The 72,089-nt window shown below is 34.2% G+C and overlaps 1 pseudogene across 1 annotated transcript; it reads left to right on the top strand.

The window, feature by feature from the left end:
* Positions 1-53,330: 53,330 nt before the first annotated feature.
* Positions 53,331-56,586, top strand: LOC309849965 (programmed cell death protein 2 pseudogene; annotated as a pseudogene). The gene is made up of 2 exons: positions 53,331-53,344; positions 56,057-56,586. The product of its transcript is annotated as a programmed cell death protein 2 pseudogene (transcript).
* The last annotated feature ends 15,503 nt before the right edge of the window (positions 56,587-72,089 follow it).

Raw genomic sequence — 72,089 nt, 5'->3', positions numbered from 1 at the left:
TAGCAAAGACTGTGAATCCAGATCATCTTGGCATCTAGTGTCAAGATGAAGTGCAAATAAATGTTAGATAGCGTAGCATTCATCACACTCTAGACATTCAATAAATATTTGTTGAATGGATGAAAGGTAAGCTAAAGACATGTTTTTAGAGATTTTTGAAGACCATTACACTGAGTACTTAGGACTGCTACTTCTAATCTCTCTCTCTAGAGATATTCTGCTTCTCCGCTCCCAGGGGTAAATGCAAAGCCTCGTCTGGGCCAAAGATAACTGCCTCATTCAAACGTACACAGTGACTTTCCAAGAGATAAACATAGGACCCAAGTTAAGCCAACCAGAATTTTTCAATAGAAATTTTCAATTTGCAACTGGGAGAAACAAGTTTTTCTCTTTGTGTTTTGTTTTGTTTTTATTTTTGTTCTCTGACACTGAGTTTTCTTCCACTCCGTGATTATGAGGAAAGGAATACCAATGATCACACCTCCATCACATACTGATCATCAGTAAAAGAAAATGGATTTGTAGACATTTAGATATAAACAGGAACTTAAGGAGCTGGGGTCTACTTTCTTCTCAGATTATGTTTCTTTTCATTTGGAAAAAAGATTCAATTAATTACATACTTGCTGGAAAAAGAGGCTTTTTAAAAAAATATTTTGAGGTCACTAACTGCTTTGAGAATCTAAAGAAAGCTATTTCTATCTTCTCGACATTGTTATGCATTAATAGGCTTGACTGATATTTTGACTGTCTTGATGCCCACCCATGTAACCTTTTTGGACGTTATATATCCCAATGTAGTGAAAGGAACTTAGGTAAATATAAGTGGACACTTGCCTTATTCATACATCACCTTTTATTTCTAATGCTTCTTCCTTGACCCATTGATGAAATGTTTAACCAGGTAGCAAATATTTGCCTGCATTTTTCCTTTTATTCCCTTGATCTAATTTTATCTGTTTCTTCATCTTTCCTCATGTTTGTAATGACCCATCCATATTGCATCAGTTGCAGAAAATACTCAATTTCTTCATCTGATATGTCTCAAAAAATCACAATTTCATGGCAGAAGCTTCCTCTATACCATTTCTGGAGTGCTAGTAATTCCTGGCTTCGAGTAACTATTGCATTGGCCTACACGAAGCTTAAATGTTCAAGTGGGACTCTGCAGAGTGGTTGCTTTTTATTCTTATATAAGAATGGCTTTGCTCTCTGTGAACTTCACCTCAGAACATCTTTAATTATTCTGTATGCTCTCAAGTATGTGCTGTGAAAGCAGATGTGGATTTATTTTCTGGTCTGAATCATGGTGGAATGAGAGGTGACTTCAAATAGGTAGAATCTGAAAACATTTTTCTCCTGCATGAAGATCCTTTCTATCTTAGTTACTCCAAACTTACAGAAACAGCCTGGGGTTTTACTACCATAAATCTTCGTGTCCAGCAGTTTAAGGGTTACACTGGCATAATGCTAATTTTATAATTTTGAAATTACCACTATTATAAGCTCAAACTTCTTCCTGTTTTGAATAATTTCCAGAAGTCCATTCATTGTGAGGGGATTCTTTGTGCAACTATCTAGTTGGTGATAGTGATTAAACTTAAATATTGCTTGGATATTTACTAAGTACAGATTGTATGCATAAAAAGTCCTAAATACTCAGCCAGACATCTCAGAATCTTGATATACTATTGCCAAGAAGTGTGTCCAGACTTCTTTTTTTTTTTCCTCCCCTGTACACATTAAAAAAATATTCTTAAATTGTTAGCAGTATCAACACCTAAGGTATACTAAATGCACACTTTTGTCAGACTTTTTGGTTAAGTAATTAATCTTACTCTAGTCACCCTTTGAAGTAGGAACTATTATTATTCCCATTTTACATCTAAGGTAGCTGAGGTCCAGATGGATAAAGTCATTTGCTCAAGATCACAAAAGCACCCTTACTCACTTCAACAAAAAATCTATGATGGTAGGATTTTTGTTGGTTTATTGACAGATCTCAAAAATATACCACAGTAGTGAAACAAATATAAGATATGATAGTTTTTTTAATGTGATGGATAGTCTCTATTTGCTCCTCAAGATACACTGTCCACCATTTTTCTCTTTTCCCTGTGCCCTGAGTGGGGATAGACATGACTTTATGAGCTGTATTAACTGATCTCCCTTGCTTTCCAACTTCCTGATGGGCTTAACTAATAGTATGTCTGCAAAAGATCTAAGTCACCATGAAGTTATTTTCCCATTTGCTCCATGTGGCATAGCAGATTCAATTATCTTTCTAGTACCTATTATAGATAGCAATGCTGTACAGAGCCATTGGCAGCACTCTGTAAGGGAAATACAGTACACATCTTCAGTGCATTGAAGTAAAGTTGTACCATCCTCTTCAAATAATGATTTTCTTTTTACAGAACAGTTTCCGGCATGCTAGAGAGCCTACTAGAAACTGAAAACGTGACTATGAGCCAGGAAGTTAGTATAGAACCTGAGATGCTAAGCATAAACTTTATTTTGTTTAATCCAATGACCTGTAAGATTGGACAACATACTCAGCATATAAAAGTGGTGTATATGTTACCGGGCTTAAAGAGATCCTGAAGGTATAAGTAAATTGCATGGACAAGTGGTATAGATGTCCAGGACCCTTATCTGGCTACATTGTCTCCACCTTCTGAACCTACACCTGTGAACTCATAGGGAATTTTCTATAAATGGTTAATAGAGGAAGAAAAAATGATTTTCCATATATTCTGGTACTACCATAAAGACTATAATATTTAGTATATGTCTCTTCATGGTCACTTCAAAGAGGAATAAGCAGAGTTAGGTGGTATGCATGTTGTTCATTTCCTTAGAAAAAAGATCACCAGCAAATGGATTTACTCTGAGTCTTGTCAGTGGCTAATGGTTTGGTTGGATGGTCAAATGTATGAAAAGTTTGAAATTGGAAAGTTGATGAGAAGGAAGTCTAAGGAAGAGGTAAATGTCACACCTTTCTGAATGGGCAGGGCATATGAAGATATTTGGGTTTCGTGTGAATGCTCCCAGAAAAGTAAAATCTTAATAATCAGGTGAATAAGGAAAAATGTCCTGTGGAAATCAATTGATCTTATACCTGTCCTATGGACTCACAAAAAAGGTAGGCATGACATCGGTGGTGCAGGTTTTCCATGGACCCACCAACAGGAGCATCCATTTGCTAAGCTCGTCTCATAATGTTAATAATGGCAGAGACAGTCACTCTACCCTTCGTGTGTTATCATTGCCCTGAAAATGGAGGGAAGGTCAACCAGCCACTTCAATCTTGGAATCAGCCATGCTTTGATGTCACTAGATTTTCCCTTCTTATCAGCAGTGGTCCTGAAAAAAATCATCTTCCATGCTATTGCAAATAACTTTATTTACCATTATAGCATTACACCTAGCTTTGTGTCTGACTGAGGAACTCATATTAGAGCAAATGATGCACAGCAATAGGCTCATGATGATGGGTCAGTGGTCTTGCCATGTTTTCCAGCTCTGGCCCGAGAGAAGTATGGACTAAGCATTTGAAGGCTTGGACTTCGTGCAGGTGGGCGGCAATGCCTTATATGGCTTCAGTAATGTCTTCTGGGTAGAAGTATATGTTTTAAACTGGTGACAAATATGTGATACAATTTCTTTCATAGCAGGGTTAATAGGTACAAGAATCAAAGTGTGGCTCTTTCCAAAATTGCTCTTGGTAAATACTTCCTATAATTTTGACCTTTGTTAGTCTAAACATTTAGTTCCCAAGGGAGGATGTTTCAATGAGGAGACCAGCCTTAAGGAATGTGACTATTCGGTATATTGTGGGAAAAGGAAAAGGAGTCAGCAGGGTAAACTGATAGCAACCACTAAGGTAATGGGAAAGCAAAATCACAAGCAGACAAATAAATAAAAAGACTGGTTAAAGAAAGAAAGGATCAAGTACTGTAGGCTTTTTTTTTTTTTTTTCCTTCCCCAACTGTGCATTGATCCACCTTCTTTGGATGGTGGCATCCCAATTTTCATGTGACGATAACCCTGTATTTAAATAAACAGTCTTAGTGGCAGATGCTTTAAGGTGCTTACTATGTCCAACCCTAGACAAAACATGGCTTCATAGTCCAAACTAGACCCGTTTAATTCTATCCTAAAACTTTAAACTGGGCCAGAGAAACATGTGGATTATAAATTCTTAGTATTGTTTTTTATTTTATTTTACTGGCAGTGTGGAAGAGGCAATTACTGGTTTTTGCCACCTATATCCCACAGCCATCCACAGTTCTAACTTTTTTTTTTTTTTCCCTGAGACTCGGTCATTTAGCTTTTCTTTCATTTCTATGAGCTACACTTACTATGTTTCACTGAAGTTACCTAGAGTCATTTTTAATGGCTTACAACCAAACAATTAAGAAATTGCCTAATATGAGGATAAAATACTATCCATAGAATTTGGTAGCTTGGAAATCAATATTGATCTTGCAAAAAGTTTAACTTGTTTCCTGAGCATTGAGATGTCTATAGTTGTGAGGAGATGGAGACACTGAATACAAACTTTTTTTGCAAAAACCTCTAAGAGAAGCAGAGACGTTTGGTGCGAGTTGAAGAAGTTGTGTGGTATCAAGAAGAGGTGTTTTGTTTTTCAAACAGAAACATCAGACTGTTTATTTATTGATAGGAAAATATTTAGTTTTTTTTCTTTAATTAATAAAAGAATGTTACATATTCAAAATTTAAATTATTTCATTCAACATACTAATTTTAAGTATTTATGAACATAGTAAATGTCAACACTCACTGTTACGGAGTCTTTGAGTAAGGCTAGTTCCCATTTACTAACTTCATTTTTTTTTAAAGATTTTATTTATTTATTTGACACAGAGAGGGAGCACAAGCACTGGGAGTGGCAGGCAGAGGGAGAGGGAGAAGCAGACTTTCCACTGAGCAGGGAGCCTAACACAGGGGCTCTATCCCAGAAACGCACACGATGGATTATTCCTCAGCCATCAGAAAGGATGAATACTTACCACTTACATCAGAATGGATGGAACAGGAAGGTATTAAGCTGAGCGAAAGAAGTCAATCAGAGAAAGACAATTATCACGTAGCTTCATTCTTATGTAGGATATAAGAAACAGGACAGGGAAGTAATTAGAGAGGGGACAAACCATAGGAGACTCTTAACTGTAGGAAACAAACTGAGGGTTGCTGGAGGGGAGGGGAGGGTGGGGATTGGGTAACTGGGTGATGGACATTAAGAAGGGCACATGATGTGATGAGCCCTGGTGTTATATGCAACTAATGAACTATGGAACTCCACATCTGAAACTAATGATGTACTGTGTGTTGGTTAACTGAATTTAAATTAAAAAATAATAATAATAAAAATTTTTTAAAAATCTCTCTATGTGGAATAAAAAGCCCTTAAAAAACAAAATGCATGAATATAGGTTTGTTTAATGTGTATAATATATTAAAAGAATGGAGTCATTGCTAATCTTGATCTCCTGAGCTTTATGAACAGTTTCCAAATCAGTAAGCTCATATTTTTATGGATCACAGTACTGCAAGCTTCTAACTCAATTTTGAGAGAGTAAATCCTAAATCTGTAAAATAAAGATTGCCTCACATATGTTTAGAACAGACTTACAAATATTTACAGCTATTTAAATTTCTGTGTCTATTCAGTTTCTCTTGTTTGACTGAGATGATTAATTTCAAATGCTGACAATTTCTCTTCCTTCTGGCTTTTGCAATCGAAGTTTAATCTGAAGAGAACATTACTCCATTTTGATACATTTCTAATTATTTAAATATCTTTTTTTGATGGTCGAGTTAAATTTTAGCATTTCTGAACAGAATTTCTACATACAAAGTCACATTTTAGGTCCTCACTATATTCTGCTCTGAACCAATTTTTTTGTTATGTACTGGAGATTTAATTTTGTATGCAAACTTATTAGCAAAGTATAATTACTAATTATTGATACTCAATTTAACACAGTAATATATTCCAAATGTAGGTCTTCTTTAAACTTAGTTTAGCTTATAAATCTTATTATTCTATTTTTCAACCCAGCAAATTTTGATAGTATTTTTTAATAAGTCTATGATTCATGTTTAGTTCCATTTGCAAGTTTCAGTAAGCATTTATTAAGTAGTTTTTATAAGTGCATTATATTAAAGAGCTAATATGGCAATACTCAAATTTGCTTAATTATTCCAAAAGAGTAAATAAACTTGTTTCAATTTAAGTCACAAATACAAAGCAGTTACTCAAATTGTTGCATTTTTTTAAATCACAAGACTGACTCAGATACTCTAGCAGCCCTATCTCCTGGATTTTTGGATTGGCTCATATCTGTTGCTTTATTCTTTAGTCAATGGCAATAAACTTTGGATAATGGGGAACAGGATCCTGAGGGTAAATTCATTTACCTTTCCATCCCCAGATGGGATGTTTGGACACAAAGTAGTTGCATAAGATTTCATGCGACAGGTCTGAGCAATCAGCATTTCCTCGTATTTTCTCTTGCCCGTCTTATTCCTCTTTTCCCTTATTTCTGCTCTTCTAAAATTTTAGTCCACTTCACAGTTCAATTCCTTAAGACCTTGTCTCATTCTTTGTTTCCTAGAAATCCCCATTTAACATAGCTAGAGTCACATAAATGTTACATGCCCGTAAAATGCCATATTGGCACAAATTTCCTAATCAAGACATTAATGCTTTTGTCATGTGTGTACTGTTTTTTCTTCCAGTAGCCCTGGTGACTATGTTATTTAATTGAACTTGAATTTGCATTTCCTTGGATCTTTAAACTATTTCAGATCTTTTCTGCTAGCTCAAAAACTTTTTTACCTTTGATGGAAAAATGTTTATCCTTATGTTCTCACCTGTTAAAGCCATAAAATCTTAGGACACGTTGAGATTTTCGCTTGGCTTTGCCTGATTACATGGTTGTAGAATTCTAATAAAATCCTTCTCAAACCTCAGCATGCATTAGAATCACTTCAAACTATTGTTAAAATAAGCTTCTGGGCCTCATTTCCAGAGTTCCTGATTCAGTACGTGGACAAAGGCCCGAGAATTTGAAATCTTTCCAAGTTCCAAGTTGGTGCTGATGTGCTCATTTTGGGAACCCCTGTTTTAAAAGAACACCAATGACATGTACCAGATAGGAAGTCTTAATTAAGACTACACCATATTGATATGGTGTAACCAAGTAGAGAAGCAGTAGAGAAAAGCTTATGGAAAGAATGTAGAAACCTATTTGATAGTATCAAATTATAATTTGTTTCTTAAATAAGATACAGTTATCCAAAAGATTGACAGGTTTGGTCCTTTTACAGCAATATTCTATTTTGTGAAAGTTTTCATAAATAAATTGATATATTTGCCAGATATGGAGACAAGGAGATAAGGAGAATCTCTACAACATATATGACTAACAGAAGAATAATTTTAAAAACACATAAGCAATCCATATGAATCATAAAGAAAATATCAATAATGCAATGGATAAATGGATAATGGACAAAATATGAAATTTACAGAAGTAGATATCACTTGTTTCCATTAAACTAATTAGATAATCACATTAATAATAAGGAAAATACAGATTATAATAAGAGAATGCCTTACATTCATTAAACTCATAACTTTTAACAAATTGCTTTACATCAAGTGTTGGTGAGAATGTAAAGACATTCTTTAACATTTATGATAGGATTGTTATTTGAATAACTAGTTTGGAATGTAGCCAGTCTTTTTAAATTTTAGTCATTGTGGTATGTAGGTAGTGGAATCTCATTGTGGTTTTATTGTTTAGTATTGATACATAGGTATTGATTTTGAAATATTTTTTTAACCTGTGTTAATGTACTAAATTTACAAAATAACATAGATATATATTCAATGAAGAAATTTAACCTTAATATCTGGCCCTATGGTAAAGGTTGGAACTCAGACATTAAATCACTAAATAAAACATGGTAGGTGAGATTGAGAGGCTCTATTCATTATTACTCACATACTTTTTGGAATAATTTGTGTGTGTCTTGGAAATGCAAGTCTTTAGGAAGGTTTAAATGATAATTCTTGTTCAAGATGGTATTGCATATTCTGGGATGGACTGGCTAGTATTTCTAGGATATCTTTGAGACATATCATGATTATATTAATGTAGATATTGAGCAAGAATAAAAAAGCTGCAACATCACACTTCCTGCTTTCAAAATATGTTACAGAACTGTAAGAATCAATACAGTGTGGTACTGGCATAAAAACAGACCTATAGACCATTAAAACAGAATAAAGACTCAGAAATAAACCAGTAAGCTGAACTTTTACAAGGGCTCCAAGAATACATCATGGGGTGGGGGTGGGGGGGTGAATTAAGCTCTTATCTCACATCACATACAAAACTCATCTCAAAGTGGATTAAAGACTTAAATGTAAGATCTGGAATTGTACGACTACTAGAAGAAAACATAGGCAAGAAGCTTCTTGACATGGGTCTGGGCAGTGATTTGGGGGTATATGACACTATAGGGAACAAAAGCAACAATAGACAAGTAGGATTACATCAAACTAGCAGCAAAGATCGCAGTCATCAAAGTGAAGGGCAACTTATGGAATGGGAGAAAGCATTCACAAACCACATATCTGGTAACAGGTTAATTGCCAAAATATATGAGGAACGCCCAAGACTCATAGCAAGGAAACAACTTAATTTTAAAAAATGACAAAGAAAAAAATGACAAGGATAAACAAATGGCCAACAGTATATAAAAAGGTGCTCAATATCACTAGTTACTAGAAAAAGGCAAATCAAAACCTCAACATATATATCATCTCACACCAGTTGGAATGACTATTTTCAGAAACAGGAAAGGGAATGAAGGGTGACAGAGTATGCTATCTCAAAATATGTCACTTTGGCATTGGACTATTTTGAGTTAAATGCCCTTGGAAAATAGCAGATGCAAAACAAACAAACAAAAATAAACAACAACAACAAAAAACAAAAACATTGATCTTTCTTTTCTTCGAGCAAAACTGTAAGAGACTCCTAACACTAGAAACAAGCTGAGGGTTTCTGAGGGGGAGGGAAATGGGGGGACGTGGTAACGGGGTGATGGACATTAAGGAAGACACATGGCGGAATGAGCACTGGGTATAATATAGGACTGAAAAATCACTGAAATCTACCTCTGAAACTAACAATACACAATACAATATATGTTCATTAATTGATTTTAAACTAAATTAAATTATTACAATACAACACAATACAAAATACTGGAGACATGGGGTGCCTGGGTGGTTCAGTGGGTTAAAGCCTCTGCCTTCGGCTCAGGTCGTGATCCCAGAGTCCTGGGATCAAGCCCCACATCAAAGGCTCTCTGCTCAGCGGGATCAGGGCTCAGAGGCCCCGTTTTTTTTTTTTTTTTTTTTTTTTTTTTTTAAGATTTTATTTTGGTGGGGGTGCCTAGGTGGCTCAGTGGGTTAAAGCCTCTGCCTTCGGCTCAGGTCATGGTCCCAGGGTCCTGGAATCAAGCCCCACATCTCAATCTCTGCTGGGCTCAGAGCCTGCTTCCCTCCTCACTCTGGCTTCCTCTCTGCCTACTTGTGATCTCTCTCTCTCTCTTTCAAATAAATAAATAAAATCTTAAAATAAATAAATAAATAAATAATCTCTTAAAAAAAAAAAAAGGCAAGAGATGAAAATCCCGTGTGAAAGATGCCTTCTCTGGAAAAAGCAAGAGGTGAAAGTCCCATATGAAAGATGTCCTCCTTGTTGCAGAAGTAAAGTAATATCCTTCTCATCGGGGGCAAGAAGTTCAGACTGAGAAAATTCTATACAAACACACCTTGATAAAATAATTCTCATCTTCCTTTAGCCTCCCGATATAATGTAGTTACAGTCGCAATTGCTTCTTTTTATTCAACCTACTGTAAAATCTTATAAATTCCATCATTTCTTTGGTCATTTCACATGTCACATAAAACTCACTTGTAAGTTTATATAACATATGTTAAATGATTGTCTCTTTTTAATCAGTCTTATGTCAGTAATTCTCAGTCCCAGTCATAAAACCCTGCGAAGGTAGAGGTAAAAACTTGCCTCCTTTACAATAATAAGTGTTGGTAAAGATCTGGAGAAAAGGAATCCTTGTATGTTGTTGGTGGAAATGTAAATTGATGCAGCCATTATGAAAAACAGTATGAATATTAAAAAAAATAATTTTATATATATATATATATATATATATATATATATATATATATATATATATAAATGGAAGTACCATATGATCTGGGAATCCAGTTCTGGGTATACCCAAAGGAAATGAAAACATTTTCTCAAAGAAACTCCTATGCCATTTCAGCATTATTTATAAAAACCAAGATAAAGAAGCAAACTAAATGGTCCATCAAAAAATAAATGGATAAACATTCCATATATAATGGAATATTATTTATCCTTAAGGAAGAATGAAATCCTGTGATTTGTGACAACATGGATGAACCTGAGGGAAATTATACTAAGTAAATGAGCCAGACACAGAAAGACAAATGCTACATGATCTCACATAAAATGTGGAATTTAAAGTAGCCAAACTCAGAAGCAAAAATAGAATGGTGATTATCAAGGACTGGGGGGTGAGGGAAATGGGAGATGTTAGTCAAATAGTAACAAGTTTTAGTTATGTAGCATGAATAGTTTCTGGAGGTCTAGTGCACAGCAATGTGACTAAACATCATAACACTGTATTGTCTACTTGAAATTTGTTAAGAAGGTATGTCTTATAAGTTCTTATTGCAAAAACAAACAAAACAAAACAAAAAACAAACAAAAACATACAAGAAAGATAAAAATACATTGTAGCATTGTATAAATACATTGATACATTATAATCATGTGACATGACAGATATGTTAATTATTTTAACTATGGCAAATATATAGTGTTTGTGCATTTTAAATATGTACAGTTTTTACTTGTCAGTTACGTCTTTCAGTGAAAAGTGGAGAAAAGCTGCTTGGAACACCAGGAATCTATATGTGTGCCTTTTTGCCTAATAGTCTATTCGCAAGTAAATTATTTGTTGAAGTTGATCAGAGTTTTGAAAAAGAAATCACACATTGTCACTCAGCATTCCCTAAGGTTTTCAATGCTCATGTTTCAATCTGAGATGCAATAATGTTTATATTTAAAATATATGTTGGGAGGAGTGTCTGGGTGGTACAGTTGGTTGAGTGTCTAATTCTTTGTTTTCAGTTTAGATGATAATCTCCAGGTAGTGAGATCAAGCCCCGTGCCCAGCTCTGTGCTCACATAGAGTGTTTGAGCTTCCCTCTCTCTCTCCTACCCCTCCCCAATGTGTGCATGCTCTCTCTCTTTCAAATGAATAAACAAATAATCTTTTAAAAACAAAATGTATGTTAAAATATATGTATACATATGTGTATGCTATTTTTTATAATTAGCAATATTTTCCATGTGAAAAAATATATTGAGAATTTATAATCTACTACTGTTTTGTGTGATTTTTATAAATTAACTTGTTTACCTCTATAACACCACTATTAATTTACATTTTCTTTAACAACTCCCCTAGCTATATGTGAACATGCGTTGCATACTGTTCTCAGACCTTTATGACATTTAACTTCCATAATCTTCATAACCAGCCTGTTGGGTAGTGCTGTTACAATACACATTTTACAGATTAGACCTCTGGCCACAGAAGCCTGAGTAACTTGCATAAAACACAGCCAGTGAGTGGCAGAGGCAGAATTCAGAACCCCATAGTGTTTTTGAACTGTGCTGGTAACTCTTCTGCTATGTTGCCTATGAAGAAATGATGCTAACGTGATTGAGAAGAATAAGGCCAGAGAGAAATCAGTAACGATAAAGAACAAACACCTAACTAGGAAGTGTCACTCTTGAATCTGGGCTCTTACCCGTTGTACAATGGCTCCTGGTGGTCTTTCATAATACTAGCTAGTTGTTGTTGTTGTTTCATTCAGTTTATTTTATTTTATTTTATTTTTAATAATCTCTATACCCAACATGGGGCTGGAACCTGAGATCAAGAGTCCCAGTCTATTCCAGCTGAGCCAACCAGATGTCCCAATAATAGCTAGTTTTTCCCCAGCTATCATATGTTCCCATTGTTGCAGCCAACACTTTCCATGAATTTGCTCATTTAATCCTTAAAAAAGTGAAGCATAATAAATACTTAAAATATTATTATTCTAATTTTATAAATAAGGAAACTGGATCTTAAAGCAAGTTAAGGGATTTAGACAGGTTACAGAGCTGGTGATTGTGCAAACCAGATGCAACTACAGGCGCAATTATTAAGCAGGACAGTCCAAACATTTCGTAAAATCTGTTTGAAGTTCTACAAACTTAATTTAGGATTAAGAACAACCACAGTCCAGCATCAATGAAACAAACATGCAAAAAATGCATCTTTTAAAACTGTGGCGACAATTCCTTTTTGTTGAATAGATCATAGAATTTGTTATAATACGAGTTCCAGAGACTTTATGCATCCCAGAAATGTATCCCTTTAATTCACCGATCATCTACTGAGTACTCACTATTCATTCTTTCATTTATTTCTCAGCAGATGAGAAATATGCTAGAGTATCCCAGGGTCTATGGATCTGAGGTGAACTGGGGAGAAAGCAGCCTGGTTCGTTGGTGCTTATGTTCTAGAGAGTGATTTCAGGGGAGAAAATTGGTAAATGGATAAAACCAAAGTAAGCAAGGGAAATTCAGAAAAAGGAACTATGGAGTCAACCACAAAGGACCATGAAGTAAGAGCTGCAAAGGCAGTTTGTCAGGAAAGACCTTTTTAAGAGACTATTTGAAATAAAACGCAAAGGCTGAGAAGGACCCAGGCACATAAAGATCATTCCAGGGTGAGGAGACAAGAGGAAATTTGCCTGTGCCAAGAACCGGGGGGGGCGGGGGTGTGTGTGTGAAATGCCCTTTATTCCTATTTCCATCTTTTCCATCCTGGATTTCATTATTCTTACTGAGTCTTATTATAGTTCCCTAATGATCTCTTTTCCTTCACTTTCTCTGGTTTCCAGTTTAGCATTTATTCATGTGACAGGTGTAACTTTCAGAAGCACAGATTTTACCATTTAACATCCTTGTTCAAATGTTCTTATTACTTTCTCTCAGCCTATGGTATCGAAGGCAAACTCTCTAGACTAGACTATCATTATAGTCTTTCTTTGTTCTCTTGACAACGTGCATTTTCAGACACATTTTTCAGTATAGTCTCTCACACACATTTACCCTGGCCAAAGTAATCTATTCAGTGTTCTTAACATCACTTTGTGTCTGAGGTTTTGTTCCTGTTGCTCCCTTAACCTAAATTCCCTTCTACCTTGCATTTAAGCATTTCCAAAATGTTCCCATATTCTATTGGTTAATAAAAGTTCTGACCTTATGCTAAGAAACTTCCAAATTGGTAAATTATTTGAAATCACTATCCCCATTGTTTCCATAACCAGAAATATACAGTGGACTAGAGAAGTGATTTTTTTAAAAGACATTTTAGCAGATACATACATTATAATGGACATTTATTACGTTTTCTTTCTTTCTAGTCACTGGATGATTTCTCTCCTTATGAATAATACATCTTGTAGGCAGAGCCTTAAAACTCACTCTTGAATGTCCTTTGAAGCTAGAGCAAAGACATATGAACATTTGGCTTCATCAATCGATTGAAAAAGTACTTGATTTTAAATAAATGTCAATTTTAAAGAAATAGTTGCTGGGATAATTTCTTGTTTCCTTACTTTTATTTGGCACCCCCAACACCAGTAACAACTTGGAGCTTGGGGAGATGCATATGGCTTCATGTATTCTCCTACCGATGTCACTCAGTAAAACTTAAAAAAAAAAAAAAGACACCTGTATTCTCACCATTTGTACAAACTGTCCAAATGCGCATGTACTATCTTCAGGAACTATGGGAAAGTATACAACATTTTTATATTGTACTACTTTGCTTAATTAGAATTGACTCTGAATAAAGTACAATTTTGCCCTCTGTGAAACTGCCTTGAACCTTCTCCACTTATACGGATTCCTCAGCTTCGTTGCCAAGCAACTGTGCTCAGATTGCTACTTTGCCTTTGCAGTCAGAAGAGTCAACTATACTACACATTCACTTTGCATTTTTTGAGCATAAATAATTTTTTCCTCTTCTCTTTCAAGCAGATGTATCTTTTAGTTCTATGTTCTTGACAGATGTGCTCCATAGGCTATTTGCATTCTGTATCTTATACCTTACAATTTTCCTACTCTTGTCAACTTAGGAACTTGGCATTTATCTTTTTTTTTTGGCTTCTCAGTGGAGCAGAATTGCACTTGTGTCTTAATAATAAAATAATAACATTTATAATAGAAGCAAAAATGAAAAAAGATAAAAGTTATTAATTCAGCAAACACTTCCTATATTCTAGTTATTCTTTTTGGGATTAGGGATCTAGTAGTGACCAAAACAGATGAGGAAATACCTGCCTTCATGAAGCTCCATTCTACTTAGGGAAAAGGCAGAATACATATGTGAACAAAAATGAAGTACGGTACATAGATGGTTAATAAGTTATAAGCAAGAGAAGATCCACTTTAGTGTAGTCTTTTTACATCTCTCTATATCTACGTATATATTACATACAACCAGATGGCACTTCTAAGAGCAATAATAAAAACCATAAGTACAAAATTAGAAGAACGTGGAAGAGGCTATGCAAAAGAGGACTTAAGGGCTTTGAAATTTAAGTATCCTCAGTTTTATAGTACATCCACCATTGATGTTATGGTTGAATATAAAACTGAGATGAGACATGTGGAACTCCAGGCTGGTAGGAGGTTGCAATTCTGTACGGGCTACGCAAAGGAAGCCTCGCTGAGAGCATGGCATTTAAATAGCAATTTTAAATAATTGAAATAAGTGATGGTGTGATTGATAAATGGATACCGTTGGGTGGAACTCAAAGATAGGAAGTTAAACCGGAAAGATAAGTTAGAAAATTGTTCCTGCAGAGCAGAATGCTTGAAATTTAGATTATGGATGTTGACAATGTTGGTAATAACAAAGTATGGGTTAATCTGTAGGAATAAGCAACTGAAGTAGTGTGAAGGATATGATTATTGGAAGGATAGAGGCCAAAAAAAATGAGTCGCAAAATTATTAAGTGAATCAGATATATTGATCTTTAAATAATAAGAAATTAAGGCAATATTAATGTTAGACTGCATGACAGCCAGGTGCTAAACGCACCTATGAAAGATGTGTAGTGAGCTGAGCCATCGCAGTGATACGATTGACAGCATGGTAAGGAGGAGAGGAGGGACAAGAGCCTGGCCCGGAACACCCAGAGCTTTTCAGTGATGTATTCTTGTGTATATGACAGCAACAAGGATGGATAGTGAGTGCTATAATCTGGTGTCGTGAAATTTATGACTGGGGTAATTCAGTGAATAGAGATGAAGAATATTCTGAACACAACAATGAAAGCCTCAGTGTTATGAACCCTACTTCCAGGACCTTTAATATATACAGAGTATAAAAGAAAGCAGTCATCATTTAGGACTACAAGAGGAATAATGTTCTAAGGGAGATCTAAATTTCTTTTCCACCAGAAAGGTAAGGGGAATGTTCAAAGAAGAGATTTAGACTATAATGTACTTGCTGATGACCAACCATGAATTTCTAAAGGCACAATGGATATTTTTCAAAAATTGAAGAGCAGCTTCAGGAGCAGAAGCTGACAGGAGCAATTGACGGAAGAAAGGGAAGTGCAGACCATAAGGGAAAATTCAGTCTCCATGATGAGGTCTTCCAGTTAGTATTAATGTGTCATGGTTGGTCTCAGAGCTAGAGACATATGCATTTATCACATCTGACTATATATCATTCATATTCATATATTTACATATATTTATGAGCATAATCACATACAATCACATTGTCTAATTCAGACAATGGAACTTTCAGAAAACAGGCCAAGATGAAATATTGATATTAATTATCATGCCATGCATGTAACTTGCAAGTAACTTCTGTCCTCTGGAGTTCTATAAACACCTCTCTAATGAGTCACCTCCCACAATAGAAGTCTATTATTATATCCAAATTTCAGAAAGAACCAAGAGCAAAATTTTCTTAGGTACATCACAATGGACAGTATCATCTGGCTATATAGCTACACTTATAGGTCAAAAATTAAAATGTGTATATCTTTTATGTAACCTTTTCATTAAGATTTACTTTGAAATAAGTTGATTTATTAATAGAAGTAATATTAGAGGAAAAATAAAAAATTCAACATAACACCCTCACATCCATAGACCTGTTTAATGAGTTCTACTCATCTTAATCTCGTTGAGCAAACATTAAATCTATGTTTTTTGAATTCTTATGTTTGAAAGGAAGAAGGCCATTTCATAAAAGAATCTTGTACTCCTTAATTAAATTATAAATTTTAGTGGTAGTTCATTGTATGATTCATTGACCTTTATCTCTCTGATTCTCTCATTTAAAATTGAACTCACATACGCATTCCTAAAAACCCACACTGGTAATTTGTTTGTTAAAATCCACTTTGGAAAAGGACTTTGTAAATGTCTTTATCTCATTTGAAACATAAAGCAATTCAAGCGTTTCAAAAAATTCAGAGTAACTGACAGTTTCAATAAGTATTTTTCATTCATGTACATGAGTGAAGACTTATTTTAATTTCAAGAAAGTAAGCACTTTATAAACTTAGCACTTTATAAAAGCTTTTAAAAGCTATCAAATTGTCTATTCTAAAATACTGAATAGAGGGAGATAGGCAAGAAGGATCATTGGGTAAATGAAGCGTGGATTAGAAAACCATAGACACAACTGCGGTGCTATCTTTTGGCTGCTTTTGCCAGGAATTCTTTAACCAGTCTATATGGGTGATTTATCTAGAAGGAAATTTATGATTTTAAAGAAAAATTACTTAGGGAGTTTCGATAATATTTTGTGTATCTAAGGACAGGATTGTCATTGGAAGGGCCAAGTTAGGTCTTTCTGATGGATGACTTACGTCTCAACTCACGAGGAAGGAAGTAAAATAAGGGCTTTTGTTTCTTGAGGACCCAGAACAAAAGGAGGATGCTTAGGTAAAGTAGGAGAAAAAAGAGTTTCTGAGTCTGCAGGCAAAGGTCTTTTTTCTGAGAGGACCCACATCCATTTATCTGTTTGAGTCTGCAAAACAAATCCTGCAGAGTAGAAAAGATTCCCCTACAAGGAGTTCAATATGAGTTGTCAGGACCATGGTGAATAAAAAATGCCAGGTAAACACTTGAGCTAGTACTGATTTTTGCATCTGTTTCATGAGAGATGTATTTCCTTGTCTCTCTCCTGGGGTGACTTTTTCTGGCAATCATCAAATTACCCCAAGTATCTTTGGGACTTGGAATTGTCATGTGTCAAATCCTATAAAGGTGGGATGCCCCCTGCCTTCACCCAGAAGGTGGTAGAGCTTGAAGAGCAGCTTCCCGACCAATATCCCATGGCTGGAATAGGACAAGTCAGTGTAACTGAGATGGGCACCTAATGAAGCAAATGCTACTCCTATGCTAGTGTCAGGCTATACTCTTTCTGTATCAACTAGAAATAGCACAAAATGGAAGTCGCACATGAATACTGTTGACAGGAATCTCAAATAAGTAATATATATTTAAAAGCCTGCATTTATTTAAAATTTGTTATTATTATTTTTTTCTTCTTGGTTAAGGCAGAAGTGGTTTTAAATATAGAAATTCATCTTCTCACTGAACAAAGAAGATGAGAGGTCATTTAGGTTGGCGGGGCTCAGGGTTGGGGAAAGAAATTTGAATTTGACTAACAAAGCAGGGCTTTAATTAGAGCTTATCACTGAAAGAGTGTATCCTGTAGTCCAAAATGTATTTATACCTAGATATACTGTCACAGTTCTACTCAGGAAAATCCCTTATAACATTTTGAATAGATTAAGAATGCACACATACGTAAAAAGAGATAGGACAAGCGATTCTGGACTTTTTCTTTTCTTAATGGAAAAAACAAAAACAAAAACAAAAAACAAACAAACAGAAAAAAAAAAAAAAACCAGTAGTGTGGAAAGACAGTACTTCACCAAGGAAGAAAAAATTTTATTACTACTTTCTTTCCAATTAGAATTCTGAAAGGCTTAAAGAGTCAAGCAATGTATACAAAAGTACAAAAACAAACTCCAGACCTGAATGCCACAAAATACCGGTATAATAAGATAAATTCAGCCAGATGCAGTTGGTATCAATGCATCTATAGGCCTTTTCTGAGATCTTGGATTCCCATGTTGGCACTCATCCATCACCAATGGAGACTAAAGGATTAGTAAGGGCTCAGGAAATGTGTTATGCTTTCAAGTCTCTTGATTCCATTGAATGAACTGAGCAAGATCATTAAGGAAATCTTAGTAGAAAACCTCACATTCCACTGAAATCCACAATGGAAAAAGCTGAATTCGTTCATTTAAGAAATCCAGTTTCTCACTGAACAAAGAAAAATATGAGGTAACACAGGATGTGGGGAAAACGTAAGGTTTTAGGCTAATTTAAACAAAGCAAGATTTTAACTTAAGCAAAGTATGACAGGTCTCTTTTTTTAAATGAAATTAAGAACAGATCCATTTGTAAGGGGGTCTACAGCTAGTGTGGATTCTACACAAAACCAGCCTCAACCTTTCTTTATGTCAGTTACATCGTTTAGGGTCCTCAACAATGTTTTTAGCATTCGATTAAGTTTTAAGGATTCTTTTAGTTATGCTGTAACATATATCTAAGAACAAGTCATGGATATAAAGGAAACTAAAATGTGCTGGCTTTTTATTTGTTTATTTTTCTGTGTTAATTTATTTGTAAACTATTCATACCTTTCCAGAATCAATGATGATCCAGTGATAGGTTTTCCTCTGTTAAAGGGAAAACTTTGTTTGGTGGCCCCTATTTAGATGGTAAATATTTTGGGGCTAATAATAACATTGTAAGTGATGTGCTCTGGATCAGAGTAAGTGATGGGCTCTGTCCTACTTCTTGATGACTTGTTTAATGGTTTTGATAAAATAAGACTGAATGGTAAGCACATAGGATGGTAATTTAACAATAAACAAACAAGCAACCATCATATTTTCATGACTGATTCATTATTATTTCAGTGACTTATAAAACAATGACAATGATGATGTCATCCTGAAGCTGAAGCACTCATGCTAGAGGTGTGAACTCTGCTGGAAGGTGAACCTCCTTCCTGGCTGCCCAAGTTCCAGCAACTGCTACCGGGGAATAATGGGCCATTCTCTTGGCCTCCCAAATTTCATGCACATTCTTTATTATAAAATTTAATAAAATTTAAATTTAATCAAATTTAAAATTGTAAAATTTATTTATTTTAATGGTGAACAGTATTTCATTGTATTTTTTTCATATTGCCATTTAGGAATGGTTAACTATTGTACTCAATTGAATCCGTGGCAAAATTAATTGCATTGTTTGCAATGTGCAAAGGGACTTGAGTCTTTGAGCCTGGGTGGCTCAGTCAGTTAAACATTTGACTTCAGCTTAGGTCATGATCTTGGGATCGTGGGATGGAGCCCTGCCTTAGGGTCCCTGCTCAGCGGGGTGTTTGTGCATTGCTATCCCTTTGTCCCTCCCTGAACAAACAAATAAAATCTTTAAAAAATAAAAAGGGGACTTGAAAATACTATTTTATAAGGCATGGATGCATAGAATCCTTTCAGCTTATACACTGAATTAATAAGAAACCTCACATTAATTAGAAATGTTAGTATTTTCTGATAATACCAAACTCTGCCCTTTTCCTGCTCCAAGCTTCTTTCTACTTATAATGCAAAATACTTTTCTGAAGGCCTTGCCCTTATTAAGTTATTCAAACTTCATAACAACTCTTAGAGGACAAGTTATCACTCATTTTATAAATAAAGAGAATAAGCTGTAGAGAGGATGAAGAATTTTTCTGAGCTCATATAGTTCTAATTATTCAAGTAATAAGTGAAAGTCAAGAAAAATAAAATATCAGCTATTCTGTGGTTCCACTGTTTAAATGCCTGATTTTATACATAGTGAAAATCTATGTATCTCATATTCATGCCCAACACATTTAAATAGCTTGTTATTTTTCCTTCCACTCAATTGCTTTACTACTGATCATAATAATAATAACTTGGGTTTCCATGACATTTTATTTTTTTACCAGTTGTGTGAACACACACACAGCTTGGTAGCCTACTATCATTAGTTTTATTCACTTGGGAAAATAAGCTTTGAAATCAGGATTAATATTATGGTATTTATTCTCCTTCTTTTGGAAATATATAAAATTCATATATTAATATTATATCAAATTATCATATTAAACACAGGCATATTTTAATTACGCACAAAACAGGTGTTTTCCATGGACTTCAAATTATATAATCACGTTTTTTCCATGTCTGTATATAGGCATTGACTATAATTTAAATTAGTGATTTTTATAGACTTTAAAAGTCAGAATTTAGACTGTTGTTAGTGAGGTTTTCTCTGTTTTTTGTTTTTGTTTTTGTTTTTGTACTAAATAAATCAGCAGGAAGTCTAACTATTTTTAATGGTGTTTTGAAATGGAGTTGCAGAATATTGCTCGAAAGATACATACACTGAAGGTAAATGTACTTTTGCCTTTGGTTTAACAAAGAAATAATGCAAAGGGAAAAGGTATGACAGACAGTATTGGGCAAACTTAGGTAATATATAGTCATCTTTTAATGGGAATAAAATTATATATATACCTATATGTAAATTTATGTGCTTTCCATGTGACATAATCATTTATTTTAATGTTATTTAAGAAATTCAAAACATAGACCTAGGTATAAATTCCCTATGTTTATACAGCTATATAGCCAAAACTAATTTAAAAATTAATTATAAACATGATAAAATTAATAATATTCAAATTAACAACATTGATTTAATGTCACAATTAATATTTTGCTGAAACTTAATTGCCATAACCAGCTGTGTTAGCCTTTTTTATTTTTTAATTTAATATGCCTATATACTTGTGCTCAGTAACAGCTGAATTTTCTTACCAGCATTTCTATTCAAACCTTGGCGGAAACTTCACTAACCTGAATCATTTGGCAGAAATTCAAAATTTACATTTATTATACCCTATTGCTGCCTCATTAATATAGGATATGGCAACCCTTCCTTTTCTCATTAACATAACACTGTGGACTCCAAATACATTTAAAACCAAAACTCAAATTAAGAGGTAAACTCTCAGTGTCTATTCTTCAAAATATATTATAAAAAATATATATATTATTATATATTTATCCATCAAACTTAAAAATTGGTGTAGTAGTATAGTATTAGTATTTAGTAAGGGCCTACTTCATAGCAGAAGCTATATACAGGAAAAAAAAAATACAAAGTCCATATTCTCATAGAATTTATATTCTAACATAGGAAAAAGCAAATTAAAATTAAATCTATATCTATAGCTCTCTATGATTCTACATTTACATCTGTATAATCTGGGATTTTTAAAAAAAGCAAGGTTAAAAGGAATTTATTTTTTTTGCAGTGGTAGATACATAAAAGTATACAAGTGAGATATAAAGGTATACAAGTGGTATATATAAAATTATAAATTTTATATAGATATATAATCTAATTATATAAATATAAATATTTATATTATATAAATAAATATATAATGTATTGTATATGTAAGTTATATATATATATAAAGGAATATATTATGCCCATATATAAATAGGTATAATGTTATTCAGTGTAGTATTATTTTTTTTTTAAGATTTTATTTATTTATCAGAGAGAGAGGAGGGGAGAGAGCGAGCACAGGCAGACAGAATGGCAGGCAGAGGCAGAGGGAGAAGCAGGCTCCCCGCTGAGCAAGGAGCCCGATGTGGGACTCAATCCCAGGACCCTGGGATCATGACCTGAGCCAAAGGCAGCTGCTTAACCAACTGAGCCACCCAGGCGTCCCTCAATGTAGTATTATTTTTAATAGTAAAAGATGATGAAACATCCTAAATAAATATCTCGTCAGTAGGAGCAAGCTGGTTAAATGTCAATGACATGGAATATAACATAGCCATAACTAAATAATAAATGTGCTTATGCTATAATAAAAAGGAAAATAATATAACCTTTATTAATAAATGAAAAGATAAGAAGATTAGTCTATGCGTATGCTATCATTTTAAAAAGTAGCTTATATTTGCCATCTATCTAGATCTTTAAAAGAATTCACAGGAAAACAATAGCAGTGGTTATCTCTTTATAAGATAGAGAATGAAATATAGGCAGAGACATTCCCCTGCACATACCTTTTTCTATTTTTTGCTTTGTGAATCACAAGAATTTTCCCCCTATTCAAAAAATGGTATAAAAAATGTAATTTTATAAAAATCTTCCAGTGCACTTGAATTTGTGTGCTGAGTTCAGAGACCAGATGGGATAGCACTGTGGTATTTGCTCTGATACATGAAAGGAATAGAGGTGATATATTAGGAAGAGCTTTACACATTCAAGATACATTTGAAAAGTTGTCAAAGGCGTTGGCAAATGTAACCCTTGGCTGAAATCAGAGCAATGACAGTGTTCTAAATAAAATTTTGTTTGAACACAACTACACTCATTCTTTTATGTATTGTCTATGGCTTCTTTCATACTATGACATCACACCTCAGTAGTTGTAGCAATGATCACGTTGCCTGCAAAGACTACATTTACAATCTTGCCCTTTATAGAAAAAGCTTGCTGAACCGTGGTATAGATCAGAGGATTTTCTAATGGATGACTTGTGCTGTATGAAATAATAATGGAGGTAAACAATGACTGTACAATTTTTAGCCTGAGCAACTGGCAAATGCAATTGTCATTTGTTGGTATTTATTAAAATAGGATCACTCAGAGTGGAACAAATTAGAGTTGAAGAAAACTAACAGAGTCAACAGGATATTGGTGAATTCCCTGAGAATGTATGTATGACCCCATGAGTTCCCAGATCCTAATTTGAGAAGCGGTTGTGCAGGAGGATAGGAAGTACACATTTACAGGTTCTAAAACTAGCAACACTTGGAACAAATCTTTTAAACGTTATGATTCTCAACTTTCTCATGAATATAATAGTAGGTTAATCTTAGTCATCACTTGTGTCCCTTTCCAGCCCCAAATTTGTAAAATAGTTACAGAAACTTTAGTATATCAGTCCATAAGTGTTGCTTTAAAAAAAAAAAAAAAGATTTTATTTATTTGAGAGAGAGAAAGTGAGAGACAGACCACAAGTGGATGGGGAAGGAGAAAAGGGAGAGGGAGAAGCAGACTTCCTGCTGAGCATCCCAGGACCCTGGGATCATGACCTGAGCTCAAGGCAGACACTTAAACAGATAAACTACCCAGGGATCCCCATTAAGCATTGCGTTTAAAGACTTAAGTTCATGAAGGCTGCAAGATATAGTTAGCACAAAAAGGTAGCCTTCTCACTGAAGGCTGTAAGGTAGATAGGACTTTATAAATTTTGTAGATTTTGATTCAAACAAAGACACCATCAAAATTTTTAAAAAAAATGTTTATTAAATTGTATGGTATTAAACTTCAGGAACACTTACATTTCAAAAGTTAATGATAAGAAAACATAGCCAATCATATAGACTTCCACCAAACTAGTAGCCTACCTCCACTTTGCATTTTAGTTTGATGATTTTGCATAAACAGAGAATTTTGATAGCATGCAATTTCAGAAAGTTAATTGATATAGAACATAAGGCATTTCTCTGCAAGTTTAACCTTACTGTGATGTTTGACTTAAAAAATAAATATAGCAAGAATGTAATAAAACACGGAGAATTTCTCAGTGTTACTTTCCTCCCTTTCCATTAGAAACTTCCAAATATTTTGAAGATTTTCATATTTAAAAGAGATTTGAACACCCAGGCACCTCAACATTTTTTTTTTAAGACAACAGAAGTACATAAAAAATCTCTCAGAACAAGAGATTTGACCAAGAATCAGCTTCATTATTTCAAATTACCAGTCTGTTTCTGTCACAGTGAAATTTTCAGGCCTTTTTTAGGCATTTCTAAATTATTAAATACATGTAAATATTACCTGACCTATTTTTTTTAAGCGAGCCATTACATTTTTTGAGTGATGCTATCTTTGTAGTTGTTTTTACCAGCACACATTCTCTCAACTGTTCTCACACACCCCTCTTTAGAAATGCAGCTAGATATATAATTTCATTATGTCTAGTTTTCATGAGAGTAGAAGTGAGTGTTCTTCATTAAGCCTCCATAATAACCAAATTTTCATCCCCCCAAAATATAAAGTGGCAATGTTATCACCCTTTCACATCTTCAGTGAAACTCCAGTTCTATGATCTCTAAGATTTTCCTCTTTTGTTTTCTCCAGTTGATTGCATTACATTCTCAGATCAGCAACCGGAACTGCAGGCCGCTTTGTGTGTGATCCAATCACATAAAATTCAACTGTTCCTGTTAGTTATCATGCACATCTTAATAAGTTACATAAAACAAGTTTACAAACATATGCAAGTATGCATAATAGTTATTTGTTTTTCTCATTTATGTTTCTTACTGTATTCTCTGATAACTTCTTACCATTAAAATTTCCTTTATTTAAAAAAAGTTCCTTTATTTTATCTACTTCCAAATTTACTGTTTCAAAATGGATAGACCAATTCCTCCTTGAACATAGGTAAATCATTTATACTTAAAAATTATGTGAAGATAACATCAGAATATTTCATAAGCAATATTTTGGGAAGTGATTTGTGAGGATTGGTATATTTGGTAACACTTTGGGAAGGTGAGTTTATAGGCAAGCTTTGAAAGAGCTACATACTCTCTTCTTCTGCCAGCAGAAATTTTTCCTTTATGACTTCCTAAACGGGCTCAGTTTCCTCACAAATAAATACCTCAGTGAAAATATCACTATCTCATGTTCCACTTTAAAAACAAAGTATTTCTCAAATAATAAGTGAAAATATCAACTCATCATTTTTCCTTCCTTATGCTTTTATTACAAAATTAAACAGGAAGATGTGTTTTTTTTTTTTTTTTTAAAGAATTACTTATGTATTTTAGAGAGGGGGAAGGGGCAGAGGATGAGGTAGAGAGAGAATCTCAAGCTGACTCCCCACTGACTGTGCAGCCAGATATAGGGTTCGATGACACAACCCTGAGATCATGACCTGAGCTGAAATCAAGAGCCTAATGCTTAACCAGCTGAGACACCCAGGCACCTCACCATGTTTTTTCAAGACAAGAGAATTATATAAAAATATCTCAGTTCTCAACAAACTGAGGGCTTCAGAGGGGAGGGGGTGGGGGGATGGGTGAGCCTGGGGGTGGGTGTTAAGGAGGGCACATATTGCATGGAGCACTGGGTGTGGTGCGTAAACAATGAATCTTGGAACACTGAAAAAATAAAATTAAATAAAAAAAAAAAATCTTAGTTCTCTTTCCCTCTTTTCTCCTGTTCCTTCCCACCCAATCTCTGCATCCTACTCACTCTTCCTCAGATAACCAATATATCCTTCCAAAAATGTTGCTATGAATTGATATACACATTTTTTATACATACACCTAATTATTTTCAATACACCTTGTTCTGCGATTTTTTTTTTATTATTTTTAACTTAGTGATGTATCAAAAGTGTTTTCCCATGTGGGTATATATAGTTCTACCTCATTCAAATAGTTGCAGAGGCTTTTTTATTTTATCTCTACTATTTAAGACATTTTAAATAGTTTAAACAAAATTACATAAATTCTTCTACAATGCAGTGCATGGGTTAAAAGTATGGGCTCTAGATTCAGGACTCTCTATGTATCTGTTTTCTTTTTATAAAAGTGAGGATAAGGAAAGTATATAGCTCATATATTTGTTTTGACAAGTAATGACATAACACAAAAAGTATTTAAGCAAGGTCACAGATACACTAACTACTCAATAAATATGGCTACAAACATGGTCATATTCATGATGCTAAAACTGTTCAATAGAGATGTATAGGTTGTTAAACTATTATGTATTTCCACTATGTTTGGTAATCACCATGGCTCTGGGTCCTATAAGTCCTAATCAACTTTGACAGCTGCTTTCATCCCATGGAGCCCCAGAATACCACCAGCATAAATCCTCATCTTCTGCCAATCTGAAATCTGCTGGCCTACTAGGTTCCCATGTAAACACCTTTCACCCCTGCCCCACCACCCCCAGCCTTCAAGTTGGATGCTTGTAGGAGAGATAGAAAACTAGAGGGATGATTTCTAGGCTCAGCTGTCTGTCCTGAAGCACTTTACAGTTCTCTGAAAGTCATTTGTGGGTACTACAAACCCTACAGTGTACTAACTTTAATATTAAACATTTTTATTATCATTCAGGATTATTATTGATAGGGTTATAAATAATAAATAATACAAATACAATGATAAAATACACATAGTTTATATAGAGAATCTACATGGGAGATTACTTATATACCCCTTTTTAAGGATACTTTGCTAAATAAAGATATACTCCCTCAAAGAGTACAAATGCTGATGTTACTGGTTAATTTTTGTTATTCTTTTATTAACTTTTACATCTGTTTTCTTAAAGGTCAGCCTAGTAGTGCCAGTAGAGCTTAGTGATCAGTTCGTGAATAGTTAAATGTTGACCTTAAAAATGTTAAACAAGTAAGATTTCTATTCTCTGCTGATGGATCTTGCACAAAATGGAACAGCAATGAAAAAAATCAGGCAGCTTACAACATCTATTTTGGTTTTTACTTTTCTCCAGACCCCCTCATATCTCCTCTGCGTTCTGTGCTTGGCCTCATGTTCAGCCATGGACATGTGTGTTAGGTTGGTGGCCCTGGGAATGCAGGAGGATCAATAAAATGGCCGCCATCTTCCCCTACCCAGGAATTTCCCGCCAGAAGGACATCTGTCAAGGACACATCACCTTGAGTAAACCGAAACCTATGGGAGAAACGGAAACCAGCCACTTTGGGACTTTTCTACCCCTAACCTCTAACCTTACCAAATATGGTTATTAGCCCCCGCCCTGCCTTGGTCCAATAAAAACTCACTCAACCCCTTCCCATCTGCGACTTCCCCAATTCTCCTCTCCTGAGTCGTGGAACCTCGCCCTAGGGCGCCTTTAATAAACCTTGCCTTGTGCCTATCTCGCTTGGTGTCCTGTGTATCTCACCTGTAAAACCTTACAATGGGGGGTAGCAATACCGCTCCCTGACTTCCTCTGTACAACATTGTTGGATCATGTAGCTTTGCAGACTGCATCTTACACACAGAATACATAGATATATAGCATCTTATTGAGGCTTATTTTTCCTGGTTCATTTCCAGCATTTCCCTGTTAAATTTCTGGACGTTGAATTTCTGGATGGTCTTTCTGGAAAATCTGCAGACTTGCATAGCTTATCTTCTCTGGCAGAAACACTAAACACAAAGAGTTGGGACTTGGGGGGAAATGAGAAACTCCAGTTAAGAGGGTTACGAACCTCTAGGATTTTTCCCTAAGGTTCAATAGATTTTCTTGAATAAATCCATCTCTGTTGTGTGACTTTGGTCAACTTACAGAATTCCCAAAGTTGTTGTTGTCAATTTGGTACAGTTTTATCATTCCATTTTGGGAGTACAAAATTGCCAAGCTCTTCACATCACCACTCCAGGAGTCTTGTGAAGACACCAACTTAAAAGCACATGGGAATAGTCTATTCCATCACCAAGAGAAGGAACATAATCCCAAAGTCATATAACTTACACCCTGAGTTTCAGGTTACTGAAGGATCTTGTCATTAATTAATACAACTTACTTTTTAAAATCATAAATGAAATGCCAGAGTTTTATCTCATATGCAGGAATGCATGACAAAGGGGATGTCTAGAGATATTACAGTACAATATATGGGATTATAGCAGCTATACTTATTAGCTTTCAAGTTTCCTTTAATTATATCATGCTGGCTTTGAGTTCTAGATAAAATCATCCAAAGAAATACCACTTAGCTATATCATCTCCAATGTGGAGGCTTATGCTAATGAAACCATTTAAGGAAACAAACATTTGTTAAATATTTATTATATTCAAGGCACTGTGCTGAACAGCAAAGATGTAAATGTGAGAAGGTCATGATTAAGAAGAGGCTTTGCATTCCGCATTTAAAAATGAAATTATCCTTTGGTATTCACATATATAGTAGCTAGGGCAGTAAAGAGGTTTACATTTTCATTAATGTAGGTGGGAAAGCCACATCAGAAACTCTACTTCTGACCATTTATTCTGTTTTAATCACTAGCGATGTAAACAAGAAGTTGTTGGAAAGCACTTATCATAATTAGTGCAACAATAAATTAGTATTCATCAGTGGGAAAATAATTTACTATATATATTTTTATAAGAGAATATTATATAGATATTAAAATCATATTATCAAAGATATTAATGGTAGGGGGAAATGTTCACATACTTATATGGTAAAGCAAATATTCAAATATATACAAAGCATTCAAATATATACACAGGTTGATTCCAAATATAATTTTATAAAAGAAAAGGCATGGGAGTATAAAGATATGCAGGTTTTACACACACACACACACACACACACACACACAACATTCATCCGTGGGTGGATAGATGAGCAGGCGCAGAGATAGATGTAGACAGATGGAAGAGCCATTACAGATGTTTTCTGAGTCTCTGATCCATGGGCTTACCTAAAACTTTCTCTCTATACTTCCCTGTGATATTTTAAAATTATTTAATAAGAATTTCACATTAAATTCCTAATCAGAAAAGAAAATAAAAATTTTTCCCTGACGATCCCCCTCTCTGCCTGCCCCTTTCCATAATATTAAAAACGTGCATAAACATCCTTTAAAAAGAATCAGAGATAGATCATTGTTTTATCCCCTTAATCAAATATAACCTCTTGAGAGCCAGGAACCATGATGTTTATATCTCTCTCTCTCTCTCTCTCTCTTTTTTTTTTTTTTTCACTCAGAAATAAATAGTCACATTTGGTCATGGAAGAAAAAAAAATTGAATAAATTTCAATTTCATTACAAAAACAAAATTTACTGCAATGTTTAATGGTCTCTAAGAGATCACATTTTAAAGCGGCAAACTATGCCATTGATGTAACCTGAAAAATCCTCAAGAATTGGCAGCTTTGAGCACTCTAGGTTGTATAAATCCAAGAAGATAATAGATTTTATCTTAGCATTTTAAGTATGTATATACAAATATGTATACCAAAAGTGCAAAATAATTTTAACAACATTAGATGTATTCTCTGTCCTGTTATTTTCATGCACTTGTTAAAACAACTGCAAAATATTTAATTGGTTAACTTCTGCATCTGTATTTTATTTTTAGTTGACATTTACTAACGGGCTATTAGCCGTGTATTTTTATCTCTAAAGAGACCTCCAAAGCTAATGCAATTTAGCCTGATCATTTTACCCAGTGATGAATTATTTTGAACTTCTGGAACCTTTTTATGTGAGTTTAGAGAGATAAAATACATCAAACTAAGCCTTTTAATAAAGCTTCAATGAAGTGATAAATAAGATGACTATTGCAAACAATGTACAAGTATCTCTGTACCACTAAATGATGTAAGAAGCAGATCTAGTATAAATGAGTTGTTTGAAAATCAAAGAAGCATCATTCCATTTAGTATTTCCTTTTAAAATGACCCTTGAGACTCTACTTTTTATCAATGCACAGAAATCAGACTCTACTTTTTAAAAGCAAAATAACTTGTTTCTATTGAGTTCCATTTTTCTTTGCAAGATTTATCAGCTTTCAAGTTTTCAAATATACTAAACTTTTAAAAATTTAAAGTATAACCAAATTACTCTGTATTTACTAATTTTTATTTTAAAATTTAAGTTAGACTAATGAAGTATTCCAATATCTTTTTTAAAAATGGGAATTCATATTAATACTCTCTTGAGAAGATACACATCGATATTTTGGGGCTCACCAATATGCCCAAATTCTCATAAAGAAAAGACTGTTGAAATTATTTTATTTATACATGTTTGCCTTCATCAAAGGATATAACTTTTGAACTTCTAAATGCTTTTGTTGTTTTCAAGATTGTTGTGAAAATGTTGCTGTTATTATTCTTTTTCCATATTATACCTTCTCTAGTCTCCTAAAAGACTGATTGCAAAGAGTTTGAGAAAGAAATACATTACTAAGGATAATCTTCTTTTTCTAACGTGATTGACAAGGAAGCAATTCAAACTAGCCCTTTTTCTTTCATCTCTTATAGTAATGATGGAGAAATGAGAAAGCATAGAGTCAGATTTTCTTGACACCCATTCTGGCTCTGGGTAAAGATTGCCAGCATATATAACATAATTCAATATATTAAATATTTAAGATCCCTACACTTGCTGTTAGAGTTCACATTGAATAGTTATCTAAAGAAGGTTTGCACTATTTAGCACCATCCCTGGATTTGATTAGTAAGGCTGATACTGTCTATGAAGAGAATCTGGGGTTCTTGCTGATACTCTATTCTTAAATTCACACTGTTGACTTTGAGAAATGGGTTTCAATACCCAGAAATAGCAATAGAAAGATTTCCTGGAGTGAATGTGTATTTGAAAGCTAAAAGGGTAATCCTTTATTATTTCAGGATTGTTCAAATGAAAGAAGAGAGCAGAAAGAGTTGGGGAAGCCAAGAATTAGAGTACATCCCACCATTTGCTCAATCATATCTCAAGTAAGTATGACTGCTCCCAGTAATGTCGAAACTCCCGTACTTGATAACCAGATTGTGTTGGCTTTCCCTTCAACCCTCCCTGAAGAGATCCCATCTCAAGATTCTCCACTAAATGGGAATCTACATTATGGCACATTTCCAAGTCCACTGAAAAGAGAAATCTGAAGTAAAAACCAAATCCCTCTACTTTATTCTGTATAAGAATTTCCATGGAAAGTAAGAGGAAAAAAAAAAATCTCTTCAGCTCTTGGATCAAAATTTGTGTATTCATGCTTTTAGATTACTTTGCTCTTCTAAAGCACAACTTCCTTCAGTAAATATAACTCTCAATTTTAGAGAACCCTGTCAAGGAGTCCCCTTCTCATTATTGTCATATATGATATTATTGCTGGCTTGGCTTAAGATTTCAAGTTTTCATAGTAAATCACTCAATAAAGCAATATTATAATGAATAACTATTTTATTAACTATATGGGTATTCTCAAACATTGTTTCTCTGACACAGGAACTTGTAGATAAACTTTAAAAAATAGAGGTAAAAATCACCAAACAAATTATATTTTAGTCCTTCAAATTTAAATATATACAACATAAGTAAAATCCATATAAATTATTTAATTTGAATCCTTCTGTTCTCAGAATCTATTAAATAATAATACAAGTCTAAACTCTGATATCTGATATTTCAGCAGCCACTTAAAAGCTATATTAAACAATATCATATTCATGTAAATATGTGAAAAGATCATTACAGTGGCAAAGGACCTAAAACTAAGAAATAATTTTTCTGGAATATTCTACCAACTCCAGAATTGAATTTTATCCACATTTTAAATTGACCATTCCATTATTTTAATTCTCTAAAGTAATATTAACCTACAGAAAATAAATCTATTAAATACCTTCACTTGTAAGGAAATTCACTATCACTGCCACCTTTGCTACTCTTGATCAGCAAAACAATGGAAGCTCTGTCCAGATTATGTCTGCTTCAGTTGTTTAAGTTCTTAATCCTACACTTTTATAAATGCATTTAAGTATTAAAACCTAGATAATTTGTATTTGTCATAGTTAAAGGATGGTCAGAAATGAGACTTTTTTGTTTGTTTTTGCCCATAGAAGGACAGAGGCTCATAGAATGAGAATGTTCCCAAATAGAGAGAAGTTATTTCAAAATATTGAACAGCCATGACCATACTATGCCAACTATTTCTTGTACCTGTCATTTTGTTGCTATTATTAAAGAAAACGCTATGCAAAATCAGTAACTAGATGCCCAAACCATTTAATGGTATCAAATTTTTCAATGAACTTCTGAGGATATTTTTAATATTTCTGTAGGCCAGTCAAAAGAATTTTTAAGTTGGTGAAAAACCACAAACTCAGCAAAAGAAGAGAACGATGTTTTTAAATAGAAACTACTTTAAAAGAACCTAAAGTTTCATAGGTCTAACTTCTGGGAGTCTGTTATACTCTAGGATAAAAGTTCTAGTACATATCAAGCTGATTGCACTTTGGCCATAAGATTCTCATCTCATACTTCCCTTGACTTTTCTACAGGGCTTTAGACAGTATTCTCTGGTTTCCTGTTTTCATTTTTGTTTGTTTGTGTTTTCTCTGCCTGTGTCCTAAGAAAGTATACATAAGAGTAATTTTTCCAAGTATTTTTAAAATTAAAAATATTTTTGTCTTTATGCTTGATAAATACCTTGACTGATTATGCACTGGTTGAAAATCATGTTTGTAGACTTGTTTTATTCTTCTACAATCTAATACTGTTTTGAGAAATTTTATCCCTTCTGCTTTACATTCTTCTATACAATTAATATCCCTAACCCTCTCCCTCTCAGAAGCCTTTAGCAGCTTCTGCTTTACATTCTTTTATACAATTAATAACCCTAACCCTCTCCCTCTCAGAAGCCTTTAGCAGCTTCTGCCTCACTGTTGGAAAAGTGATGATACTATGCTTGAATTGCTAATTAATGATTCGTGATACATACCGTTATACTATAAACAGAACAAACTGAAACACAAGCAAAATAAACAAGAGCCATAGAAAGCTAGTTTCAACTCAGTATGCCATAGAAAATATGAGAGCAGAAATCATGATAACAATAGATGAATGGCTTATCTTCTTCAGCATGCAGAGTCCTTTCTCATATCGTGAAAAAATACTCTGGTAAAAAAAACTTAATGTTGATTTGTGCAAAGTTTTGTTCATGTTAATAGTTTTAGGAATTGTGTTGGTCTTGGTTGTGACTTGAACATATTTACTGAGTCTGATTTTTTAAGAGAAAAGTTGACTTCAATTTCTAGATCGATAAAAAAGGAATATTTTTAGTTTCTTCCAATTTGAAGTTCACATTTTGACTTTTTATCAATTTGGCTGATACAGGCATGTTTATCTTGCCTTCTTTTATTTTTTCTTTTTTTTTTCAAGCTGGGAGATGACTATTGAAGATAAAGATTTCCTTCTTCAAAGTACACATGAAAACTTAAGCTAGCAAGTTGGCTAAATTTATTTTTTCCAGTCATTTTAGATACTGTGGGTTGTTTTTTATTTGTTGGTTTGTTTGTTTTATTTTGTTTTGTTTTGTTTCAGGGGGGCTACATTAACTACATGTAACTAATTTTTTTTTTCTGTCAGCAATAATTTCTACATGCTATACAGGCTTTAAAAATATTTATTAAGCCATGTTACTTGATTAAATTTGTCCTCAGTCTTCAAATACATATTTTAATTGGTTACTAACCAGTTGTCGTTGGAAATATCTAATTGTGCTTTTTTTTCTTATTTATTTGACAGAAAGAGAAATCACAAGTAGGCAGAAGTAGGCAGAGAGGCAGGCAGAGAAGGAGAAGCAGGTTCTCTGCTGAGCAGAAAGCTTGATGTGGGGCTCAATACGAGGACCCTGGGATCATGACGTGAGCTGAAGGCAGAGGCTTAACCCACTGACCTACTCAGGCGCCCCTAATTGTATTTTTTACACTTTAAAAAAAAAAAAAGTGCTCTTCTTAACATATATAAATATGAATTATTTAAACTACTTGACTTTTATCCAATTTCCATATAATTTAGCCATTACTGTTTCCAAAATTTGTAGGTTTTACTTTCTCTTAAAAAGTGTATTACTTTAGTGATAATATCACTTACATTAATTCATTAAAAGACATCAAAATTTAAGATGCTAAACCATTTTTAAATGTAAATATAGAAAGTGATTAAGCTGTTTAAATAAAAATTGCTGTATGTCTATATTTTTTTACACACACACACACACACACAAAGGTCTAATAACATTTGTGGTCACTTATGCTGAATATATAGCCTAAACAAATATCCTAAATCTCTTGAAGTCTTAAATGGATAATTTTATCATTTTGTTATGTTTAAATATAAGATAATTTAAAGTCTATGTAAAACGGGTGGCTGGGTGGCTTAGTCGGTTAAGCGTCCGACTCTTGATTCCGACTCTTGATTCTGGCCCAGGCCATGATCTCAGGTCTGGGAACAGGCCCCGCATGGAGCTCTGCACTCAGTGTGATGTCTGTTCCAGATTCTCTCTCCCCCATTCCCTCTGCCTGTCCCACCTGTGCTGTCTCAATCTCTCTCTCAAATAAATAAGCAAATAAATAAAATCTTTAAAAAAATGAAGTCTATGTAAAGTATGGAATATAATATTTTAAATGATTATTTATTATTTTTTAAACTGTATTAGAATTGCTTAGCAGAAAAAGTGAAAAAGTTTGATGTCTGAAGTAGTAATCAGGTTAACTGGTGGCAGTTAACCTGATTGGTATGCATTTTTCAGAAAAAGACAAATAACATATGATATCCCTCACATGTGGAATTTAAGAAACAAAACACATGAATAGAGGGGAAAGGAAGGGGAAATAAAATAAGATGAAAACTGAGAGGGAGGCAAACCATAAGTGATGCGGAACTCTAGGCAACAAACTGAGGGTTGCTGGAGAAAAGGAGGGTGGGCGCATGGGGGAAATGGGGATGAGCATTAAGGGGGGGGTCTGTGATGGAATGAGAACTGGGTGTTACATGCAACTGAGGAATCAATAAATTTTACTTTTGAAACGAATTAAAATAAACAAGTGGATTTTTTTTTTATTTAGTTTAACAAGATGACGTTTAAATGACTAAATTTTCCCTGACCAGTGTCTTTATTCCACCATTATGGAGTCAGATAGTTTTTGCAAAAAGCTTCTTTCTCTACCTGGTGGACTTCCATTGACAAAACTCACAGATGAGTTCACATAATGAAAATCATGGCCATAGAACACCTCTGAGAAACTTAACTCTTTGTATCTTTTTCTTCCTCTTTTTCTTGTTTTATTCCTAATTCCAGGGGGAAATACTTTTGATTAAGCCATTTGTATCCTACCTCAGCCAACCAAATGTGCCCTCAGGAGCAGTAAACTCAGGTCCCACCTATTAAACTGAGTAGACTGAGAGAAGGTAGTCAGCCCACAGAAAAGGGAGAGAGAGATAATGTAGATGATCTGGTAGATTCTCAGTACTTATATTCTGGTTGAATGGCTTGCTGAGAAGCTGTACTGTATTAATTCTCAGTACTAATAACTGAACACTTTGCAAGGTAAAACTTTGGAAGGTCATAGTCATAGTAATAACAATAATTATATCAATATATCAAATTATGTGTATTCATTTCAATGAGTTTGTATTATTTCATTTAATTCTTGCTAAAACTGGTAAATTATTCAAAACAAATAACATAATCATTACATGATGAATATATATATATATATATATATATATATGGAGATACATTTCTCCAAATAACATGTTTAGAATGAAGCATAGTCAAGACTAAAGGTTTCAACTATCTTAGTCCAGTAATTAGCTCTGTGGTAGTAGAATTGCACCATATTAGGAGTCTAGAAACTTAGGTTCTGTCACAAATCATTTGTGTTATTTAAAAACTCACTTAAGACCTGTAATTCACCCTCTTTTATAAAATACTATGTGTTTATATGCTTTTAATTGTTTATTTTGACATTCTCACAGACTCTTGTATACTTTCATAGTCTTTATGTTGAAGACTTAGTTTAGTTTACAGTAGAATATAATATTGATGAAATTAAAACCAATGGATGCCTCTCTACTATAATTTCTGCAATTTTCCCATTTGTTTTATGTTTAAACAATTTTATTTCTGCATCACCTGGTGATCTAACATATCTCTGTTCACTGATTGTTTTCAGAGATGTTTGAACCTCATTTGAGTTTTTATTTGTACTCTGAAAGAAGAAAAGATTGAAAGACTCAACCCAAATTAACAGAGTATTTCCAGCCTCCATCTGAATGTCACTCATTGTATAAACACAGAAATTGTCAGATGAAGCAGCAAAATGCAGTCCCTTCAGAAAGTGCTATTCCCTGCTGAGCAGATTCTTAAAAACACTGAAAATCTTGAAAGAAAAAAATGAAGGGAGTCTACTCTGAAATAAGCATGATGTTCCATGCTGAGACAAATCACACTCACAGGGTCTATGAACATGAAAACAGAATTGCAAACCAGAAACAGGAAACAATGTAATGTTAGCTCGAGATTCTACCCCTAAATTTAAAAATGAAATTTAAGCATTTAGAGGAATTTAAGGCATGAAGTTAAGCAAATAGAACAACAGCAACAATAAAAAAAATACTAAGGGTTATATATGATTCCTTAAAAAAGCAAAAGCAAATGAGAAACTGTGTTGACAAGTGTACTCCTATAAAATGTGAGTACCAAAGTGTAACAGTTGCAGAACTAATTAAATGAACCAGATGTGAATGTGGTAAAAGTCATTTCTGTGAAAACTGGTTTGGGTATGTTGGATTTTAAATGTTCTAACTTCCTCTTTTGGAAATGACTGTCAAATACAAATATCTTTTTTTTAAACATATTTTTTAAAGATTTATTTATTTTTATTTGACGGAGAAAGACAGCACAAACTGGGGAAGCAGCAGATAGAGGCAGAGGGAGAAGGAAAGGGAGAGGCAGGCTCCCTGCCAAGCCGAAGCCTCAACTTGGGGCTCCATCCCAGGACCCTGGGACGTTGGCCCGAGCCAAAGGCAGCCACTTAATCGACCCATCCAGACTCCCCTACAAACATCTTTAATTGGAAAACTTCTAGCTCATACCCCGTTAGAATATATTTTATTTATATTATATCAAAAGTGTAGGTATTCTCTTAGGAAACAGCAGTTTTATAAAATATTTTCTGTCCAGAATTCCATGTAACTTATATTAATATTACAACCAGATATTCCTACAAATTAAAAATGAGAAATAAGTTAATCATAACTTGAAAACTAAATACTACATAGTGGATTCTAAACAACAGTCATCAAATTTGAAGAGAAATGTGTATAATGATACATTTATCTTCAACTTAAGTCATCTCAAAATACACAGGGCATGATATTTTTATTCTATATATTTTTATTCCCTCTACATTTTTCACAAATCATATCAGACCCCAGTGCAATAGATGGACTGAGAAGTGGAAGAAATAAAATATAACCATGAATGTTTAATATGTTACATGTGATATTAAAGCTGTGTGAGAAATTAATTCTAGTCTTGTGCCTTACTTCAGAAATTATGTAACTATTGCACGTTAGAATCAGTTGTTAGAAATGTGTAAGTTGTAAAAAAATAGAAAGCAAAACAAAAAATGGTCAATATAATGTAATTATGCTTTATATTTATAAGTTATTACAAATAGAGCACCTTATTTTCTAGCTTAATTGTACCGTGGCATTACGTTAGGATCATAGAAATAAGACAAGAAGAAATAAGGTGCACAAAAACATTTCAGCTACTAACAGAATATAAGAAATGCTTGTATACACTGTAGATGTCTTTAAGGTATTCCTAAGGGAGTACTTTTCATATCACAGACCTCAATCAGTGAGTTAAGATAACATAAAAAAATTATATAGCAAACAATTCCTTGCTAAACTCTTTCTCAAGAATTGATATCTACTCAGTTTTCCAATCTTTACAGAACCTATGATGTGTAATTCCTTCTAGAAACTCTGGGAGACAAGATATAATCTGTCCTCAGTGTAGTTATGATTAACTTAGAAAGACAGAACTAAGCATTTTATAATATCTAAATAATGTTACACAGGTTGCTATGAATAAACACTCTCTTCAAATTATATATTTGATAAAGCCTTAAAACAACAACAAAATTGGGGCATGTGGGTGGCTCAGTTGATTAAGCATGTGCCTTTGGGTGGGTCATGCTCCCTGGGTCCTGAGATAGAGCCTCAGTTGTCTCCCTGACCAGCTGGGAGTCTGCTTGTCCCTCCCCCTCTGCCCCTCCCCCACCCCCTCTCCTGCTCTCTCTTACAAATAAATAAAATCTTAAAAAAAAAAAAGGAAGCAATAGAATTTAGGGTATATAGGTAAAGATGGTTAACATGGACAAAAATCATGCAGTGGATGCAGTAAGACATGAACAAAGGCATTGAGGCAAGCATGGCCGACTGGGAGATGAGTGGTCGGCATGACACTAAGGATCATATTAGACTAAAGCATCACATGCCCACGAGGCTGGTTTGAAAACTGCATGTGGTAATACAGAAGGCACAGTGGTTAGTAGCTCTGGAAACATATTTCCTGGTTTCAAACTGCTCTCTCATTAATTCACTGTCTGACATGGAGCAATTTGTCCAATCTCTGTGACTCAGTTTTCTCCTACATAGAAATAGGGATAATGGTGCTTTCTAGCTCACAAAAGTGTTGTGAGGATCAACTGAATTTATACAGGTTTCTAAATGCCAGTATCTGGCATTGAGAAAGCTAAGTGTTAGCTACTGTAATTATCTGGTATTTTATAATAAGTTGTTAAATGCATGTAGCAGGGAATCAGAACTTCCCTCATACTTTAATGGCAATGTGAGGACAACTGTAAATTCTTTCCTCCCTAAAATTAATAAAAATGTTTGAGGAATGATCAAAATCAACTTTTTCAGAACTCCAAAAACTAATGAAATCTTACAGCAATTTTAGATTACTTATTCAAGAAAAAAAAGCAGTGAAATATCTATCAATATTTTAGCGAGGTATTTTTTCTTAAACTGACAAGTAGACCTTAAAGTTTACATGGAAATGAAAAACATTTAGAATTGGAAAAACACTTGAAAAATAAGAGTAATGTTGCTTTCTGATTTCAAAAATTATTGAAAGTTACAGCCTGAAAGCAATGTCGTGCTGGAAGATAGGTACATAAAGCAATAAAACTACTACATGTCCAACAATAAATCCCTATATTTGTGCTCAACTGATTTTTGACACAGATGTTGTAGTATTTCATTGGGGAAAGATAGTCTTTTCAACAAATGATGCTGTGACAATTGGATATCCACATGTAAGATGAACTTAATACTTCATCTCACATTATACACAGACATTAACTTACACTGGGTCATAGATTTAATTGTCACAGTTAAAACAAATAAACCTTTAAAAGAAAACAAGAAAACCTTTGAATCCTAATTAAGTAAACATTGCTTAGATATGATATCATATGCATGGTCCCTAAAAGAAAAATAATTGATAAACTGGATCTCACCAAAATTCAAAACTCTTTTTTTTTAATAATTTTTTATTTTTTATAAACATATATTTTTATCCCCAGGGGTACAGGTCTGTGAATCACCAGGTTTACACACTTCACAGCACTCACCAAAGCACATACCCTCCCCAATGTCCATAATCCTACCCCCTTCTCCCAAACCCCCTCCCCCCAGCAACCCTCAGTTTGTTTTGTGAGATTAAGAGTCACTTATGGTTTGTCTCCCTCCCAATCCCATCTTGTTTCATTTATTCTTCTCCTACCCACTTAAGCCCTCATGATGCATCACCACTTCCTCATATCAGGGTGATAATATGATAGTTGTCTTTCTCTGCTTGACTTATTTCACTAAGCATGATACGCTCTAGTTCCATCCATGTTGTCGCAAATGGCAAGATTTCATTTCTTTTGATGGCTGCATAGTATTCCATTGTGTATATATACCACATCTTCTTGATCCATTCAAAACTCTTTTAATTCAAAAAAGAAAAAGTATTAAGAAAAATAAAAATGTAATCAATGGCCTGTGAGAGGATACTTGAGAAACACATATCTTATAAATGGCTTGTATCTAGAATTTGCAAATAATTCTTATGGTTCAATTATAGGAACACAACATCATTGAAAAGTGAGCAAAAAATATAAATAATCACTTCATCAAAGACAATATAAGAATGGCTAATAAACAAATGCAATGTGCTGAAATGGAAGGAAAATTAAACCTACAATTTGATGCTATTTAATACTTACTAAAATATTTATAATAAATCAGACATTAGCAAAAGCTGGTGAGGATATAGAGTAATAAACTCTCATACATTGCTGGTAGGAGTGTAAAATGGCGCAGTCACTAGAAAAAATTGGCAGTTTCTAAAAATGTTAAACATGGGGGCGCCTGGGTGGCTCAGTGGGTTAAGCCGCTGCCTTCGGCTCAGGTCATGATCTCAGGGTCCTGGGATCGAGTCCCGCATCGGGCTCTCTGCTCAGCAGGGAGCCTGCTTCCCTATCTCTCTCTCTGTCTGCCTCTCTGTCTACTGTGATCTCTCTCTGTCAAATAAATAAATAAAATCTTTAAAAAAAATAAAAATAAATAAAAAAATAAAAATGTTAAACATGAAACTACCATATGACCCGCATTTTGACTAGTAGCTATTTAACAAAAAGAAAGAAAGAAAGAAAGAAAGAAAGAAAGAAAGAAAGAAAGGTAAGAGAGAGAGGGAAGGAAGGAAGGAAGGAGGGAAGGAAAGTACCTGATGGTGAATGTTAGTAAGAGCTATGTTCATCATAGCCCCAAACTAGAAATAATCAAAATACAACGAGTGGAGAGATAAAATGACGTGTATCCATACCATGGAATATTATTCATCAGTGAAAGAAAATACTGTCACATGCTATGTCCCAAGTATGTTAAGTGATCATATGCAAGAGATCATCTATAATTCTATTTATATGGTATACTCTGAAAAGACAAATGTGTAGTGACAGAAAATAGATTAGTGGTTGCCTGAGGCTGGAGGTGAGATGGGGATTAACTAAATGGATGTGAGGAATTTTACTGAGGGTATGAAAATGTTCTAAAACTAACTTGCAGTAATGGTTAAACCACCCAGTAACATTAATAAAAATCATTGAAACTGTATATGAAAAATAGATTGGTTTTTATCTTATGTAAAAAATACCTAATAAAATGGCTTAAAATGTAATGTTTTAATAAAGTTTATAGAAGGATATACAAGCCAGATATAAGTTTAATTATATGTATCCTTGTATCTTGATATAATTTTAAAATATGCACAACATTATAACTTAATTTATCACATTTAATCTCATATAACCCAGTGAGATGGAAATAATAGCTATCTAAATATCCTTGGTAAAACTGATAATTAAAATAGAAATAAATATAGACTCTAATGTTTGAAACTTGTTACCTGTACCTGGGTTTTAGTGCTATCTGGATGGAATTGGATCAAATTGGAGCTTATTTGGGGATATGAATTAAAATAATATTATATTTAATATTTTCTGTGTGAACATGCAAGGAAAATAGCTATATCTCAAAGACATTGCTTTAAAAATTAATAAAAATGTCAAATTAAAGTCAATACTTATTTAATTAGGTATATAAAGTATTCTAATATTTTTTAGAGCTCTCTTTAGCACTTTCTAACTCTTTACTAGATATGATTTCCTCACAAAAGAGTAAAAGGATTTAACAACATAAAACATGAAAACACATTAAGGTATGTTTAGACTGAATGTTGTACAGATCTCAGCAGGGATATCTATATTTTATTTTATTTTTTTTAAAGATTTTATTTATTTGGAAGAGAGAGATGATCACAAGTAGGCAGAGAGGCAGGCAGAAAGAGGAGGAAGCAGACTCCCCACTGAGCAGAGAGCCCAATGTGGGGCTTGATCCCAGGACCCTGGGATCATGACCTGAGCCAAAGGCAGAGGCTTTAACCCACTGAACCACCCAGGTGCCCCGGGATATCTATATTTTGGTTTTGCTTTCAAAAGTCAAAGTGTGAAATCAAAGCCACTTTGATTCTATTTTGATAATTAATTCTATAAAATTTGATGAAGATACTGCTGATAATACAAGCTTTTAAATTGAGATACTGTTTTGGAAGCAACATAAAATTTCAGTGGGACAGTGGACAAAGACAAACACTCATGCAAGATTTCAAAATTAAATTGAGGTAGGTAGTTATATTTTATTACATTACATTACATTTTGAATGATAGAGATTAATATCTATAAGTTATAAATTTTGTCTTGAGATTGGAAAAATAAGAGAATTCTATAAGATTCAGGCATTTTTTTCTCAGTGACTGCAGTAGAGTGAATTAGATTTTTGTTCTATGCCATTTGAGAGAGCTTGCTGAATACAAATTTACTTTTTCTACATATCTCAGAAATGGAAAGGTTAAACTCTTCAAGATTTTAATGACTTTATAAATGGACCATAAATAATTACTAAAATGTTAATGTGAAATTAATAGCAAGCTAGGTGTTCTCAGTTCTTTAACTTTCCTCATTTATGATAGAAACATTTTTAGTGAGTATAATACTATTTGGAAAACTCATCCCTATTTTGGATTGTAAATGCAGACACTTCTTGTACTAAAGAAAATAATTATATCAAATTTTAGTTTAAAGTTAACTAAAAAATAAAAATTAGTATCCTTGTTCAGCAGAATTTTTTAAATGTTCCTAAGACTGTACTAATAGCATGAAAGAAGAAGAAACCAGAATACTGGATAGGATCTTTGTCTATAGATCAAATATTTACCCTAAAATGTATTAGCAACCATGTTTCTACATACTCTTGAACTTTTAGAACAGTTCATACTGTTAGAACAGCCAACATTCATTGGATATTTACTATGTAACAAAGTGGTATAATTGCTTTGCACTAATTCATAAATTCACTGGACAGAGGTTTATTTGATTTCTTCATGTACCAGAAAGTATTCTTGGGTTTAGAGATGCATGAGTAAAGAAAATTTTAAAAAAAGAAAAAAAAAGTGTAGGCATTCACGAAATTTAACTTCTGGTAGGGGAGGCAAAAGGAAAAAAGGTAAGCATAATTTCAAATCTAGGTTACTTTAATGCTGCCATTTTCATAATATTAGAAGGTGTAACTAAACTGTTGGGTCACTAATATCGGGCTGATAGTAATTATTAGATTCATCAAGATTTCTGTGATGTTAAAATATGAAGAAGAAACACAAAATTATACTGTGGACATGTTGAAATAGTAGGTAGATAGAATCAGAATGTGGTAAGGGCTATAGAAAATGGTACTTGGGATTGTAACAGGCATTTGGAGTATTGGAGGACCTGGAAATTTAGACGAGGCACTTAGGAACAGTATTATTTAATATAGGGTTTTCAGGAGTGTGGAGGCCAAGAAAAACAAGGCTGAACCCACCTCAGGTCTAGCCAGGTCTAGCCTTGAAATAAGTGCAGCCATCTTGGCCCCGACAACCATCTTAGGTCTCCATAACTGGTAAATGACCCCTGGTTCCAGGAAGACTGACCAAAGGATTTGAAAATAAAATACCATACCAAAAACCAATTAGGAATAGGATAGCTTAATGAAGTAATAACTCATGTCAGGAGTAGGATAGCTTGACATTGTAATAAACCATGTCAAAAATAGGATAGCTCAACACTGTAATAAATCACAAGGACATAGGGCTGGTGCTTGTGGCCCAATCACCTACTGCCACCCCTGCTCTGTCTTTAAAACTCTGACTGTAATCTGGTTTGGGGTCCAAGTCCCTACTCTGCTATGTCGGGTATACTTGGGCCCAAAAGCTTAAATTAAGCTTGCTGAATAAACTCTCGTGTGTTTTACATCAGTGTTGGCTCCTTGGTGGTCTCTCAGACGCAAAAACTCGGGCATAAAAAGGAGGAGAGAAAGTAAGCCATAAAATATTTTAAGAGAAAATGGTTCTAAACTCCAGGAAGAGCTAGTGCAAAAATCGGTTATGTCAAAGCAAATCCAGAATGCTTGGAGATAATGAGAAGGTAAAAACGTCTGAAGGGATGTAGACTAGGTAGAGAATAATGGAAGGAGGGTAAAATTCTGTAGGGCCTCAGACGCCATTACAAAGAGCTACTAGATGATTATGTCAGAAGATGTGACATGACCAGTTTCACAGGATCACTTTAATGTTCGCTTCAATGATGAATTGTAATAATGCAAAGGTCAAAGCATCGACATTAGGAGGATGTTAGTGCAAAAATCTAGGCAAGAATCCTAGACATTCAAGCCAAGGTTGTAGAAGATATATTTTGGAAGTAAAGCCAAGATTTCTTGGAAGAACAAACAAGAGTATCAGAAAAGTGTATGATGCAAGTTGATTGTAAAGGTATGAGCATTAACAACAGGAAGTTTCGTGATGAAAGTGCAAATCAGGAATCTAAATTACAAGAGCCAGTAATTCTAGCATAAATTTGCTGAGATTTTTATGAATAAATCATTGAAATAAGGTGTTTAAATGTATACCATTTTATTAGAATTAAAAATATTTTCACTTGTTTTTTAATTTATTGTTCTCTAATCAGCAGAGTGAACTCGTTTGTTTAATAATCATGCACATGCCTTGAATTATGAACTCCATGCTCAGAGAGTTTTCAAGGTTTTCTGTTGATAGTTTTTTTTCCCCTTAATTTAGAGAAATGCTCCATGTATTACATAAGTTACTTTATGAAATGTTTGTTGCAGTATTGACTTGTTTACACACAATTTTTATGCTTTTAAAAAGGTATACATATTCAATTTTTTACATAGACAAATTTATTGAGTAGTTGCACTGTTTAATTTTATATATTTTTAGGTTTTATCTATTCTTCAATCAGAAAAATTAAGCCACCTTTATTGCACTATTTTTCATATTTCACAATTTATTGTTTCATAAACATGTAAATTTATAATAATATGATGAAGACCTCTATGAACATCTTTGCATTAATTTCTTCTGGCTGCTATAATAAAGAATCATGCATTTTGTGGCTTAAAACTATATAGATTTATTATTTTATGGTTTTAAGGCTGGAAGTCCATGATAGGTTTCACCACACTCCATGATAGGTTTCACCACACTCCCTCTGGAGGCTCTAGGAAAGAACCCAGTTGTTTGCCTTTTTCAGCTTCTGGTTGTTGTTCTTGTTTCTTGGCTCATGGCCAGATATGGTATGACCTTTTCTCCCCTGCTTCCATGGTTACATGGGCTTCTTTCTCATTTCTCTCCAAAATTCCCTCTATAACCATTTTATAAGGACACTTGTGATTACATAGGGCACACTCTGATCATCCCGGATGGTCCAACCATATCGAGACCCTTCAGTTAATCACATCCGCAATGTCCTAACACTACAGAAGATCACACTCATAGGTTCCATGTTGGGAGCCATGGGACCTGGTCGAGAGTATTGCCTCACTAGGTTAAGGTTTGAACTAATGCAGGACTAACCCTGCAGAGGGCGGGATCACCCTGCAGGCAACTGCCAGGAAGACAGATAGCCCCGCAGATAAGCATGGTCTGTTACTCTCTTGCCTTTTCCTCTGATCCCTTATCTCTCTTAAACAAAGAGTTCCTTGCTAATCTGCTGCGAACATTTCTCAGGCTTGTGGGCCGGAGCAACCCCAAGGAGGTAAATTATTCTGTACCTAGGACTATAGAGACCTTTAAATATGTCCCACAATAGACGGTTTCCTCCCTAGGTTGATGTTTGTCCATGGCTTTCACAAGCCAAGCCGTTAAAATACACCCTGCCTCCTGCAAAGGTAACGCCTTCTCATTCCTACTGCTCTCCCATATACTTCGTGTCTTCAGATAGCTTCTGGTTTTCCGTTAACTTATCTCTTGCTTTCCTACAGTTCTTTATTATCTAGATTATCCCTAAAGTTCCTCGTTTTCCATTAACCTATACCTTTTCTTCCTACAGTTCTTTATTATCTAGTTCATCCCAATAGCTTCTTGTTTTCCATTAACCTATATCTTCTTTTCCTGAAGACCCCAGAACAAGTTACCAAACAGCACATATTTGTGCTACGTCCCATGGCTTTCTGAGGAACATGATTACTCAAGAAGCAAGACCCTGTCCCCCATCCCTGGCGCCAGTCTGTACCCTTATAGCTTAACTAAAATAACATGTGCTAAACAAAGAGAAATTATTTGATGAGTGCTGAGTTCTTTAATGTACTTTGCATTAATGTGAACCTCCTGCCCCCATTAAACTGCCAATATAAGAAGCTCGATAATCCAATGGAGATTTCTGACTACTGCCCAGAACTTGCTGTGTGGCTTTGCTCGCCGACACCACTCCTTCTTGAGGGACATCTGGACCTGCCAGGGCTGGACCCCAGCAGTTCCAGGAATTAGGACCTGGATATCTTTTGGGGCCAATATTCAGCCTACTCCAATCATCTTCTTAAGGAAGGGGGGAAAAAACAAACAGGAAAAGAAAGATCAATAGATTGAAGAACTCTAGACCAATCACATCTAACTCTTTTATCCGCATTTAATTTAATTAAATGATGTAAAGTAAACATATGAATTAATTATTTTCTGTCAATAACCAATTTTCCAGAAATTTGAAAAAAATAATTGCTTGTTTTCCCACTATTTTGGAATGCCATCTCTGAAACAAATAGGAATACTTGCCTAGTGTTCTTTTTATTTTTTTTTATTTTTATTTTTATTTTTTAAGATTTTATTATTTGACAGACAGAGATCACAAGCAGGCAGAGAGGCAGGCAGAGAGAGAGAGGAAGAAGCAGGCTCCCTGCTGAGCAGAGAGCCTGATGCGGGGCTCGATCCCAGGACCCTGGGACCGCGACCTGAGCCGAAAGCAGAGGCTTTAATCCACTGAGCCACCCAGGCACCCCTCTTTTTATTTTTATAGCATAGTTTGGGCATGGAATTTCTTTTTAAAGATCTTATTTATTTATTTATTTATTTGATAGATCACAAATAGGCAAAGAGGCAGGCAGAGAAGAGGGGGAGGCAGGCTCCCTGCTGAGCAGAGAGCCTGATGCGGGGCTCGATCCCAGGACCCTAAGATCATGACCTGAACTAAAGGCAGAAGCTTTAACCCACTGAGCCACCCAGGTGCCCCTGGGCATAAAATTTTAAGTCAAAGATCTGACTAAGACTTTTTCCAGGCTTGGTCTTTTTTAAATTCCATAGGCTCCTGACAGTCTAGAAAACTTGCTAATTACAATGAAGAGGACATTTTGTCTTTACTTGCCTTTGCTGCTAAACTTTTATCTGTTGAAGTAATTTTCCCTTTCTGTACTGCAGTTGGAAATGTTACCCCTTCTTTAAATCTCAACTGACATGATGTCTCTTATTCCTATTGCTCTGTAGATGCCTCACCATTCTCTTCTATGCTGCTAGAAGCATGTAAGCACTTATTTTACTTTGCTTTTTATTAAAGTTAAAAAATGATGCTTTAGGTTAAAAAATGCACCTTAGTTCGCTTCGTATTTGTTTAAATTTCAAAAAAAAAATGCAGGCTAAGTAAGAAATTATAAGAATATTGATTTTCCTTGTTATATCTTATTTTCCTCAACCATAAAATGAACCATAAAATGATGCAATTAATGATCCTTACAGGTGGTGGTATTGTAAAGAATAAATGAAATAATCCACATGAAGCATTTTACCAGGTACCTGGAAAAAGCAAGCTTTCAGTAAACACTAGCTATTCCTCTATTCTTTTCTACATTTACTTTTAACATTATTTAAATTATTTAGATTATGACCTTCATAATGCCAGGGCTCACGGAAATGATTTCCCAATTCTCAGATACCACTTACTTTCTTAACTTATATTCAATCTCACTAATACTCATATCCTTTTAGCTTGTCCATCCTATAAAATAATCATACTTTAAAAAACACAAAATTTCTGCTGCTTCCTGGGTGGTTCAGTCATTAAGTGTCTGTCTTCAGCTCAGGTCATGATCCCAGAGTCCTGGGACTGAGCTCCACATTGGGTTCCCTGCTCAGCAGGAAGCCTGCTTCTCCCTCTCCCACTCCCACTCCCCCAGCTCATGTTTCCCTCTCTCACTGTATCTTTCTCTGTCAAATAAATAAATAAAATCTTAACACACACGCACATACACATACACACACGAAATTTCTCTATTCTTTTTCTATCTTTATATGGCTTTTTCATGTCATGTAACTTCCTTGTTTCGAAGCGTCTCACTGTCAATACGCTTACCCAATAAATTATGACCCATGATCACTTTTATTCATTCAGGAAAAAAATATATAATTCTGCAGTCTAAATGCAGGCTAAAATTTAGTTTATCACACAAACCCTTTGCCTAAACAAACACACTTTGCAATCGACTACCCTATTTATTTTCTAAAATAAATGCATTCAGGAAGTAAATTCCAAAATTGTGTTCCATCTTTAGACAAGTATTTACAAACAAGTTTTCTTGCTGAATGAAAATACCATGTTGGCTGGTTGAATTTTTACTCCTAAATAATTATGACTTTTTTTTCCCAAAAATCATACTGAATTAATTGACTATTTTATTGCCATAGTCAAATATACTGCCAACCTTACTTCTTCATCATAAGTCCTTCTAAATCATCCTATTTTTGTCCACAAGTACACTTTGCATATTTCTTTTTGATTAATTTTCAGGCAAAATATATATCATTTGCAAAATTTTCTGTCTTTTTTTTTTTTTTTTTTTTGCTTTTGTTTTTCCAGTGTGGGTTAAAAGGAAAAAAGAAAAATCCTTGTACCAATCAGTCAGCTCCAAGTATCATATAACTTCTATAACTAAAAAGTACAGATAATTTGCTTGTTTTTCCAGAGAAGTGGGCAGGGAGCCAAAGCTCACAACCAAAATTAGTTCCCAATTTAGTGTTCGATGTCATTTCACAAGGACTGGAATGAAAAATGAGACATTGGACATGTTAACTCTGAGGAAAATTATCACTTCACCTTGTATAGGGCGTCTTTACAGGATGAAATCAGAGGAGATAAATCATCTTGTCCTGTGACAGATCTGCCTGTCATCTAAGGGAAAAATGTCCCATAGTGAGGGGGCAGGCACTGTCTGCGTTTCCCTCAGGTTATGACCAGGTATATTTTATGCCTCAAAATAATCATAGAAATTTGGAAATAGAGATGATGTATGCAGGACACACTTACCAAGTCAGTTTTTCCCAATGACATTTTAAGTGTATGTATATAAGTACAAATAGAAATGCATACATATTTGTGAACTGCATATATCCTTGAAATGGTTACTGAGTAAAGAAGACATTTACTGAATGCTTACCACGATCAGGCATCAGAGTGGCCTGGGATGATCAACCCAAATGAGAGCAAATGTCCAAGTAGGAGGCAGGGGGTGTTTTGTCCTCCAAATCTTCCTCGGAAAGCAGGAAATCCGCTTATATTTAAATACTTACAAAGCTGCTGATATTAAAGTCCCTCATATACCTTATTTTGAAATCTAAAGTACTTTTGGGAAAAGATACATTAACTAGAAATGATATCACCCCAAATTATTATTATTTTTTTTTTACATATAAAGATCACCTCAGGGAAATATGAACAACAGAGGCAAAAATATTTTATCCAGATTTTGTGTTTATTCCTGTGTTATGGTATCACATCTAAGAGTTTTGGTTGCTGTTATAAACAAGTATTTTTTTAAGTCATAAAGAAGCACTAATGGGGAATTTGAATACAATTCTTCAACACTAATAATTAGCCTAACAATGAATGGGTCTTTGTAGCTTGAGATAAATGTTTGATGGCCTCAGCATTTTTTTAAAAGAGCTGTATCTCACATTTTTCAAGGAGGTCCACATCAAAGTTTCTAGATAACTCCAAAGTAGTTCTAAATGTAATAATGTAAAAGGGGTATATCTCTGCTAACAACTAAAAAAACCCCAAACTCTAGTATTATAAAGATAAGTATTATAAAGTATTATAAAGATAAAGCTATGCTGTGAGGCCTCTAAAGAAAGTATTTATTTTCTTCTAAAAACCTATTCCAGTATGGTTGAAAAAAAATTCTTTGGAAATCATCTAATCATCTCATTTAATAAGCACTCTATCACTTTATATTTTTGATCACTTGATGTTTGTGAAAGTATATCTTAAAATAAAATTTTCTGAATAATGTCCCCACCCAAACCTTTACATAATTCTTTAAAAATCATACAATTTTGAATACTGAATAATATATTTATAATGAATAAATTAAAATATCCTTCCAAGGAAAGCCAAATGTGATCATTTTATCTGTGGTTTTCTATAAGGTTTCATTATATCTTTTCTTTAGCTCACAGTAATATTATAATGGGGCTCATTGTTCACACTTTCGTTCATATGCATGCATTGAGCACATCCTCTTACCTGAGCTGGGCACTAAGTGTACACTGTAAACAAAGTAGACAGGTCAACGAGTTTTAGTGGCCCTAGATTTTTTTCATACCGTTGATTGTTTAGGACTATTGTAACCTTAATGTTAGTGTCATATGAGTCAGACAAAGGAAAGTACACAGGACCAAATAGGTTAGCAGAAAAAAGAAAGTGATAAGAGATGCTTAAAAGCTAAGACAGGCCATTAGCACAGGAAAAGAATGCTACTAGTTTCAAAGAAAATAATCTGGATTTAGTAATTATGTTAATTTCTATGCAACTGATGGAGGGACAATTTAAAAACTACCACAGAGACTCACTTGGAGAAAATACACTAGCTGGTTCTCTGTTGTCTAAAGGTACCAAAAACTGCACCTGACTGCATTCAAACATTCATTTTTTTTCCTCATTAAATTATTCATCAAAAATTTATTGGGCACCCTCTATCTATCTATCAGGTATCCTTCTATTTCATGGGTATAGAGTGATAAAACAAATTACAAAGAATTCCTTGTCCTTAGTGAGCTTATATCCTACTGGAAAAACAATGATAATAAATATACCATATATTTACATTATAGTCATGTACCTGCAAATCTATGTATAGGTATGTTTAGTATACATATCACATATAGATATGGATAGTATATTATCTATATCTATATTTCTATATATCTCTATGGGAACATAGAATAATAATAAAAAAGAAAACTGGGATATGAAATGGCAGGAGAGAAAGAAGAGAGAAGTTTTATAAGTGATTTCTCATTCATTATTTTAAAATCAAAGCTTCTTTCCTAGCTATCTTGAACCTGATGTTTCACATGTTCCCTGTTCTTCAAACACCACACTCTTCCCCCACCCCCATGCTTTTTTTAAATAATTTTTTTTTTTAAGATTTTGTTTATATTGGGAGAAAGAGCCCAAGAGCCAGGGGCAGGGGAAGGGTAGGAAAAGGGCAGAGAGAGAGAGAAAATATCAGTTGGACTCCATGCTGAGCATAGAGCCTGACAGAGGGCTCAACCTCATGACCCCGAAATCATGACCCTGAGATCATGACTCTTGAGATCATGACTTGAGCCAAAAGGAAGACTTGGGTACTTAAATGACTGAGCCATCCAGGCACACTTCTCTTATACCTTTACATCTATTGCTCTATGTACTTGGATCCTATTCCCAAGCTTCTTTAAATTGAGATTTAAAACCCCCTGACTTTTGCTTCAAAGCCTGGCTTAATATGATGCCCTCCATAATACATTTATTTTTTTATCTACACTTTTCACTCAATGAAACACATTATAATCTTCATGATCTCTATGATCACATTGGTTTTCTATTATGATAATTTCCCAATTTACTCTTCAATATTAAACAAACTTTCTTTTTTTTTTTTTTAATTTTTCGTAATATGAATTGCCTAACATCATCAAGTTCTCTGGCCGATGTTTTTTCTTTCAATTAAGTCACCTCTAGTTCAATGTCAATTAGTTGGAGAAGCTGGTTTTCTGTTTAAAAGATAACACTTTTACCCCAAAATTTACTGTAGGCTAACATTATGGTTCTGAAACCTGTAACAAGGGAAAAGGACTCAGGATACAGAAGATTCCCCTTAGAATGAGAAGGGAAAACTTACTGTTTTCATTTTTTAAAACAGATCATGATTGTATATTTGTGGTAAAACTCGAATGGTACTATGGATATTGAAAAGAGGCTTTTTGGGGGGGGCACAGAAGCACTGGTATAAAATTTACTTTCAAAAGCAAGATAATTAATATATAGCATATTGAAGCCATTTATGAGTATTATGAGCAAAAGCAATTATTAGTAGAAGTTAGCAATTAGTAGACTTTAGGCTGCATTTGCATACATACCAGCTTGGCGGGGTGGGGGATTGCTGTGAATTTAAATAGCATCTTTAGGAAATGGGATTAATGTTAATATAGAGTAAAGGTACACTTGCTTTAAGAGTGCTTTTTATACATAATGTTTAAGCAAAAATTATAGTACTTTGTATCACTGCAAGTAGTGTTTCCCTGGCAGTTTATCTTTTTGCCTTAGAAAACACACCATTCTAATCTAAAGTCCGTCTGTTCAGTAGACTGATATAAAATGCAGATTCGGTCATTATACAATTTTGTTTAAAATAGATCTTTGGTTTTTCCAAATCTCAGGAAAATTAAAATTTCTATCCTTCAGTGCCTATCAGGCACTGTGACACTTTTGCACCCATCTCACCAATGCATTTCTTGTCAATGTCAGAAAAGCAGTTTTCTTTCCAGTTTACTAATGTATTTTCGGGTATTCATACTTTTGCAGAATCTATTCCCTAGGCTTGTAAGGCATATTCTCATGCGTTATTAAGGTTTATCCAATTCCATATATTTTAATATCAGCTGATGTTTTATTTCCTTCAAGATTAGCAAACTGTCTTCCACATTAGCAGTCTGCCAAATCCAGGCTGTATAATCAAACTCCCCAAGTATCCAAGTATTTTGTGTAATCTTAATTTGATTTTTGTCACAAGTACAATTTCTATATTATACTTGCATATTTACTTGTCTCTCTCCAGTATTGTTACTTGATATGCCATAACCCCAGTTTGTTATTTTTGGTATATATATATATATGTGTGTGTGTGTGTGTGTGTATACACTTTTGGATTCATGATTCAGTTCCAGCCCAGAGATTTTAATTAACTCAGGCTTAAATTAAGCCTGAATCATGAATTTAAAAGAAAGATTCAAGAGAAAAAAGAAAGGAAGACCAAAGAAGTATTTGAAAATATAACTTTGTACCCAAAGTTTGAAATCAGTCTCCTGAAGGGAATTCTGTAATCCTAATACATTGCTTTATGTTTCTGGAACATTACAAGAAAAGAGAAGAAAAAATGGGGAAAAAAAGGTAAGTCTTCTATATAAAAATCAACTTAATCATGCCTCAGGTGAATTAAAGATATTCAAAATATTGTTATCAACTTATTTCTCACCTTCATTAGAAACTCTGTGACCAAAGGTACTTAACATCCTTGTTGTTCTCAAATGTATCTTAATAAGACATTATAACAAAGAACAACATAATATTTGGTGAGACATAATGGGATAAATTTGTCCCATAGCTAAGGGGACTCTTAGACCCAGGTAGAAGCCTTCCACCCTGCCCCAGAAACCACATAGCTCTAGGTAGGCAAGCATTCACAGGTCTCTAGTCCTATCATCTAAATTCTCATTTCTCTACTTCTCACCAAAAGTCACCTGTCTTCAGTCCCATTCTCCCAGAGTTCTGTCTCTGCTTTGGTTTGGAGTTTATGGAATAAACAGAAGTAAATTATACTGAAGATCTATGGGGGCTACATTCCTTATCCTACTGTGTATCATCTCCCATTTATATTTGTAAAAAAAGAATTTCTGGCATTAGGGGAACTTAACAGGAATCAATGATACCAGAAATAACAATTTGGGAATGAGACAGGCTGTTGAGTTCTTTAAAAAAAAAAAAAAAAAAAAAATTCCAAGTTCATAATCAGCTAGACTATACATATGCCCACAACTAAATGTCATTTGAATGTTCTTAATTACCTATGTCTTTAGGAAGAAAGAGATCACTTTTAAATCACATATTTATAGTTTATAGAATTATTTAGTGTTTCACATGACTGGGTAGCATCCTTTCTGCAGGGCACCATTGCTTGGTATTCGGTTTGGCAAAAGAGGAAAGCATAGCAGGTCGAGCAACGAAGTGGTAGGCATCTTTTAGCCACCTTATAGAAGCTAAATTTAATTTAATTCTAATATAGGAAACAGTAAAATGTCTCAATTAACTTAGCATTGAGTAATTAAGAATATGAATATTTTTAATATAAAAAGCACCAGGATCCATTTTATAAAAGTTGTTTAAATATAATAACAATCAACATAATAATAGATTATCACACAGAAGGCATGCAGAGCATACTAATAAATGACAAAATGTAATCAGAACATAATGAGCATAATAATGTAGGCTTGAATGTTTTAAAATTAGGAACATAAATTCATTTCTTAACATATCATAAAACTAACACATTCCACAATGTTGCCATTGGTTTATCTCTTACTTTTGTTGGGGGAAAAAAAAAATCCAGCATTGTAATACTTAATTACAGCTATTTAATAAACATTAAAACAGAAAAAAATGACTTAATTCTCTTTTGATGAAGTCACAATATTACAAAAGTACAGCATATCTCTTACAGATGGAAAATGAAAAAGAAAAAATTGCATTAAACCCTGGAATGAAATCTATAATCCTTGGATTACAATGCATTATGTGTCAGAACTTGAGCAATAATTTGGTTTGTTGAAAATATATGAAATTAAGAGAAAACTGCCTAAGTCTACTGCACATTTTAACTGTTAGTATTTCACTATAGACTTCAAGAAAGACATTATTAGTTTGCTTGCTTGTTGATTTTTTAATGTTCTCAAAAGTACTGTAGCCAGGTCATTACCATTTCCTTTGGCATCTGGTAATCATATATTTTAGCACTAAGGTCATTTTGCCACTGCCAGCTCTTATTAGCTCCTAACACTGTTGGTTTTTTTTTTGTTTTGTTTTTTTGTTTGTTTGTTTGTTTTTATTCACACGTCTCAGTTCGTGTTCTTCAATGAACTACTACAATTTAAAGCTCTAACCTAATGGCTCTCCTGTGGTACAGGCCAGCTTGCCCAAACATTAAATGGTCTTGAAATCAGATAAATATTTGTTAAAATTATTAATCCAGAAAATAGCTTTTAGTCACTTACATTCCAATCAGTAAACTGAATTCCCTAGCGAAACACTGTATTAAGTGAAAATGTATTCCACTTGCCTTGTCACTCACAGCCTCCCATTCTGCATTCAAAAGGCTAAAATTTCATTATCAAAAATTCTTGCCAAGTAAACAGCCTAGACTTCATATTATTTAAATTGCATATGCTGGGTAAAAATAACTGGTAGAGAGAATCTGGGCAAAGGACTCTCCGGGTACTTGAGAAAATACTTGATTCTATTGGTCGTATCCTGTGACAGCTTTTTTTTTGCTTTTTTTTTTTTTTAAGATTTATTTATTTATTCGACAGAGAGAGAACACACACAAGCAGGGACAGCTGAAGCAGAGGGACAGGGAGAAGCAGGCTCCCCGCTGTGACAGTTTAAATATATGACTTGCCAACAAATTCCAACTTCTTCCTTTCTTCTCATTATTACAGATTTTTTTAAGTAAAAGGCAGCCTGAAACATTTCCTTAGAGTACATTTCTGGCCACTACTCCTTTTTAATCCCACTATTTTATAATTAAGGACATGTAGCCCCTGCATTAACTCTTCTGGGGCTGGGCGCTGTCCTGTGTCTTTTAGAGATCAGCTACTCAGGAAAAACGACTTTTATCCCTAGAAGCCATCTGCTGAGCACTCTCTGCCAGAGTCAGGGGAGTCTCTGTGCCTCCAGCTCAGGTCTGGTGCTCATTTCTGTGAGGCTTGTGGCTGTTGAGGCCCCGAAAACCTACTCCAGATTCTGCATGGCACGTCAGGAGCATTAGGCTCTAGACTAGAGATTTGAGCATCAGCAGGTTTGTTCACAACCATATTAATGGGGCAGAACAATTCCAGACCACAACTTCCTTTACCCAGAATTGGAAACTGTAATAGAAACCAAAGATGAGTTTACACCTGAAGTTGTCAAAATAGAAAATGAATCAGAAATTATGGGGAGCATGAGTGAAAGCCCCCGACGGAGAATGGCATTCCATGGCAAAACATGAATCCAAAGAAGATGAATTTTCCAGAAGTTTAAAATAGCCCTTAAGCCGGAACAGTTTCTCAGATATGGCAAAGGGACCGCACCCATCTGGATCTCTGGTGAAAATATCCCTCAAGGAGAGGTTATTCCATATTTTCTGTGGTGAAAAGAAAATATCTGAATTCCAGGTCATGCCTCAGCTGCTCAACTCCCTAAAGGCCGACAGGCTGGGCAAGAGTGTCAGTCGTGGTGTCCTGGTTGTGTTCACCTGTGCTGAAAGCCGTAGACTGAGGATTGGCAACACAGAGGAATTTGTTTGGAAGAAAGATACAACAAATACACCCTCAAGACAATGTGGTGATGCCTTACGAATGCTGATCACATCTTAGACCTTGAAATTCCATTTCTAGAACTTTATCCTAAGGAAATAATTATACCAGAGACAAAGGTACAAAGATGTTGTTTAAGGTGAGTTTACAATGTATAAATATTAGCGAGACAAAAATGTCCAGTGACAAGCAAGTAAGTAAATTTTTAAACGGACACCAAAATACTCATAGTATTTTCATATCTTTGTAAAAGTGCTTATGCGTGTGTGTGTCCACAGAAATTTGGAAAGATACATGCTTAATGGGAACTAGTTAACTATGCATGGCAGGATTGAGTGAAATAATCATTTTACCGGTGTATTTGTTTCTTTCTACAATAAAAATGAGTTAATTGCCCAACTAAGACAAAAAAAAAAAAAGTACATTTAGCTACAGCATTTTAGATTTCAAGTAATAGAAGAGAAAATAACTTGAGCTAGCTTAAGGAAAAGAGGGTATTTTTTGAAGTACAGAGCGATGTTTGATATCAGGACAGAAATGCAGCTGAGCCTTAGGAAAGACGGTAAACCAAACAAGGAGAGCTATCCAAAACACAGACTGTGTGAGTTTTCTTTGGTTTTTCATTTCTAAATTTTCTGAGTTGTCTGCATTCATCTTTTCTAGCACAGCTGTGTTCCCTATTAGTGCACATGATGAAAACAAAGAAGGGACGCTTGAGTGGCTCACTAGGTTAAGCATTTGTCTTCAGCTTAGGTCATGATCCCAGAGTCTTGGGACTGAGTCCCATATTGGACTCCTTGCTCAGCAGGGAGCCTACTTCTCTGCCTGCTGCTACCCTTGCTTGTGTGCTCACTCGCTCTCTCTCCTTCTAAAAAATAAATAAATAAAATCTTTTTAAAAAATAAAACAAATAATGACACAAATAAATAAATAAATAAAGCCACCCAGTTTTAGGCAAGTAAAGATTATTTTTTATCTTTCTCTCCCTTGGTCTGAATCCTAAATTTCTGGGGCGGGACTGAGCATCATGAGTCAGGGGTTCCTTCATTGAACTTCCACCAATGGGGTCAATTTCACACCTACAAAGCATACCTCATTGTAGATGTAAACATATGCTTATAGAGTTGATTTACTTCTTGACCAGAACTGGGCATAGAAAATGGGGATCCATTTTCTGGGTGTAAATTTATACTCTTAGAATGAAAGAAACTTGGAAATCAACATATTTATCAAAGAAAGACACAGAAAAAATGGGACCATTGAAAATACAGCCATGTGTAAACTGCAGATCTTACTATCAGTTAAACTTTCATTCACATACTGACTCTGCCATTTTATAGGGGTATGGTCTTGTGAATAACATTTAATTTCTTTGAGCACCATTTCCTCCATTGTAAAATAATATTTACCTAACAAAATCGTTTTGTGTGTTACATGGCAGGATGAATATAAGTGAGTTTTGCGCATATAGTATATCAATATAGTGAATTAATATGGCTAGTCCTGCTAATGGTTCAGGTCCCTACTCTGATGAAATCTTTTCAGAAAATCATTCCTCGATTATCTCACCCTTTACTCTCCTTTATTTTTCTCATTGCACATTTTATTGTTTAAATTATGTCATCTCTGTCTATATTTGTTTTTTAGCTATCTCTTCCATCAGACTGTAAAGTTCACGAGAGCAGAATTTTTCTCTCCATCGCTCACTAGTTTCACTTTCTGGAGCAATGTCTATTAGATGAAAATTTGTTTAATGATGGAAATGTATATTAAACACGAAACAGCCATTATATTTCAGTGAAATGTTAGAGCATATAGTCCAACTTTCAGATCTTTGAATATATTGTGTTGTGAACAAAGAAATATTCTTTCATTAAATGCTGAAAAAAAAAGATTCTGAAATTTTTCATGGGATTTCTTAAGGTTGTACATGTAAAAAGAATGTTTCCCAATGAAAGTGAAAAAAAATAAAGATTAGGAAAGTAAAAGAAGATTCAAAAGTATAGTTCATGTTTCCCATTATCCCAAAGATAAAAAAGTGGAATAAAATATCTAAAAATGCTCTCTTTACTTATCAAAAGGTACTTCTGGATGGTGATGATACGCAAAAAGTTTAATATTAATAGTTTAATGAACATTCTTTTAAAAAATATTTAATTTATTTATTTGAGAGAGAGGGTGAGAAATTGAGAGAGAGAAGCAGACTCCCCACTGAGCAGAGAGCCTGAGAAGGGGCTCAACCCCAGGATCCTGAGATCATAACCTAAGCCCAAGTCAGATGTTTAACCAACTGAGCCACTCAGGTGCCCCTAGTTTACTGAACTACATGGAGCATGTACAACATGGAGCATGTGGTACTGCCTTACAGAAGAATGAAAGGTTGTTTTGTTTTAGATGAAATACTGTAGGTTTGCAATAATTTTATTTATATCAAGCTAAATCATACCATCGATGAATTTTAAGTGATTAGTTGAACTCTTATGAATTCTTGCCTACAAGGTGATATGAAACAAAGAAGGAAGAACATTTGGCATTAAGGAAGGGGTAAGCATTTAAAAAATGAAATAAAAAAGAATATTGAAGTGGAAGTAAAAGTAGAAACCAAGACAGAGAAGTGTAAAGAACAGATGAGCACTGGCAGGTAGATAATATCATTTATAATTATGTGGAAGTCTAGTTACCCCGACCTTAAGTGTGAAAGATCCATTGCAGCATTTTCTCTAAATTTGTCTTTTGTATGATAACTCAATATCCACAAAAGCTTGATGATATTACAAAGCAGAGTCAAATACCTTACAAAGAATGAGAGAATTTGAGAGATTAGTGGAGCAAGTGTTTCTACAGAAATACAGTCATTCATGCAAAAATATTATGGTAGAGAAATTTGAAAATCAGTATTATGATATCCCATATTTCATTGCTTTCTACCTTCGTTCCTTCTTATATCTGAATCTGATAGTCAAACATCATTCTTCAGATTCAGTATGGTATTTGAAAATATGATCAACTTTTTTTGAGAAGTTAGGCTTCAACATTAAATCCATTGATTTCTAGCCATAGTATCCAAGAGAGGGAGAGAAAGTACTGGAGGAAGAGGAAGATCTGTAATCAGCCTGCAGAAGTGTATGATACAAATGAGATGAAATAAATATACTACATACAATGTACAGTAAATAGATGTAAAATATAGACATAATTTCTGAAGACACACATAATAGTATACTGTGGCTATGTAATGAAAAAGTGCAATTTATGCTAATTGTATAAGGGAAGGAAGAACAACTGCATTAGAAATAATTTATAACTTGTAATGCCTTGGTTTTATTTAAAAAGGTAAATTAAGATATTTATAATTATATATTATCCATACAATGTACAGTATATAATGCATATATTAGCAACAAATTGTTCTCATGGGTTTAGAATATTTTTTGTTTAATTAAAAACCATACTATCATCTAAAGAGAAGAAAACCATGTTATTGAACCATTTATTTTTTTCAAAATTATACTCTACCCTATGTGTACAGAATAATACTGTATGCTAAGGTATGAAGACTAAAAGAGGTCATACATACAAACACTCTTAAAAATGCTTTACAAAGCAAAGAATGTGTTTTATCTTAACAAGTTAAGGTAATGCTGTGAGCTAGACATGAAAAATTTAAAGGTTGGCAGTAAGAACAAAGATATACAATGTTTGAGAAATGGTTAGTATCCCTTTTGAATATCCACATCAACATTCATCTTAAGGGTACATAAACATGAGTCGAGATTATTTCTGCTCCTCTGGCATTTTTTTCCAAAAATAATAATTAGCAAGCATTATACTATATTTCCCCTAACAACCCCTTTATTTAGGTGCCTTACAAAGACAGTATTAGAATAAAAGAAGCTTCAGGCACTTCTATTATTATAACAGATGTCTCGTGAGATGTGATGATGTGCAGGTTACAATGTTCTGATAGTGATTTCTAATGCATTACAGTAGGACATGGACCCTTGAGAATCACATGAAATTCTCTTCCATCTAGATTACATTTTCTCACTGTCCCAAAGTGCTTGATATGAACTGACACAGCCATAAATATGTTTATATAAATGGCGTGCTGTCAGAGTCAGATAGAGAAATATATAGCCCTGAGTGGAAAATAATTTCAGATACTTTTCAAGTGCTTTTTGCTGTTGTAACAGTAATTCCTGCAAATCACAGGGTAGACTATGTAAAATAACAATACTACCTACAGATTTAGTGAAATTTGTATTCTTTGAGAAACGTTGAAAATTTGTGTGCAGATAGTACCTAAGTGTATTATGTAGGATAATTTAACTTTCTGGTGGTTTATAGATCTCCGGTTCCCTACACGCTCTCTTGAAAAGAAAACCAAGGGTTCATCTCCTTCTGATAAATTATGAATGACCTGTGATCACTGCATGCATATCTATTAATGAAATAAATATATTAACAAAATTCTAAATGTATACAGAAGAAATACGTATATTAACTGTGTTATGAATTGAGAAAATATGTATTTCAACACCCTCATAAATTATCGACAACAGAGAAATTAAATTTAATGAATGCTTAGAACAGTGTACACACAACACAAGTTGTTGCTATTTGGTAGATTTGATAGTTGTTGGTAGTTGGTAGTTGTTGATATTTGGTAGATTTAATACATGAAATTTGTAAATAGCTTCAAAATTATTACATTGCCTGCATAAAGCCTCCCATGAAATTTATTTCATATTTTAAATACAACTTTCCTTTTGTCCTTTTACTTTGTCAAAATAACTAGAGTGTTAGATATGATTGAGCCCTAAGATTGAGTTGGTTCACTAAATGTATTATTCAGGTTTTTCAAACAGTAGGATGGTAATCAGAGGATTTTGCCATGTTGCATGACTGTTTGGATTGCTGCAATATTTTAGAATCATAATCCAAATTGTAGCACTTGTGCTACACTTGTGCTACAAGTTCACAAATTTTTTATGTCACCAATTATTTATGTCATACTCCTGACTATTATGCTCATTCTATTTGTCAACAATTTTAAACTTGCCATTATTTAAAGCTTGATTAAATCGTCAACTCCTTCATAAAGTATTCTCCAAATTCTATGCTAATTTTTTTTTTTTTTCTTTAAACTCTGTCAAATGTAAAGGCAGCAAGGACATTTTGAAAAACTTCTACCTTTCTTTACTGGATCTTTTATTTTATTTTATTTTTTATTTTTTAATTTATATTATTTTATTTATTATTCTTTTATTTCCACTTTTGCTCAACAAACCTGAGAAAGTCTGTTAAGAAACTTCACAAGTGGACTACAGGTTTTATATGAAAATTCAAAGGTCCAACAATGTTGAAGGAAATCTGGAAGAAAGAAGAATAAAATTGGATATAATCTATAAAATCATGAGCAAAGAGTTAAGAACAGTTGGCCTTTGCCCTCAGGTCTTAAGAGATGACTCCAAACCTTCCTGACAAAATTGTCTTTACCTACCTGGAGATTTGGACTATGCCACCTAGTCTATGCTAGAAATGGGTGGTCAGCCATGTCTAATGATCAACCCCCAGGAAAAACTAGACTCCAATGTATGGGATTTCCTTGTTGGCAATATTCCGTGAGAATTGCCAGTCATCATTGTAGAGAGAAATACGAGCTCTTCACACCACTCCTGTAGCAGATAACAACCAGAAGCCTGGCATCTCTTCTGCAACTGCCCAATATGCCTTTTCTTTTTGCTTATTTTAATCTGTATTCTTTCACCATAATGGACAGGAACCATGAGTATAAAAACTCTTTCTGAATACTCTGAGCCTTTTTATTGGTTTATGACTCTGAGGATCATCTCAGAGGCCTCACAGATGTATTACAAGACTATAGTGATTGTCAATTTGGTGTGAAATACAGAAAAATAGGTCATTGGAACAGAATTTACTGTGCGGTCCAATAAGGTAGCCACCAGTTACATATGGTTGTTTAAATTTAATTTTTAATGAATGACTGGAAGTAAAATGAGACTGAAGTGCTGCCTACTGCGCTAAGGAGGCACCTGACTGGAAGTAAAATGAAACATTCAGTTCCTCAGTATATACATATGTACATATCAAATGCTTCATAACATACGGTTAGTGGTTGTTGTATTGGACTACATGGATATAAAACATTTTTATCACCATAAAAACTTCTATATAATAAGAGTGAAGTTTCCAATAAAAGGTCTAGTTAAATAGATAACTCTTTCAGACAAAATATATATTAGAATTTGAAGGTAAAGTTATAAAACCTCTAGAAAATTACATATGAAACTACCTTCATGTTCCTTACACAGAGAACAATTTCTTAAAACAAGGCAAAAATACTAAATATTAATGGAATTTATTGGGCTACATTAAATACAAATCAGTTGTTCAAATAACATCATTAATAATGTAAAAAGGAAGGTCAGAGAGTGGGAGAAGAAACTTGTAATGGATATCATTAACAAAGGGCTTGTATCAAGAATATAAAAAAGTAAATTTACAAAAAAAAACAAAAAAAGACAAACAGTCCCATTAAAAAAATGGATGAGGCTTTATCAGGCATTTCACAAAAGTTAATATCTAAACAGCCAATTCATACACAAAAATGCACTACACTTCAGTAGTTATCAAGTCAATGCTCTATTAAATATACAGTGATATACTACTGTATACCACTAAAAAAGTTAAACTAAGAAAAATCGAGACTATCAACAAGTGTTGGTGAGGAAGTGAAAATTCTCACACTGTGCAGGAGAGATTGTAAATTTTTAAAATTACATTTAGAAACTCTCTGACACAAATTTCCATGTTAAACAAGTACATAACCCATGACCTAGCCATTCCTCATTTGGAAATGTATATAGCTGACACTCTCATGTGCATCAAAGAAATGTATGAGGATAGTAATTTCAACATTATCACTAATAGCTATGAAGCTAAAATCAATCCAAACACCCACCAACAGTAAATTAAATAAACTGTGGTAAGTGTGATAATAAGTATACATGACTACTGCTACAGACAACAATGTAGATGAATATGAATACTACCATAGTAAAAACTTAATATAGAGGTGATATGCAAAAGAATGTATTATAGAATTTGCATACAAAGTTCAATAAAAAGGAAAATTAATTTATGCTGTTAGAAGCCAGGATGGTGGCTTTCTTTGAGTGAGAGGAGAGTATATATTTTGGGAGGATGAAACCAAGGTTCTCTGCATTGCTGGTACTGTAATATTTCTTGATATGGGTGGTTACAAAATATGTTTACATTGTGATAATTCATCAAGTGGTACATAGAATTGAATGTACTATTGTGATGGTAATATAATTTAATAAAATGATTCTAAAATCTTATTAAGTAAGATAGAGCAGAACGCCTGTTTAATAATAATTGCATACATTCTGGAGAGATGCTAGTCCAGTTTTAACATGCTAAAATAAGGGGAAAACAAAATGATTCTGGATATTTTAGTAAATAAAACTAGTAAAATCACTAGTAATAACTAATTTTTTTTAAGAGGGGGGAAGGGACAGGGAAAGAGGGAGAGAGAGAATCTTAAGTAGACACTGCTACAAGGAGCTAGATCTCATAACCCTGAGATCATGACTTGAGCTGAAATCCAGAATCAGATGCCCAACTGACTGAGCCGCTCAGGTGCCCCTTAACTATTTACTTATTTTTTTTTTTAAGATTTTATGTATTTATTTGACAGAGAGAAATCACAAGTAGATGGAGAGGCAGAGAGAGAGAGGGAAGCAGGCTCCCTGCTGAGCAGAGAGCCCAATGTGGGACTCGATCCCAGGATCCTAAGATCATGACCTGAGCCGAAGGCAGCGCCACTGAGTGGCAGTGCCACTGAGCCACCCAGGCACCCCACTATTTACTTATTTAAGACAGCTTAATAAATTGCTCAAATTAAATTTAAGCTGCTTATGTAATTTATTGATTCATTAATTCAACCAGTTGTTTGCTGAACAACTACTAAATGCTAATTATTGAACTATACACTAGCTGCAATCATGAATTAGACTGACACTTTGCATATTTTTTTAATTTTTAATTTTAATTTTTATTTTTAATGGATTTAAAAATATAGAGGAGATAAAGAAAATGTAACTCCTTTGAGTCCTTAATAAAGATTTTTATAATTCCCCTATGTGTTTATTAACCACTTACCATTCTTTTAAATAAGAAAGACATTCATGAGTGATCATTTGAAGCTGGAAAAATATTTTAAACTTCGCTGTTTCAGAAGTGTCAACTTCAGTTTGAGCAATGCAGTATTTTGTTGCATAATGAAAACAGTGTATAGCCTAAAATATAAGATGGGCATGTTCTCACTGTGTAAGTCAAAGGAGTGAACAAAACATTCCATGACCCTCACCATCTTGGAATTTACAAACTAGTAGATTATACACACATGACAAGAAATAATAAACATAAAACTTCAAGAGTGGTAGTAAGTGTTATGGAACATAAGTCTGTTGTGAAAGCATATAACAAGAATGTGTACTAATATTAATACCCATGCTGACATTGACTGTTAAAAGATTAAACTTGCCTGAATTTCTCAATGTTCTTGTGAAAAGCCCTCACTTTCCAAGAAGCTTTTTCACATACCCTGAAATGTGTAGGTATTTGTCTAGTTAATTGTTCTAATTAAAAATGTAGTAAAATAGTAAAATGTCTCTTTCTTTCTAGAGAGGCCAGAAGCTATTGCCCTGGACTAGGTCCATAAGTAAGTACCTGGGGAGACTGGAGCTTTATTTTCCTACGTATTTACATATTAATGAGTAATGAGCCTAGAGACTTGGAGAAAACTCCACATATTAAAAGCGGAGACAAAGAGAACCATCAGACACCTCCCAAGATTGTGTTCTCATCTCCAGTGACTGGAGGAGAGGGAAAACCTTTTCAGTAAGGAGAACGAATACCTTCTTCAACCTTGTAAGTAGAGGAAAATAAGTTTTCCTCGTGCTTCACTATGAGATCTTTGGTTACTCGCATGAGAAAATTCCCATCACTGGTTCACAAAACTTCACCTCAGAAGTAAAAACTAGGGTAATGGGGGGGTACACACTTATTATTTGCTGTGAAGTAATAATAAATCTGTCCAATCCAGTGCAACTTGTGTGTGCATTCAAGATACCATAATAACAATGAATATTTAAAACCCGGGGGCACCCGGGTGGCTCAGTGGGTTAATCCTCTGCCTTCAGCTCAGGTTATGATCTCAGGGTCCTGGGATGGAGCCTCGCATTGGGCTCTCTGCTCAGCAGGGAACCTGCTTCCCCACCACACCCTCTCTGCCTGCCTCTCTGCCTACTTGTGATCTCTGTCTGCCAAATAAATAAATAAAATCTTAAAAAAAAAAAAAAAGAAAGAAATACCAATCTTTTAAATTTTTATGACTGGCAGTGTATTTTCCAGATAAAATTTATATCATTACTTTTAACGGATCTTTCCTCAACCAGGTGGTAGCTATTATAAACAATTTCAAGTTTTCGTCTTTTATTCTTCACTCTGCAATTTACTCCCTCTTGTGTAAAGAGATAAATTAAGTTTTCACAGCCTCAGTTTGTTCATTTATAAATTGAGGAGGTAAAAATTGAAAGGTATCTTCTATGTCTTGATCAATTCTGGCCAAAGCTTAGGAAAGAATAAATGTACATTCAATTTTTTAAAAAATGATTTTATTTATTTATTTGAGAGAGAGAGAAGGTGAGAGAGAGAGAAGGAGAGAGAGCACAAGAAGGGGAAAGTCAGAGGGAGAAGCAGACTCTGTGCCAAGCAGGGAGCCATATGTAGGACTCCATCTTGGGACTCCAGGATCATGACCTGAGCTGACGGCAGTTACTTAACTAACCGAGCCACCCAGGTGCCCTACATTTAATTTTTTGAACTCACATTCTTTAGGAAAAAATTGTCTAAATTATGTATGTATAATATAGACACATAATCTGAAAAATAAAATAGTGTGCTCTCCTTCTGACCAATTTGCTTTTAATATTGTATAGATGTATTTCAATTAGCTTATAATCCACATTCTTTACCATAACCTTCCTACTTTTGTAGACTGTGAGAATTTTTTATAAACTGTCACTTATTAGATGAACCACAAGAAACCAAAAAATTAAAAAAAAAAATCCTGAACTTTCTGGGATATTCCTGTTTTAATGACATCTCAGTTCATATGCTTACTCCAAAATTAAAAATGTAAAATACCTAGTATTCATATTAGTATTATTTATGACCTTGTTTTTGTTTTAGCTTCCTATTCTTGTCTTAAGGCTGTGAGATTTCAGAATATTACATTACTTAGATGTTAATGACTCACAAATTAAGATCTTACTCTTGCTTTCCACAATGCTTCTCCAAATGCCTATTTGACATTCCCAATCCTTATAGTTTATTCAGGGATCTAGCTTGTTCCCCTCTGCTCTCCAAATAAACCCATTCTTAATCCTGGCTTGCCCAACCTGAAATGGCTGTACCATCTACACAGAAGTTCAAGTAAATACCCAAGTTTGTCTTATCTGCAGCTACCACATCTAATTAATTAAAGAACATTGGGTTTCTTCTTCAAAACATGGCTCTTATTCATTTACGTATCACCCTATTCTGCTTTGTTACTCTCTGGTACAAGTCACCATTATCTTTTGCCAGCACTACCATGCTGATCTGCCAGTTCCTGGAACAGACCAAGCCTTTCCACTAACTAATCTCTGTCTTGGTCACTCTTCCTTCTGGTTTATATATGTTTCCAGAACATAGTAAATGCTCAATAAATAGCCATTCAATGAATATTTATTACTAGCCTAACAACAACAAAAAAAGATAAAAAATGAAAATTGTATTAAAAATATAATAGATATTGGGACATCAGTAGAGATTGGTTTGGTCAGTTAAGTGTCTGACTCTTGATTTCGGCTCGGGTGATGATCTAAGGATCACCAAATTTAGCCTTGCATAGGGCCTCACATTGGATGTGCATCCTGCTTAAGATTCTCTCTCACCCCCTGCCCACTCCCACTCTCAAAAACAATTATAGATAGACATCTAATAAAGATTGAGGCAGTAAATACTTTATATAAGTGAGATTACAACTCAGGAAGAAAATACAAACTTTACATCCAAAAATAATCCCAAAACATAACAAACAAAACTTTTAAAAATCAGAAATTCCATTGATATTATAGATTTTTACATACACATACATCTGCCAGTCTTTGAAAGTTGAAATAGATATTAAGAAGATACTAATTTTTCTTTAAAATCTAATTAAGAAAGAGGTAGAAATACAAAGAGAGTGTGCACACACTTTTTAAAAGCAATAGAGACTACATCTCATTTAGAAATATCCATAAAACTTGATTAAATTTTATCAGCTATTTCATTAAATTATCCATAAGTTATCTCTAAATAACAAAAATCATTCAGGTTATTCTCTGTTCAAAAGATAATATAACTAGATTAAATTATAAAAAGTTGGGAAAACATATTTAATAAATTTAGTATTTCTAACTAAATTAGATTTATTCCCTGAAACAAAGAGATCCTTGATAAATATCCATTAATGTCACATTAAATTAGTAAGAAAAATCACAATAATTCTAATAGATCAAAGTATTTTGCTCTCATTACTAATTTTGCTCACATTTCTGATTTTAATTATCTTCTAAAAATAAAAGTTTGCCTTCCTACTTTAAGTCATCTGCTACGATAAAATTTATTTAGAGCAATTTTTATTTAAAAATTATCATTCTACTTTATCACTTTTATTAATATTACAATAAATGGTATGAGATTATAGATATTATTAAAAAATAAAACTAGAGGGTATCATAAATGAACAAGGATACCCATGTTCATGGAGAAATAGATTAAAAGGATAAATTATTAACATTGATAGCTCCTCCTTCAACATAAACAATATGAGCCAGAGAAATTACTGGCCCTTCTCCTTTCAGTTTCTGTTACATAACCAAAGACATATACAAATAAGAGTGAACCTGTATCTGCCCCAGAAGAAACTAGGATTGCACACACAATGCAAGGTGTGAGTTCAACATCTAAAACAAGACTAGTGGTTCCAACTCTAGGTGATAAACAGCGCCATCTGGAGAGTTTCATAAAAGCCAACAGAACTAGAATGTAGTTTATTTTGTTGTTTTTACTTTATTTGTGTACCTTTCATTTATTTCAATTATCAGACAACTTTGGGGATGGTTATTTTAAGAGAAACCTGATTGAGAGAAAGATCAATTCTATTGCAATTAGGAATCTTAATAAAGAAAAAAAAAGTCAACAAAGTAAACCACAATGAAATTTTCCAGCACTTATGACGTGGAGTGGTACAGGATATAGAATAAATAAATGTATGGTGCAACTGTTGGTAGGAAGGCAAAACTTATTCCACGGGCAGTTGCAAGAGAACCTACTACTAATGTCACCATGGCATTTATCTCATGTGACACATGTTTTTCACCTACTCCTTATATTTAATGTGGCCAAATATTGCTTGTCCCAGCTGAATTATAGATGATAGTCTCATCTGAGAATGGCAGCACACCACTAGGATCACATTACTAAGATTACTGCAACAAATATAAAAATGAAGTGTTGACAAAGAGGCAAATTTGCTGTTTTTCCTTTTTCATTCGTTTTCTGAACAGGCATGAGGATCCTTAATTTTTCATTTTTTTTCTTTTTTTAACATATAATTTATTATTTGCCCCAGGGGTACAGTACAGGTCTGTGAATCACCAGTCTTACACACTTCACAGCACTCACCATAGCACATGCCCTCCCCAATGTCCATAACCCAGCCACCCTATCCACTCCCCCAAGCAACCCTCAGTTTGTTTTGTGAGATTAAGAGTCTCTTATGGTTTGTCTCCCTCCCAGCCCCATCTTGTTTCATATTTTTCCTCCCTTCCCCCCATGATAATCTTTCATGATTAAACTACAATGGATTTAATTTTCTCTTCTTTCAACTTTTTTAAAAGATTTTTTTTTTAAGATTTTATGCATTTATTTGACAGAAAGCACAAGCAGGGAGAGTGGCAGGAACGAGAGGGAGAAGCAGGCTCCCCGCTAACCAAGGAGTCCAATGCTGGCTCCATCCCAGGATCCCGGGATCATGACCTAAACTGAAGGCAGGAACCTAACCGACTGAGCCACCCAGGAGCCCTCCCTTAAAAGATTTTGAGGTAAGAACTGAGAAGGCACTTGGATGGCTTTTGGGTACCTGCCTTTAGCTCAGGTCATGATCCCAAAGTTCTGAGATGGAGCCCTGCATCAGGCTCTCTGCTCAGTGGGGAGCCTGCTTCTCCCTGTGCCCCTCAGCCTTTGCACACTCTCTCCTTCTCTCTTTCTCTCTTCTCTAATTTATAAATTAATAAAGTATTAAAAATTTAAAAAAACTCACAAAATTGAGCCTCCCTGAGTAAATACAGAAGAACAAATTCTTCACTTGTTCAAATCTGCTTTTCTCAAAATTGTGATTATATAAAGTGATTAAGCAGTTTTTAAAAAAGCCATCAATTTAAGAAATCAAAATAAGATCATATAAGTAGTTACTAAAAGAAGACAGTTAGTATATAGAATTATTCTTTTTCTCATTAAGATGTGAGAGAACCTAAAATCCACAAAATCTGAGATCAGTAGGTTAGTTTGAAATTGTCACACTTCAGATGTGTCAGAGGCATTAAACAGCAAGTTAAATAATACAGAATACTAAATCAGAGACTATGACAGGACATTTGAAGAGTTTGTAGAGAACTGTGAAATAATATAAATATTATACACGATAAAACAAGTGATAACAAATTGAGAAGAAGGAGAAGCCCTGCACCCATCAGTTCACCAAATATAAAGAAAAAGTTCACAAGAGTGAAAAGTGTAAAAGACATCCAGAGTAAAACTTCACTAGCCCTTCTACTTTGGATTGGAATGTGCTGGAAATAGTGGAAGAACATGGGAAAATCACCAGCAAAACATCTTTCTCATTTGAACTTTTGGTAAGGTTGGAGGATTAGCTGTGCAAATTTTAGTTTATGTTAGGAATAACTCCAGATTTGCTTAAGGAAAGCAGAGAGAAGATAAGCAATACTTAAAATTTGTAACTATGTGTGGAGATGGATGTCAACTAGAAATTTTAGTGACCATTTCACAATGCATACAAATATAAATCATTATGCTGTACACCTGAAAATCATACAATGTTATTTTTCAATTATATCCCAATTTTTAAAAAATCAAGTAAAAACTTTTAAGCAAGTTTTCTGAGCAAAAAGCATTGTGAAGTTTTTTTCCTCAAAATATTACAACATCATTAAAATTTTAGCAGGTTTTCATTTAATGTGTACCACACACCTGCAAATGTATGAATCCTGTAGGTTACAATAGTAAACAAGATATGATCTTTGCTTTGCAGTCAAGAGAAATCTCACAATTTTATGAAGGGTACAAACAGGTAAATAAATTGCTATGCCAATTAACAGCTGTATAACCATGAGCAATTTGCTTAACTTCTCTGTGCCATATCTCACTTATAAAGTGGGATGATTTGGCTTCTACTTGTGATGGTTTGACTATTTTCAATGTGGCATCATCCACACAACTTTCCAAGGTCTCCTCTGCATTTCCTTAACCTCCTTGCCCCACATGTCTCCTTGTTAAGAATTTGCCAATGATAGACGTTTGTGAACTTTGGAAGACAGAAGAACAGGAGAAGCCATTATTCTCTGGAGGCTGTCACAGCCAAACAATAAACAAATGGGAGATTCCACTGAATTGTTTCAAAGAGCACTGGGGTTCTAGCTGCTTGGCTTTTGCACACTCGGACAATTAGTGAGAGTTTCACATAGACTGTTGAGCACTATAGCAGTTTCCAAGAGCTTCTGGCTGAGATCTCTGGTAGCTTTTCTGAAATTTCTTATTGGGTTCCTTACTCTTCAGAGTCAGCTTTCATGACCTTTCTTCTTGTTCTTTTAACTTTCTTGTCAGCCTTTAATTCTTATATTAACTCTTTCATATCTGAGAAACTTAATGTGGCTTCTGTTTACTCTTGGATTTCAGATGACTATAATTCCATAATTTTGGTAACAGGAATGAATTTCCCACCTCTGTCACACATGTGTGTTGTTACCAAAACATCTGTGGTATATAAAAACTTTTGTTTATCACTCTAATCAGCCTGCCAATAGCTACACACTAGTTGTTGGGGACTATAGAGATTTATTCTAGTAAAGAGACCATATTTGGAAGAGTAACTGTGATTGGCAACTACATGGGGTCGTTCATGATAACTCGTTAATCTTCTCCAAGAGCTCTTAGCTTCTGCGCTGTCCAAATAAGCAAGCCCAACAGGGATGTGACGGGATTCTTCACTGCTCCATGTTTAACAGTTTTTATTGTGGCATTAATCTTGCTAATTCTTCCCAGAATATGATACGGCTTTGATTTAATATTTTGAAGAGAGAGACAAGTGTAGTGTTTTCACGTGACCCTTCTTACTGTGATAGCCC

The sequence above is a fragment of the Mustela nivalis genome (genome assembly GCF_964662115.1).
Source record: "Mustela nivalis genome assembly, chromosome: 16".
Taxonomy (NCBI): Eukaryota; Metazoa; Chordata; class Mammalia; order Carnivora; family Mustelidae; genus Mustela; species Mustela nivalis.
Note: the sequence above shows the minus strand (reverse complement) of the source record. Positions and strands in the feature narration are given on the sequence as shown.